The sequence below is a fragment of the Lathyrus oleraceus genome, chromosome 4, assembly GCF_024323335.1.
Source record: "Lathyrus oleraceus cultivar Zhongwan6 chromosome 4, CAAS_Psat_ZW6_1.0, whole genome shotgun sequence".
Taxonomy (NCBI): domain Eukaryota; kingdom Viridiplantae; phylum Streptophyta; class Magnoliopsida; order Fabales; family Fabaceae; genus Lathyrus; species Lathyrus oleraceus.
The window spans coordinates 357,245,003-357,317,091 of record NC_066582.1 but is presented as its reverse complement, the minus strand read 5'-3'; the positions used below and the strand labels follow the sequence as shown (position 1 = coordinate 357,317,091).

General features: G+C 38.2%; 1 protein-coding gene, 1 non-coding gene and 2 pseudogenes across 2 annotated transcripts; all 4 read right to left on the bottom strand.

Annotated features, from left to right (window-relative positions):
- Window positions 1-15,329: 15,329 nt before the first annotated feature.
- LOC127135524 (zinc finger A20 and AN1 domain-containing stress-associated protein 8-like) lies at window positions 15,330-15,852 on the bottom strand (annotated as a pseudogene).
- Window positions 15,853-25,133: 9,281 nt separating this feature from the next.
- Window positions 25,134-25,656, bottom strand: LOC127135522 (zinc finger A20 and AN1 domain-containing stress-associated protein 8-like; annotated as a pseudogene).
- Window positions 25,657-50,750: 25,094 nt separating this feature from the next.
- LOC127137409 (uncharacterized) lies at window positions 50,751-52,445 on the bottom strand. Its single transcript, XM_051063873.1, has one exon. The coding sequence runs from the start codon at window positions 52,443-52,445 to the stop codon at window positions 50,751-50,753; it is 1,695 nt and encodes a 564-aa protein (XP_050919830.1).
- Window positions 52,446-68,577: 16,132 nt separating this feature from the next.
- Window positions 68,578-68,684, bottom strand: LOC127077393 (small nucleolar RNA R71). Its single transcript, XR_007787209.1, has one exon. It is a non-coding gene; the product is annotated as a small nucleolar RNA R71 (small nucleolar RNA).
- Window positions 68,685-72,089: the final 3,405 nt, after the last annotated feature.

Below are 72,089 nucleotides of genomic sequence, written 5' to 3'. Positions count from 1 at the left end.
AGATCATGAGGATCCATATATGATAATTAGAGCCATAGTAAACCAATTATTGATTGAGCTCCTTGCGATGAGGGTTTAAACCATAGATGTGAGCTTGATAAGACATAGATGAGCATGTGCACTACCTACAAAAGAGTTAAACTATACAATGACATATTTTTGGTATTTTGGTTAGTAAAGATAAAGAAAAATAAAATATGATACAATCAAATGGTGCTTGGTGATCTCTCCTAATGCAAACCCAATGAATGAGGTGTAAGGAGGATGCCAAGGTGTGATTCCAATGCTAGTGCATATGATAAGAATAACATGTGGGATCTTAGGGTCAAAATTGGGGTCTCACACTTTTTCCCCACTTTCCTTTGTTTTTTTGTTGCTTATTAGCCAACATTAGGAGTTATGATTGTCACCACATTTCTTAAACAATGAATAAACCATTGATCCAACGTCAAGCGACATTTTCTTAAATCAAATTCAAAAACACAATAAAATACACTTAAGATTGTATGCCACGAGCCTTAAGTGGAGGAGAAAGAATGAGAATGGAGCTTCCCTACCCTCATTCTAAGTATTTTGGACACAAGATGTTTGGCTTGGTAGTGTGAAATATTCACCTCTACTTATAGTCTTAGTGCAATCCGAAGTCAAATAATCTCTTTTCAAAACCTAAAAACAACATCAACTTATCAAACTATATTTTTGCGCCTCAGGGCATCACTTCCGAAAATCCTTTTTCAAGGTAAAATCAACCAACATACAACCATTTTTTACCTTGAAATACGGGGATCTGATGTCTCACTTCAACAATTGAGCATAAGTAGGCACGAGGACCCAAATCCTTGGAAAGCACACTGTTGTAGCGCAAAAAATATCCAAGCGTAAGGAACGCTCGAAATATAAACAAAACAGATTCGCCACCAAACTTTATTTATTCCCAAAGAGGGAAAGGGGAAATATTGATAAAACCCACGAAAAGCAAAAAGAAATGGTCATCGCAACCAAATCGGGTTCGGGAGTCGGTTATGCAAGGGGAAGGTATTAGCACCCCTCACATCCATCGTACTCGATGGGACCCATTTAGTTAGTTTTGTGTTAGAGTGTTAGCGTGGTATCGTTTGCGATCTTCTACTTATCGGGTAAGGAAAGAGAAAGAAAGAAAGGAAAGACTTAGGGTTTTTAATATTAATGTGCCTGACAAGATTTCACAATCATGCTCCTACGTATCTCCAGGTGCTATGAAGAACTCATGGCATACGTAGTTCTACCCAAAGAGAAATACTGGGTGGATTGCTTTTAAAGAGAGTGATGCTTGGATCATATTTGAGCGATTAAACCTTTACTTGCTGCTCGCTCTTGGAGGCTGAAGTCTTTGTTTGTTTCGCATCAAAATGGATGTTGCATACTCTTTTCTGAAAATGTTTTTGGGGTCGCACGAGGGCGGAAAATAAGTTTGATGAGTTTGAGTTGATTTTAAGCGGAGACAGCCATCCAAGCAGGGAGCTCTATTGTAGTACTCGAATGCCCGAAAAGGAAGAGGCCTAAGCCCAATCACTCTATTTTCATCCAAAAGTTTATTATGAAAATGTGTGGCAAATTAGGTCAAAGTTCATTAATGGAAGATGATTAATCAGTCAGAGAGATCTACAGCAGTGTCCAAATAATCAGGAAAGAGAAGGTCGATACCCAATAAATCTTTTTCTTCTATAAGAGAAATGACCTAATTCTGGTAATTATTGTATGTTAATATGGAAGACGAATGTTTGAACATTGAGCTCTACAGCAGTATCCTAACATGCGAAACAGAGAAAGTATAAACTTAATTAGTTTCTTCCATTTTTATTGTGAAAAGCTTTTAAAAATAGGGGGACGACTTGACGTTGGATCAAGTGTCAGAAGTTGACTTATGAAAATAATTTGGATGTGGCGGGGGTTATGCTCGACTTTGCATTCATTTTCGATTTGATTTGGGAAAAAAGACTCGATGTTAGATCGAGTGTTTGATTCAATTTTAAAACCTTTTGAATTGATTTGAATTACATTAACGGAAAAAAGTATTTTTTGAAAGTGATTGGAAATCGTGGAAAGGTTAGTGAAATTATTTACATGTGCAATATGAACATGGATGAATAAATTACCTAATTAAAATGACCAAGCCCATGGCGCTCGACTAAGAAAATAATCAATTAACTATATTCCAATAATCAATTAAACAAAAAAAGAAATACATTTAACAATTAAAAGGAAATTAACTATAATCAATTAATCAATTTAAATTAATCAAGAAAGAATAATAAAAATACTTAAATAAAAATGAAAGGTGTGCTTGTTAGTATATGAGGTGCAAAGAAAAGAAAAGAAAAAGTCCAAAACAACAAGACCCAACTTCACAAATAAATTCCCTAACCCTAATTAAAGTAAGAAAATAAAAAATAAATCAAATAGAAGATAAATAAATAAATAAAAGTTTTTCTCAAGCTAAAGTCACTAAACTACAACAATTCTAATTAATTTGTTAGATTGTTTGTGATATTTATATCATATCATACTAGTGCTAAAAAATCATATCCCGATAAAAATAAATATGAATAACTAACAAAAGAAATAGACTCTAAGCCCAATTAAAATAAATAAATAAAAAGCGGACAAAAATAAAATAAAGAAACAAGTAAAAATATCAAAATAAAAAGTGACGTGTTGTCTTGTTGTCTTTCATGTCTTGTTCCAAAACAATTGAAAATCAAATAGCAGTATATATGTTTTCCATATTTCAACCAAAACACATCCTTCATTTTAACAATTATTTTTAGATTTCAATCAAAGCAAACATAGATCTAACATTTCAGCAACAACACTTTTTTTAGACTTAAAATCAAAATAGCAAATCCAACATTACAACAACAACCGTAAGAAGTCAAAACACAAAGAAAAAATCGTAAAAAGGCGGAGATTCAAACCGGAGTTCGTGCTTTACGTGAAAATGGCAATGCGGCGGCTGGAGGAAAAGTGAGGCGGATACTAGAAAAAGGTCACGGTGGAGGGAGTATTGTTGTTGTTTGATGTTGGTTTTGATGAGGTGGGTTTATGGTATCATCGGTTTGATGGAGGTTTGTTGGTGGTGGTGTAAGAGAAGGAGATGATGATGAATAAAGGTTATGTGATGGTAAATTGATGATGAAAGTATGGAGGAACAAGGCGAGGAGAAGAGAGTGGAAAGAGGTTATGTGATGGTAAGTGATGAATGAGTGAAGTTTTTGAGAAGATAATCCTCTGTTTTTTTTATGAGGAGGAGCAAGGTTTTTTTGTTCTATGCTATTTTTCATCCAGTATCATCTGATTAAAGAAGAAGTAAATAATGATACTTAGAGAAATTTTGTCTAATTCATGTGGGTTGATCACATGCCACGAACCCTCCACAAAGCATACTCCAAGTGTCTCCTTCCTAAAGGAGAGGTTTAAAGATATTTTGCATTCTTTCTAAATCTTAAATTAAATGGTAATAAAAAAATAAAATAAAATAATAAAAATAAAAATAATAAAAATAACATAAAATTGAATTTAACACACAAATAATTTTAATTAACTTTACTAATAAAATTGACTAAAAAATAGAAAAAATCGGATAAAACGTGAACAAAAATCGAACGTGAAAGCGCCCAAAAAATTAAACTGGGTGCACCAAAATGATCAATGCCAAATAAACTTCTCGGAAACATACAGGTTTTGATCAAATTTTGAAATAAAAAATGACCGGTTAAAAGGCTCAGGCCGATCAAAATACGACGGAAAAAGTAGTCGAAAATTAAAAGGAGCACACCATATTAAACTATGTAGAACTTAGATTAATAAAACTAACATCTGAAAGCTCAACTTTTAAATTTTTCGCTTGCTAATTTGATGTACAGTTGAGAAAGGATTCCACCGGTCGGTCTGTAGATCCGAAAAAATTATTTCGAGTGACATTTTAAGTGTTATGTGAATCAAAATGCATGTCGTGACAAGAAGAAAATGAAAACGTCATGTAAATGAATTGAATTGCTAACTGAATAATTGTGAATGGATAATCAGATGCAAATGAATCTCCATTAGACCATTTACTTCTGATTCTCCATCATAAATAAATCCTTACAGAGATTCAGATGATGATAATACTCTTGATTGTCACCCTCTGAACCTCTGAAATCACGATGCATTGAAATTGAGAAATCAAATCTTTTGACTTCTTAATCAACAAATGACTGAATGAATGTCATCAAGACCAGATAAAATGTCAGAATTCCTGACTTTCCATCTAAACCCTGATAAATGCTTTTTAACTGATGAAATGCACGACAAAATGAATCAATTTATGCTATGTTGATGCAAGTGAAAACTTAGGGTAAAATTTAGGGTATTACAGCCGCCCCTATTTAAACATATTTAACTTGAGGATATGAAGAACTCTTGTCTTCAAATCATCATGGTAAAAGATAGTTTAAATACCAAATATACCTAAATTTTGCCCTACTATACGAAAGAAAGATATGTTTGTTATTATGGATGAATGCACAGGGATGAAGAAATACTCTAGATTTCTTAATCAACAAATGGTAATACGAATGAACACGAACGAAATTTAGGAAATACCCTTGATTTCCTAATCGCCGAATGATATGGATGAAATGTAAGTTAAGAAGTACTCCCGACTTCTTAGAGATGGATGATTTTAGAAATACTCTTGATCTCTTAATCATAATATGATTGAATGAAATGAAAATTAATTAAGAAATACTCTTGATTTCTTAATCATGAATGCAAGTGAGTTAAGAATTGCTCTTGATTTCTCAATCATGAGATGACAAATGATATGTATAAGTTAAGATATACTCTGGATTTCTTAATCATGAATGTGAATGAATTGAGAAATGCTCTTGATTTTCTTAGATGACATGCAGGTGAGTTAAGAAATACTCTTGATTTCTTAATCATGAATGTAAATGAAATATGTATGAGTTAAGAAATACTCTTGATTTCTTAATCATGAATGTAAATGAATTGAGAAATGCTCTTGATTTCTCAGATGAAATGCAAATGAATTAAGAAATACTCTTGATTCCTTAATCATGAATGTGAATGAATTGAGAAATGCTCTTGATTTCTCAGATGAAATGCAAATGAAATAAGAAATACTCTTGATTCCTTAATCATGAATGTGAATGAATTGAGAAATGCTCTTGATTTCTCAGATGACATGCAAATGAGTTAAGAAATACTCTTGATTTCTTAATCATGAATGTAAATGAAATATGTATGAGTTAAGAAATACTCTTGATTTATTGATCATGAATGTAAATGAATTTAGAAATGCTCTTGATTTCTCAGATGACATGCAGATGAGTTAAGAAATACTCTTGATTTCTTAATCATGAATGTAAATGAAATATGTATGAGTTAAGAGATACTCTTGATTTATTAATCATGAATGTAAATGAATTGAGAAATGCCCTTGATTTCTCAGATGAAATGCAAATGAATTAAGAAATACTCTTGATTCCTTAATCATGAATGTAAATGAATTGAGAAATGCTCTTGATTTCTCAGATGAAATGCAAATGAATTAAGAAATACTCTTGATTCCTTAATCATGAATGTAAATGAATTGAGAAATGCTCTTGATTTCTCAGATGACATGCAAATGACTGGGGATGAGAGAATCACGTTCAGTTGCTCTTGAATGACATTAGGTCTCTGGGATGGATCTGTTATAAGATAACATGCTCGACTGGTCTTCAGACGTTCTTCGTTGAAGGCAGACACTCCTGGCGGAATAAATGATCATATTCAGTTTCTTTTGGCTAAGGATGTCATATTCAACAAATCTTGGCTGAAACTGATGCATTCAACGACTCTTTGTTGAAGCAAAAACTGTAAAATAAAATAGTGTTCAGCTGTTTTTTACTGAAACCATTGCATTCAACCGCTCATGGTTGTAGCAAAATTGGGAGATAAAAATAGTGTTCAACTGCTCTTGGCTGGAACTACTGCATAAAATAAAATGGTGTCCAACTGCTCTTGGCTGAAACTAATGCATTTAGCTGCTCTTGGTTGAAGTAAACTGCTGGAAAATAAAATAGTATTCAGCTGCTCTTGGCTAAAACTAATGCATTCAACTGCTCTTGGCTGATGCAAATTACTGGGAAATAAACAAAATGCTTCCTTTGGGGAATAACTGCATATTCAACTGCTCTTGGCTGACAGAAGACTCTTTTGGGGAATGAGAAGATCCCAGAGACTTGCTGGGGATGAAAAGTTAATGATATTCAAAAGGATTAACCTTACTCTCAATTTATCGAACTGACAGGTCCAACCTAATGCTCCATCGCATAATAGATCAACATGAAACACTAACTCTTTCGAGGATTAATTGAAGAAACCTGTTGGGGAATACAAGAGACTCTTTGGGAAATAAACACACAGGAGGCTCGCTGGAGATATACTGAGGAACATTCAGTAAAACTTGTTTGTTCATGGAACTCTCGTCCATTAGACTCATTGGGGAGATTTCTAACTTATGAAGAGATGTCCATCTTAGACAGCTACTTCAAAGAGACTTGCCGAAGATAAAATTATTGGGGATACCTTTCTCAAGGAATCATACTACTATGAAACTCGCTTGGGAAGTTCACGAAGTTTTGTTGGAGAAAATACAATGTTGGAGAAACTCTGTGGGGAGATATCTACTGGGGAAACCAAGCAGAAATTCCGTTGACACCAGAGTTCCAATGGGAGAACATAAATCACCTTGTTGGGGAAGAAACTCGCCTTGAGAACCATCACTTAATAATGATTGACTTCTGAAAGTGTTTACTGAAGAAAATAACTATTCTACTCCTGAGAACACATACCCCTTGAATCTTGGTTTGTTGAGGATTATATTGAACTTCCTTGAGAGGTTGCTGAATCCGGCTGAGGTTTATGCATGATCTGTTTTTGTACATGATATGCAAGATGATTGTGAATGCATGAGTATATTAGTTTATGCATTTTGTGGGTATCAAGCTCGGATTCCCCAAAGCCTTGTCTTAGATAGTTTTGTCACCATGAAGATGATATTTTGTTGTAAAAAATTCTGATTTTTGCTTTTCCGCCAAGCGGGCTTCAATGAGGACTTCTTGCTTCTGGAAGAAAATACATTTCAAACTTGCTTTAGATTACAATGATCTAGGAAATGTCCCACGTCTTGTGAACCAGATGCATTATTGTAAACCAACAAAAATTCCTTACATACTTTCAAAATCAAACCAAATTAAAGTTTTCAACAGCTTTGTCATTTCCACTATTTTAATGTTTTTATCTTATCAAAAATAAAAAGTGATATTAAGCAGAAAAACAGAAATAATTGGTAAAGCAATGTTCAACTGAACAATTTTATTTGATGAGAAGAATAACTCATACATGGGGTTCATGAAGATGTAAACCCCTCTAAGAGGAGATTACAGAGAAAGAAAGCATGTAAATGGCAACAAAAATTTAACTGATTTTCCAACGAAATACAACTTTGCTACTTTCCCCTATGTCCTCTAGTCCTCATTACTTTGCTTCTGGAGATGGTAATTTGACTGTTTTCTTCCATCCGAGCTTTGTTGCAGTGTTGACTTGTGTCGTTGCAGTATTATGCCTTTGGATATTCCCTAACTTTTGCGTGAACTGCTCCTTAAGAGTTTGAGTTCACCAGGAGATTTTACCCTTTTTTGCTTAAGCCTCCCTTTCGAGTTTTCGACTTACCGGGCTTAATTTTTGTTTATCCCTAATTTTTGCCTGAGCTGCCCTGTCGGGTTTTCAACTCACCGGGATGCTCATTTTTTGCCTAAGTCGCCCTTTCGGGTTTTCAACTTAGTGAGCTTTTATTATCCATCTCTTTTTCTTAGGCATAATACTTTCTGACTACATCAGAATTGACGGGGTGTGTCAACTCTTCTCCGTCCATGTTCGTGAGAACTAAAGCTCCACCAGAGAAAGCCTTCTTCACCACAAATGGTCCTTCATAGTTTGGAATCCACTTACCATGTGAATCCTTTTGGAGGGAGATTATCTTTTTCAAAACTAGTTGACCTACATTAAACTCTCAAGGTCGGACCTTCTTGTCAAATGCCCGCTTGAGTCTCCTCTGATATAAATGACCATGACACAATGCTGGCATCCTCTTTTCTTTGATTAGATTGAGCTGGTCAAACCTGGTTTGAATCCATTCTGCTTCTTCTAATTTTGTCTCCATCAAGACTCTCAACGAGGGGATCTAAACTTCTATCGGTAGCACAACCTCCATGCCATAGACTAGTGAGAAAGGGGTTGCCCCTGTTGAAGTGCGAACAACTGTTCGATATTCGTGCAAAGCAAAGGGTAGCATCTCGTGCCAATTTTTATAATTTTTCACCATTTTCTTAATGATCTTCTTGATATTCTTGTTAGCTGCCTCTATAGCTCCGTTCATCTTTGGCCTATAAGGTGACGAGTTATGATGTCAATCTTGAAATTCTCGCATAACTCCTTCATCATCTTATTATTCAGATTTGATCCATTATCAGTGATAATCTTGCTAGGAGTTCCGTAGCGAAAACTTATCTCTTTCTTGATAAACCGAGTGACTACTTGCTTCGTCACATTGGCATAAGAAGCTGCTTCTATCCACTTAGTGAAGTAGTCAATGGCAACCAGAATGAACCGATGTCCATTTGTAGCTTTAGGCTTAATCATATCGATCATGTCTATTCCCCACATTGAGAATGGCCACGGAGCTGATAAAACATTTAGAGGAGTAGGTGGCACATGCACCTTGTCATCATAAATTTGGAACTTGTGGCATTTCCTGGCATAGTGGTAACAATCTGTTTCCATTGTCAACCAATAGTAACCATCTCTAAGTATTTTCTTTGCCATTGCATGTCCGTTTGCATGAATGCCGAAAGAACCTCCGTGGATTTCTTTGATGAGTAGGTCGGCTTCGTGTCTATCCACACATCTGAGCAGAACTAAATCAAAGTTTCTTTTGTATAGATGATCGGTCACCATTTCCATTGAATTCCCACCTTTTATCCAGCATATTTTCATCACTTGGTAAGATTTGTGGTTGTTTTTAGTTGTTTTAAAGTCATTTAACATGTTTCGTTAGTTTATTATTGCATTGCATTTTGTTACATGTTTGTGTCTAAAAGTCTCTTTTATGCTTCTATTTGGTAGTGTTAGTGTTGCAGGTTGTTGCATAGGTTCAAAAAGACTAATATCTGAGTGTTGGATGCTCCAGAAGGCCAAAATATGAAGATGCAGCAGGTCAACACGGGCTCCCGTGTACATCAACACGGCCCGTGTTGTTTGCCAGGAAGGAGCACTCAAAGAGGTAAAACAGAGGGTTAACACGGGCAACCGTGTACATCCACACGGCCCGTGTTGATGCCTCTGTAGCTTGCTCTAAAAGTACAACTTTTGAAGAGCAACACGGGCACCCGTGTGAATCCACACGACCCGTGTTGATGGGCGCGACAGAGAAATTCTACTTTATGTTGTGTGGATCTGCCCTGTTCATGAGGGGTATTTTGGACTTTTTGATGGGAGAAAAAACCATCTGAGGCTATTAGAAGACTTTGGAGAGAAAGAGAAGGGGACTTTTTGACGGACGAGAAAAAACATTGCACTGGAGAATATAGCTACTACGGAGGATTTGAAGACGACGAGATTCAAGGGCATCAACCATTGAAGATCAAAATATCCTAATTCTTTGTAATGTTTAATTTCCACACTATGATTTCTTTGAATACTATGAGAGGCTAAACCCCCAATGCTAGGGGGGTGGTCCTGATTTGATCTGATGTTATGAATTCTAACCATGGATTTTCTTATTACTATGTTACGTATTTCAATTCAATTGTGTGATGTTATTATGCTTTTGTATCGGACAAATACAATTAGATCTATGACCATCAATAACAGGGTTGTGATTGTTAGGGTTTTGACACAGTTGGGTTTATAATTGCATCACCTAGAACTAGGAACTTTTGTAAATCACACCTAAACCTTGATATTATTTATGATTAAAACCAATGATTAGTTGAATGGACATTTGAGTAAGAATTGGTAGTTTAATAGTTTCTTCATTAAGGACTTAAGGAAGAACATTCTGAGGTTAGGTAATTGAATGTTTCATGTGTATTGAGGAAATCTTGACTTGAATTCATAACTAGTTAAATCAACCACTCACCCTAGCATGTTTCATCTTAATCAATTATTCTTTACTATCTTTTTTAGTTTATTGTTATAAATTCCCAAAACCAACCAAACCATTGTGTTTTTGTTCAAATAGAATCAGAAGTAAAATAAGTATTTCCTACGCAATCCCTGAGATCGATACTTGGGAATAAAACTCCTTATTACTACATCGGTAAAAATAGTACACTTGCTATTTTTCTGATCAAGTTTTTGGAGCCGTTGCCGGGGATTGCCAAAATACCTATTTTAATTTTTATTCTATTGAAATTTTGTTGCTCATCAACCAAAATTTTATCTGTGACAATCTTGTTATTCAATTCTAATATTTGTCTAACTTGTTTATGCGAGGTAAGGCCTCAACAGATTTTTCTTTTGATGCAGATCCAGAAAGAACTCTTCGCGCTAGACTGAGACAAGCTAAGCGAGAAAAACTGGAAATAGCAGAAAAAGCGGTGGAGGAAGTTGTTTCAGTGCACTCAGAGAATTCAGATTCAGACGCAGAAACAATTCCTGAGGTCATGGTTGCAGATCCACCACCACCAGAGAGACCTCTCGGTGACTATGGTGGAAACAACACTCCGGGTGGTCGTATGAAAATTGTAAACCAACCGGTAAATGTAGAACAATTTCAGTTGCATCCCAGCACAATTGATTAACTCGAAAGGCGGTCCTTTTCTGGAAGAGTGAATGAAGATGCCAACAAGCATCTCCAAAGGTTTTTAACTATGAGCACAACGCTTAAAATGCCTAGACATAACGAAGAAGCAATAAGGCTTCGTATGTTCCCATTCACTTTAGATGATGAAGCCGAAGAGTGGTTCTATTCCTTATCTGCTGGCAGTATCAGCACATGGGAGGAGATGGAAACAACATTCTTGCACGAATATTTTCCTGCATCAGTGTCACTGAGAAAATGATACGAGATCCTAAATTTCAAGCAGAAGGAGGGTGAGTCACTAGGAGATGCCTATAAAAGATTCAAGAGAATTCTAGTGGCTTGTCCTACTCACAACATGGATGAAACTGAGCAGATGCAAATGTTTGTTAATGGTCTTCGAATTCAAACGAGACAAATCCTTGACTCAGCAGCTGGTGGCTCAACTAACTTTGCAACAACCACCGGTATGAAGAAGATAATTGAAGCAATTTCCTCAAATGATCATCTGGAGTTGTATGATAGGGTGTCAAGAAAGTCTACAGTAATTGATTTGAAGCTTGAAACAAACAAACAGGTAAAAATTGAAGAAGCAATTGCTGCAAAGGTGGAGAAAAGGTTGAAGGCACTAAACATAGGTGCTCAGAAAGTGGCTCAAGTACAACAGGCACCAAACGACGTGTGTGGCATTTGTAATGGACCACACAATACTGTTCATTGCTTTGCAACACCATAGCAGATATAAGATATCAATTTTTTAAAGCAAAACAATCCCTACTCCAACACATACAATCCGGGGTGGAAGAATCATCCCAACTTTGCATGGAGAGATCAGAAAGGGAATGTGCAACAACAAGTACAAGGCCAATATCAAAACCAATATCAGCAACAGCAATAACAAGTCCCAAAGAAGGCAGATTGGGAGATTGCAATTGAAAAGATGGCAGCTCACAACATCCAGTTCCAAGAGGAGACTCGAAATAATCAGAAGAACACTACAACATCCATAAAAAATCTTGAAATTCAGATGGGTCAAATAGCTCAACAGTTAGCTTCAAGTTCCCAGGTACCTGGCACGCTTCCTAGTGGAATAGTTGTGAATCCAAGTGATCAAAGTCACATTAAAGCAGTGGTCACAAGAAAAGGAAAAGCTAATGAAAAACAAGTTGACGAACAGGTCGAAGAAGATGGGTTGTTGGAAGTTGATTTAGAGATTAGAGAAGAGCCAAAACAAGCTGAAGAAGTGGTGGTGAAACCAGCAAGCTAGCAAGAGAAACAAAAACCAAAGATCATTCTTCCTTTCCCTACAAGAACAAAGAAGAAAGATCTCAATGATTTTTTTTTGAGAAGTTCTTAAAGTTATTCAAGAAGCTCGAGATCAACATACCTTTTGCTGAAGCTTTAGAACAAATGCCGATATATGCCAAATTCATGAAAGACATCATATCGAAGAAGAGGTCGATTGAGGGCGAGCCAATTATGCTAACTGAAACTTGTAGTACTATTTTGCAGGGCCTAAAAATTCCGGTGAAGAAAAAAGATAGAGGTGCTGTCACTATTCCTTGCACCATTGGAGATAGATCATTCAAGAAAGCACTAATCGGTTTGGGAGCAAGTGTTAGTCTAATGCCCCTTTCGATTTACAAAAAACTGGAGTTAGGAGAGGTGCAAGACACTCGCATGACATTGCAGTTTGCTGATCATTCAATGAAGAGACCCTATGGTATAGCAACATATGTTATGGTGAAGATTGATAAGTTTGTTTTCCCGGTGGATTTTGTGATACTCGAGATGCCGGAAGACGAGGAAATCCCTCTCATTTTAGGAAGACCTTTTCTTGAAATTGGAAGATGCATGATAGATATCGAGGAAGGAACTATAACCCTCAAAGTCTATGATGAAAAGCTAAAAATTGATGTGAGAGATACTATGAAATTCAAGGATGACGAAGGTGCAAGTAAAAATATTAAAGTTCTGGATACAGTGTTTGCCTAATCTATGCAGATCACAATACCCAATGTCGCACTTCGAAAAATTGCGATACGACTTTAAGTGAAGCGCGATCGCACGCTCGCTATGATGGACTGAACAGAGTCGCCACCGAACTTTATTTATTCCCAAAATGGGAAAGGGAAAATATCGATAAAACCCCCTAAAGAAAGGATAAGATATGGTCATCGCAACCAATATCAGGGTTCGGGAGTCGGTTACGCAAGAGGAAGGTATTAGCACCCCTCACGTCCGTTGTACTCAACGGGAAACATAATGTTAGTTGTGTGCGTTAGTGTTAGTTGAAGTATTAGGCTTTTCGAATTATTAGGTGGGAAAGAAAGAGAGGATGAGAAGAGAATATTTTTGGATTTTTGACGAAGAACTAAACCTAAGTTTTTTATTAATGGGCCTGACAAGATTTATAAATCCTGCTCCTACGTATCTCAATAGAGAAATCAAGGCTTACGTAGTTCTGGGTATAAAAATGTTTGTTTGTTGGTCGATTTTAGCGAAAGCTATAGTGTATTAATCGACGAAAACATTATTTTACCCAAAACAGATGAGGAGTAGACGCGTACCACACATCGAACGGATTTATAAATCTACATTCAGAAAAGCGTCATTTATCTCTACTCAACAATCGTGGCCGAAACATTGTTTTGCATCACCTTAAGACAATATATCTTTCGTTTATGAAAAAGGTTTTTGATTAATCGCACGGCGGCGAGAAAGAGTTTGATTGGTTGGATGTATTTTGAGTGATGGCGAGGACTTGGATGAGCGAGATATCCATCTCGAATCCTAGTCTCAGGAGTGCACGGTATACACCATTTTCCATTTCCATCTTTATTAGCAAAAGTGTTTAATAAAGATTAAGTATTTTTAGGTTTGATTGAGAAAGGGTTTAAAGAAACCGCATTGACAATTTTAGACGATGGCGAGAACTAAGATAGGCGAGGAATCCGCCTCGAATCTTAATCTCAGGAGGGCACGGTATACACCATGTTCCATTTCCATCTTTATTGAAAAAGTATTAAGGTAGGAATTAGGTATTTTGAAGTTTGAAAGACGAGTACTTATGACTTACAAGCTCTTACAGCTTGGGTCTAACACTCGGGACTACGTCTGGACATTCCACCCAGGCAACCTGTTTCTTTCCAATATTGTTAAGAAAATAGTTCGAATATTTACGATTGTTTTGGAGGGAAGACGAATATTTATGGCTTACAAGCTCTTACAGCTTGAGCCCAATATTCGGGATTATATCTGGATATTCCATCCAGGATAATCTTTTTCTTCACATTTTACTTAGAAAAAGATTTGAATATTGGAGTGTGGAAGAGAAGACGAATATTTACGGCTTGCAAGCTCTTACAGCTTGAGGCTAACATTCGGGATTATAACTGGATATTCCATCCAGGATAATCTTTTTCTTCACGTTTTTCTTTAGAAAAAAGATTTGAATATTGTATTTGATATTAAGAAATATCTCTCAATATGTGATCGAGGATGGATTCACATAAATGATTTGTAAGTTATGTTTGATTGGGAAATGATAGTGGAAGAAAATGATCAATGTTTAATTAACAAAATTAATTAATTAAAATTTGGTTAAATCACTTATTTAAATTAATTAAAATTAATTATCAAAATTATTGAATTAAATCAAATAACTAAGTTAATTAAAATTAATTAATCCCAAAGTAACTTAACTAGTCAAGATTTAATTAATTAACCCCAAAATAATAAATAAATAAGATAATGAAATAAAGTATTATGGAGAAAAAAGTTTACTGTTATGCTTGGAGTTTATCGCATCAGTAATTAACCCTCTCAATGCCTTTTCCTCCCTATCTGTTCAAGAGACACTTTAGAGTTTCCATACCAAGACCAAACCGACTATCGGGAGGACGGTTGAAATGTTTTCCAGTTAGATCTTCTCCCTTGAGCAAAGATGCCCACTGCCACATTATATTTGCTGCACTGCGGAGAACATCAGGAGCCTTTCAAGCAAGATATTATAGTTATTCATTCTTAACCGGTGCAATATGCCAGCAAAGTCCCTATCACTAGATATCAGAAAGCAAGAAGTTTGTTTTTAATCTGCTCATGCCTATGGATCCTTCATACATCAACTGTCAATTGCACATACCATTTTGAAATGTACTAGATATAGATAGGGAACAAAATAAAAGACTTATAATACTTGCAGCATCAACTTCCACCAAACTAGCAGAGATTTAAAGACTAAAAAAAAACTGGGGCATATATTTTAGCCAATCACATGAAATATGCAGTCTCTAAAACTGCAAGGATAATACCCCAAGTCCCGCATCACATAAAAAATATAATAACAACATTAACGAAATATGCAAGAAACTCGGATCATCCCATGATGAAGAGCATAACAGCAGCTCGAGACATGAAACCTTTAAGACACCAAATTCTATATCTTGTCAAGCTTCTCAGCTTTGACAACTGGGCTTGATTTGGCTATCGCATCCCGTCCAGCAGTGCGATAGTCAAATGGACAGTTGTGCTTGTCTGAGTAGCGATGCACAACACAGAAAAGGTTACCACATAGACAATTAAATCATGTCAAGCCAAACCGCTTATTGCAGTTGGAGCGCCGTTTAGGACCATCCTCGGGCTTCTTCTCCAAACTCTCCTCTGAGCCAGAAGAAACTAACGGTTGTGCCGAGATGGTTTTGGGCTCCACTGAATCAACTGAGATTTCCACATTGGCGGTCAATAGCAGGTTCAATTCCACTGCTGCTTGATGAACCATTCATAATGTTCCCAATGGAAGATGCTGCAAGTGTTGCCTGCTCCTGTTTCAGCATCATGTCTTTGTGGCACTTAGAGCACCTGTTCATGGTAGATGCGCTTCCAAAAAAAAATCCCTAGTTGTTGATGCACAACATAGGACCTTCAGGGGATGCTTCGCATCCCGTTTGGTCATGGTTCATCTTTTCCAACTTTTCTTGATGGATCTGGGATCGATGAGGAGAGAGAAAGTGAAACTGGAGAAGGAGAAATGACCACTGTTACAAACAATGGCATTGTTCTTATTTTTCTTCATGTCGCCAACCGTGATGATGCCGATGCGAACGCGAATGGATCCAGGGAATAGTGCTCCCGTTTCTATACCGATTTGGTGGCGCCACTGTTGATGAGTTTTTATTAGCGATCGATTGGGATGAGCACCATTTGGTTGATGATGAAGGTTTGACGGTTATGTTGGTGAGGCGGAAGAGGAAAGGGTTTGCCGGTGAGATTGTGGAGGATTTGTGAGCGGAGGGTTTGGTTTAGGAGGAGATTGTTATGTAAACGGCGGAGGATTTAAGGTTGGAGTGAGGAAGATGAGGAAGTGTTTTTTGGGAGAGAGACGATGAAGGCGATTGGATGTGAACGGCGGCGGGTTTAGGGTTGTTTAAAGGTGAAGGAGAAGGTTGTCTCGTGGAACCTTTTGTGAAGAGGAAAGGGTTTTCTTTTAATGTGTGAGAGAGGGTATTTTTCATTTTCCACCGAGGGGTCTCATGAGCTGGCCTTTTTGGAGTGAGAGAGGTACTAATTAAAGGAGATCCCTGTACCGTTTAGAGGTGGGAGGAAGATATTCTTCATTTTAATTTTTTTCATTAATTTAAATTCAATTAATTCCTAATTTTTGATTGGATGAGAGGAGTGAACATGGATTGCCAATATGAACCAATGATCAGATGAATCTGATGGCCATAGGTAACTCAAAGAAGCACACATTGCTAAGACAATTTAAAATGACTAGAATGACCCTTCTACATGATTTAATTGATTAAAATCAAATTTGATTAATTAAACCAACAAAATTCACAACTTTTTAAATAACCACAATAAAACAGAAATGATGACATGAACAATTCTATTTAATTTTTCTGAATTTCCTGATACAATAATGAAACTAAACGGATTTTAAATAAATAAAAATCAGGTGCGAAATCGCTCGAAAAATTAAATTGAATGCACCAAAATGATCATTGCGAAATAAACTTATTGGAAAAATACAGCGTTTCTTTTAATTTTGAAATAAATTTTGACCGGTTAAACAGGCTTGAGCTGATCAGAAAGTGGCCGAAAAATTAGCTGAAAAATAAATCAAGCATACCAGATTAAACTACGCGAAACGTAGATTAATAAAATTGATGTCTAGAAGCTTGATTTTTTAAAAATTTTCGTCCACTTATTTGACGCACATCCATTGATTAATTCGACCGGTTTGTTTGTAGATCCAAAAAATTATTTCGACTGATATTCTAGGCATTATGCGGTATGGAATGCATGGTATGCTATGTAGACATGCAATAGTTATGATGAATGCATTGAATCAGCGATTCAGTGTCAAAATTGGGGTGTGACAGTTGCCCCTATTTAAGTATCTTCAACTAGAGAATATGAAGCAGGACACTCTTCATATGATCATAGTGTTAGATAGTTAAATACTAAGAAGACCCGAATTTTGATCCTGAAATGCAAATGATAGGATATGATATGAGATGAATGCCTGAGTGAATGACTCTTTTTATTTGATTTGCTAGGGACATGATCAGACATAAAATAAACCCTAGCATGATGCTTTATGATGGATACAAAGATCTGTGGGGAATGCTGATGGTCTACAGGGAGACATATAAATGGTAAAAAACAACTTGCTGGGGAAAACAATCCTGTTGGAGAATCAAACACACACTAGGGAGTACTCAAAGGGAAATTTGATAAATGATACTTAGAATATAAGAGATTTTGGTAGTATGTTCACATATGACTTACTAAACCCGATAAAGGAAAGAAATGCTACAACAGGTTCATATATGACCTGATAATGGAATAAAGTTCAACAACAGGTTCATATATGACCTGAATAGCACTGAAACAAACATATAGAAAGACTCTTCAAAACAGGTTCATATATGACCTGGCAATACTGGAATAAAGCACAACAACAGGTTCATATATGACCTGACAATGCTGGGGAATATCAAGAAGTTCTGACAACAGGTTCAGATATGACCTAACAAAACTCAGAAAAATTCAAGAAGAGTGTATCAACAGGTTCATATATGACCTGGTAATACTGGAATGAAAGCTCAATAGCAGGTTCATATATGACCTGACAACACTGAAACAGTCATAGAGAAAGACTCTTCAGAACAGGTTCATAATGACCTGATACTGGAATAAAGTTCAACAACAGGTTCATATATGACCTGACAATGCCGAACAACAGGTTCATATATGACCTGAAAATGGATTAAAGTTCAATAACAAGTTCATATATGACCTGAATAGCACTTGAACAACAGGTTCATATATGACCTGATAATGGAATAAAGTTCAATAACAGGTTCATATATGACCTGAATAGCACTTGAACAAGAAGTTCATATATGACCTGATAATGGAATAAAGTTCAATAACAGGTTCATATATGACCTGAATAGCACTTGAACAACAGGTTCATATATGACCTGATAATGGAATAAAGTTCACCAACAGGTTCATATATGACCTGAATAGTATTGAACAACAGGTTCATATATGACCTGACAATGGAATCAAGTTCAATAACAGGTTCATATATGACCTGACAATGGAATAAAGTTCAATAACAGGTTCATATATGACCTGAATAGCACTTGAACAACAGGTTCATATATGATCTGACAATGCAATAAAGTTCAACAACAGGTTCATATATGACCTGAATAGTATTGAACAATAGGTTCATATATGACCTGACAATGGAATCAAGTTCAATAACAGGTTCATATATGACCTGAATAGCACTGAACAACAGGTTCATATATGACCTGACAATGGAATAAAGTTCAACAATAGGTTCATATATGACCTGAATAGCACTTGAACAACAGGTTCATATATGACCTGACAATGGAATAAAGTTCAATAACAGATTCATATATGACCTGAATAGCACTGAACAACAATTGGATTTAAAAATGACTGCGAAAACCGGATGTTGGTTTAAGGGTGCCAAATACAAACTGGAATCAAAGGTCAAAGGATATAGGATCGACAACAAGACCTGGGTCAATGCAAAATGAGCACGAAGAACATTTCGGCTATGCATGATTTGAATTCTTTTATGCATGATATATGAATGATCATGATTATGAGAATGCTGACACTTGAGTGGACTGGGAGTTTGCAGGGACTGTTTACAGAGATTCTGATTCCTCAACACCGAGAACTCAACCAAATATTTTATGATAGATGTTATCAAGGGATAATTCTACCAAGCTTGACATCACAATTTAGCCAATGGGATCCTTTTGGAGGATTCATGAATCATGCTAGCATAATTTCCGGGCACTCGTCTTAAACTTAAAAGTTCTTGACGTACGACAAAATTTGTTTGAGCAGTTTGAAAGCATGAAGAAAGAGGTTTTGCCCCTCTGTGGCTCATCTTTCCCCAGTCTGTTGGGTCTTGGGAAATGTTCACCTTGAAAGTGAGCTTGGAAACAACTTGCCATGAGACTACCTCGAGATGGCTTGCCCCAAGTGTTTGAAACTTGCAATCGTCTGAACTTGACTAAACAAATGTTGGAATGGCAGACTCTTGATTGACTTTCCTTGGACAGTTAGACTCATTGAGCTCTGAGGTGGCTTGCCCCAGTCTAAGTCTTGAAGCAAATTACTCTTGACTGGATGACCCTTGGGGTGATTGGCTTGGATTGACCGATACTCCAAGTCATTTGCCCCTGACTAGACTTCTTTCACTTTATCAAGTTCCTCACTGTATTTGGAATTTCTTTGATGCTAAGTGTTGACTCGCAAATAAGATTGTTCATTCAAAAATGGTAATTTTAATTCAATGCTTATGCAAAAATTTGAATTCAAAGTTTATTGATATGAATGGGTGAAATACAATGAACAAGTCGTTGATAAGAACACAAAGGTGATCAAGTCATTCACAGTATGCAAGTTGGTGCGATCAAATGATTAACAAAAATCGTTTGGAGTCAAGTTAACACAACCTTGTAATAGTATGCTTTCAAAATAAACCTTGTCTCAATTAGGTCTTTTAAGGGTTGTAAAGTGGCCTGGTTCACGGCTTTTTAAACAAAAGGATATAAGGCTCAAAATTTATTTTTTACCCACCCCTTCTTCTTGATGATCTCCAGTTCCTACGTTCAGTTAATTCGATACACGCATTCGACTTCCAAGAGGGTTCGAAGGTGTGATGAGGATTCAAGACGAATTTTCTTGAAATGGCAGTCACCTTATTTTTTAGTTTTGTTGAGGATTTTGGTGACCTCTTCTGATTGATTTTCTTTATCCCTAATTTTGCCTGGACCGCTTCTTTGAAGCTTTCGGTCCATCGGGATGCCCTAACTTTTGCCTAAGTCATTTTGTGGTATTTGACTTAGCGAGCTTTTTTTTAAAGGTGTTGACTGCCATATTATTGGTGGATAAGGATCAACCAATGCTAATTTTAGCTTTTCTCAACTTCTTCGACATTTCAACATGTGCGCGAAGGATAACATGTGGTTGAACCTAACTGGAGGATGTACATATGGACGATTTTTGAAAGATAGAATGCATGATCAAACTATCTGAACATAACTACCCTGCCCCAGGTTAAGATTAAGGGTTTTAGATCTGAAATAAACACCAACTTCTAGGCTCAAAGTGGTTGACTAGGGATTAACTCCTTATCTCTTTAGTGTTTGGGGATTTGAAACAATGCCTTACATCATCGACAAGGTTTTACTCAAAAGCATACCACAGCAATTTCAGGTGTTTCGTTTTCATCATCCTCCTTCCAATCTTTGTTAGCACAACGATTTGATAAACAAAAGTGAATGAGAGGAGTATTTTTGTTTTTTAACATAAATGAAAAACGAGTGAATACGAATGGATTAATTCAAAAGATGCATAAACATTTCATTAATCTTACCAATTCAAATAAAACAACAATGCTTAAAAGCAAATAACAATCAACATGCGAGGAAACTACAAAAGAAGTGCTGAGACAGCCAAATGATTGCCAGCTTTAGGGAATTGACTTCTTCAAACTTGAAGGTTGGGATCAACAAGCTTTTTGGTATTGGTGTGATGATCTTCAAATTCTTTTCCTTCAATCTCATCGTTGAACGCAACCCTCTCGGATCCACTACTCACTTCTCCTTTTCTTTCATTGGTATGGGTCGTGACATTGGAAATCCAAGGCGGTATCTCAATGCTCTTACCAGGAAACAATGATAGCTCATTAGCCACATCCCTGACATCTTCCTTGTGGAACAAAACCTTGAGGGGTTTCAAGGGTCCTTTCCCTTTCTCATTACCTGGCCTAGAAATCAAGGTATATGTACCTGAGCCGTCCTCTTCGAGTGTTGGTGACCTTATGTCAATCAATCTTTGCAGCTTGAGCTTAAAACTCTTGCATTCCTCGATGGAGTGCCCCATTATTCCAGTATGGTATCCGCACTTGATCTTCGGGTGATCTTCTTCAAAGACTAAGCTCTTTTTGTTAACCAGTTCTCGTACCAAGGCTTTTAGCGCTAAGCAAGAATCTAGGTCATGTCCCAATTCCCCTTTATGGAATTCACATGTTGCATTTGGATTATACCATGGCATGTATGGTGACACAGGTGTGAGAGCTCGAGGGGTCACCAAAGCATTCTGGATTAGTTGTGGGTAGAGCTTGCTATATGGCACCGGAATTGGGTCATTGTGATTTCTGTTCCTCTTATTCTGATTCTGATTTTTGTTCTGAACTTGACTTTGGTGATTTTGAGGAAGAATAGCCAGAGGATGTTGATGATGACGTCTTGAGGGAGGGCCATATGCTGGTAGACGAGGAGTTGCCATATAGAATTTCCCTTGACTTGGGGTAACACCGGATGGATGTGGAGTAGTAGCTCTCTTGGTTGCAGCAGTGTATATTGGGTGACCCTCTTTTCTCAACAAGACTTGCAGGGTTTCCAAGACCCATCTCATTTGGCTCTTCAAAAGATTAAGTTCCTCCTTCAGTGCTTCTTGGCTTTTCCTTAGCTCGTCCATCATCTCCTGAGACATGGTTCTTTGTTCTAAACGCGTGTTGAGAATCACTTTGCTGATCACGCACAAAGGATGAATGAGTTTTTTTTTGTATTTTGTTTGGAAAATGACATGCGTTATGATGATATGCAGATGCAATGAAATGTGAATGAATGCAATGCAAGCCATGCATATTTGTTTTTTTTTTTCAATACACGGGTTCAAAAGTCTGAGGTACTGATGAATAAGATTGCTCTCCAAGAATAGGTTCTCACCGGGTATGATCTAGGGTTACAAAGGTTCCTAGAGTCATGGATCCATTAGACTGTTTGCTACCTGCGGCAACTTACTTGCCGAGCATCAACTCCATCCAAAGAATCTACTCTAAGTGAGGTTCTGGCATCAATCCAGCGAGAAATTCATCTCGCAGACCCACACTACACAACTTACTTGCCGAGCGACAACATCCTCTCAAGAATCTACTCTAAGTAAGGTTCTCGTACCGACCCAACGAGAAATACATCTCGCGGACCCGCACTACTCAACCTCGTCCTATCTTATGTTTTTACTCGAGACTCGGGTAAAAAGTTTTTCCCACAAGGTTTGCAATCAGAGTATCCAAGTACCACACCATAATCGAACCAATACAACAAATTCATATCAATATGACAATAGAGATAGTAAAAACAATAAAGAAAAGCCACATAGGTAAACAAACAAAAGCACACAAACGACCTAACTAGGCTTGACTCACTTAGGGATTTGTGGTCCCCAGCAGAGTCGCCATCTGTCGCACCTTGAAAAATGGGGATACGACTTTAAGCGAAGCGCGATCGCACGCTCGCAATGATGGACTGAACAGAGTCGCCACCGTACTTTATTTATTCCCAAAATGGGAAAGGGAAAATATCGATAAAACCCCCTAAAGAAAGGATAAGATATGGTCATCGCAACCAATATCAGGGTTCGGGAGTCGGTTATGCATGGGGAAGGTATTAGCACCCCTCACGTCCGTTGTACTCAACGGGAACCATTAGGTTAGTTGTGTGCGTTAGTGTTAGTTGAAGTATTAGGCTTTTCAAATTATTAGGTGGGAAAGAAAGAGAGGATGAGAAGAGAATGTTTTTGGATTTTTGACGAAGGACTAAACCTAAGTTTTTTATTAATGGGCCTGACAAGATTTATAAATCCTGCTCCTACGTATCTCAATAGAGAAATCAAGGCTTACATAGTTCTGGGTATAAAAATGTTTGTTTGTTGGTCGATTTTAGCGAAAGCTATAGTGTATTAATCTACGAAAACATTATTTTACCCAAAACAGATAAGGAGTAGACACATACCACATATCGAATGGATTTATAAATCTACATTCGGAAAAGCGTCATTTATCTCTACTCAACAATCGTGGCCGAAACATTGTTTTGCATCACCTTAAGACAATATATCTTTTGTTTATGAAAAAGGTTTTTAATTAATCTCACGGCGGTGAGAAAGAGTTTGATTGGTTGGATGTATTTTGAGTGATGGCGAGGACTTGGATGAGCGAGATATCCATCTCGAATCCTAGTCTCAGGAGTGCACGGTATACACCATGTTCCATTTCCATCTTTATTAGCAAAAGTGTTTAATAAAGATTAAGTATTTTTAGGTTTGATTGAGAAAGGGTTTGAAGAAACCGCATTGACAATTTTAGACGATGGCGAGAACTAAGATAGGTGAGGCATCCTCCTCGAATCTTAATCTCAGGAGTGCACGGTATACACCATGTTCCATTTCCATCTTTATTGAAAAAGTATTAAGGTAGGAATTAGGTATTTTGAAGTTTGAAAGACGGGTACTTGTGACTTACAAGCTCTTACATCTTGGGTCTAACACTCGGGACTACGTCTGGACATTCCACCCAGGCAGCCTGTTTCTTTCCAATATTGTTAAGAAAATAGTTCGAATATTTACGAGTGTTTTGGAGGGAAGACGAATATTTATGGCTTACAAGCTCTTACAGCTTGAGCCCAATATTCGGGATTATATCTGGATATTCCATCCAGGATAATCTTTTTCTTCACATTTTACTTAGAAAAAGATTTGAATATTGGAGTGTGGAAGAGAAGACGAATATTTACGACTTGCAAGCTCTTACAGCTTGAGCCTAATATTCGGGATTAAAACTGGATATTCCATCCAGGATAATCTTTTTCTTCACGTTTTTCTTTAGAAAAAAGATTTGAATATTCTATTTAATTTTAAGAAATATCTCTCAATATGTGATCGAGGATGGATTCACATAAATGATTTGTAAGTTATGTTTGATTGGGAAATGATAGTGGAAGAAAACGATCAATGTTTAATTAACAAAATTAATTAATTAAAATTTGGTTAAATCACTTATTTAAATTAATTAAAATTAATTATCAAAATTATTGAATTAAATCAAATAACTAAGTTAATTAAAATTAATTAATCGCAAAGTAACTTAACTAGTCAAGATTTAATTAATTAACCCCAAAATAATAAGTAAATAAGATAATGAAATAAAGTATTAAGGAGAAAAAAGTTTACTGTTATGCTTGGAGTTTATCGCATCAGTAATTAACCCTCTCAATGCCTTTTCCTCCATATCTATTCAAGAGACACTTTAGAGTTTCCATACCAAGAACCAAACCGACCATCGGGAGGACGGATGAAATGTTTTCCAGTTAGATCTTCTCCCTTGAGCAAAGATGCCCCCTGCCACATTATATTTGCTGCACTGCGGAGAACATCATGAGCCTTTCAAGCAAGATATTATAGTTATTCATTCTTAACCGGTGCAATATGCCAGCAAAGTCCCTATCACCAGATATCAGAAAGCAAGAAGTTTGTTTTTAATCTGCTCATGCCTATGGATCCTTCATACATCAACTGTCAATTGCACATACCATTTTGACATGTACTAGATATAGATAGGGAACAAAATAAAAGACTTATAATGCTTGCAACACCAACTTCCACCAAACTAACAGAGATTTAAAGACTAAAAAAAAAAACTGGGGCATATATTTTAGCCAATCACATGAAATATGCAGTCTCTCAAACTGCAAGGATAATACCCCAAGTCCCGCATCACATAAAAAATATAATAACAACATTAACGAAATATGCAAGAAACTCGGATCATCCCATGATGACAAAGAGCATAACAGCAGCTCGAGACATGAAACCTTTAAGACACCAAATTCTATATCATGTCAAGCTTCTCAGCTTTGACAACCGGGCTTGCTTTGGCTATCACATCCCGTCCAGTAGTGCGGTAGTCAAATGGACAGTCGTGCTTGTCTGAGTAGCGATGTACATCACAGAAAAGGTTACCACATAGAAAATTAAATCGTGTCAAGCCAAACCGCTTATTGCAGTTGGAGCACCGTTTAGGACCATCCTCGGGCTTCTTCTCCAAACTCTCCTCTGAGCCAGAAGCAACTAATGGTTGTGCCGAGATGGTTTTGGGCTCCACTGAATCAACTGAGATTTCCACATTGGCGGTCAATAGCAGGGTCAATTCCACTGCTGCTTGATGAATCATTCATAATGTTCCCAATGGAAGATGCTGCAAGTGTTGCCTGCTCCTGTTTCAGCATCATGTCTTTGTGGCACTTAGAGCACCTGTTCATGGTAGATGCGCTTCCAAAAAAAAATCCCTAGTTGTTGATGCACAACATAGGACCTTCAGGGGCTGCTTCGCATCCCGTTTGGTCATGGTTCATCTTTTCCAACTTTTCTTGATGGATCTGGGATCGACGAGGAGAGAGAAAGCGAAACCGGAGAAGGAGAAATGACCATTGTTACAAACAATGGCATTATTCTTCATTTTCTTCATGTCGCCAACCGTGATGATGCCGATGCGAACGCGAATGGATCCAGGGCATAGCACTTCCGTTTCTATACCGATTTGGTGGCGCCACTGTTGATGAGTTTCTAGTAGCGATCGGTTGGGATGAGCGCCGTTTGGTTGATGATGAAGGTTTGACGGTTGTGTTGGTGAGGCGGAAGAGGAAAGGGTTTGCCGGTGAGATTGTGGAGGATTTGTGAGCGGAGGGTTTGGTTTAGGAGGAGATTGTTATGTAAACGGCGGCGGATTTAAGGTTGGAGTGAGGAAGATGAGGAAGTTTTTTTTGGGATAGAGACGATGAAGGCGATTGGATGTGAACGGCGGAGGGTTTAGGGTTGTTGAAAGGTGAAGGAGAAGGTTGTCTCGTGGTACCTTTTGTGAAGAGGAAAGGGTTTTCTTTTAATTTGAGAGAGAGGGTATTTTTCGTTTTCCACCGAGGGGTCTCATGAGCTGGCCTTTTTGGAGAGAGAGAGGTACTAATTAAAGGAGATCCTTGTATCGTTTAGAGGTGGGAGGAAGATATTCTTCATTTTAATTTTTTTCATTAATTTAAATTCAATTAATTCCTAATTTTTGATTGGATGAGAGGAGTGAACATGGATTGCCAATATGAACCAATGATCAGATGAATCTGATGGCCATAGGTAATTCAAAGAAGCACACATTGCTAAGACAATTTAAAATGACTAGAATGACCCTTCTACATGCTTTAATTGATTAAAATCAAATTTGATTAATTAAACCAACAAAATTCACAACTTTTTAAATAACCACAATAAAACAAAAATGATGACATGAACAATTCTATTTAATTTTTCTGAATTTCCTGATACAATAAAGAAAATAAACGGATTTAAAATAAATAAAAATCAGGTGCGAAATCGCTCGAAAAATTAAATTGAATGCACCAAAATGATCATTGCGAAATAAACTTTTTGGAAAAATACAACGTTTCTTTTAATTTTGAAATAAATTTTGACCGGTTAAACAGGCTTGAGCTGATCAGAAAGTGGCCGAAAAATTAGTTGAAAAATAAATCGAGCATACCAGATTAAACTACGCGAAACGTAGATTAATAAAATTGATGTCTAGAAGCTTGATTTTTTAAAAATTTTCTACCACTGATTTGACGCACATCCTTTGATTAATTCGACCGGTTTGTCTGTAGATCCAAAAAATTATTTCGACTGATATTCTAGGCATTATGCGGTATGGAATGCATGGTATGCTATGTAGACATGCAATAGTTATGATGAATGCATTGAATCAACGATTCAGGGTCAAAATCGGGGTGTGACAGTTGCATTTTGTTTATTATTGCATTGCATTTTGTTACATGTTTGTGTCAAAAAGTCTCTTTTATGCTTCGATTTGGTAGTGTTAGTGTTGCAGGTTGTTGTATAGGTTCAAAAGGACTAATAGCTGAGTGTTGGATGCTCCGGAAGGCCAAAATATGAAGTTGCAGCAGGTCAACACGGGCTCCCGTGTACATCAACACGGCCCGTGTTGTTTTGTAGGAAGGAACACTTAAAGAGGTAAAACAGAGGGTTAACACGGGCACCCGTGTACATCCACACGACCCGTGTTGATGCCTCTGTAGCTTGCTCTAAAAATATAACTTTTGAAGAGCAACACGGGCACCCGTGTGAATCCACACGGCCCGTGTTGATGGGCGCGACTGAGAAATTCTACTTTATGTTGTGTGGATCTGCCCTGTTCATGAGGGGTATTTTGGACTTTTTGCTGGGAGAAAAAAAACATTGCACTGGAGAATATAGCTACTACGGAGAGAAAGAGAAGGGGACTTTTTGACGGACGAGAAAAAACATTGCACTGGAGAATATAGCTACTACGGAGGATTTGAAGACGACGAGATTCAAGGGCATCAACCATTGAAGATCAAAATATCCTAATTCTTTGTAATGTTTAATTTCCACACTATGATTTCTTTGAATACTATGAGAGGCTAAACCCCCAATGCTAGGGGGGTGGTCCTGATTTGATCTGATGTTATGAATTCTAACCATGGATTTTCTTATTACTATGTTACGTATTTCAATTCAATTGTGTGATGTTATTATGCTTTTGTATCGGACAAATACAATTAGATCTATGACCATCAATAACAGGGTTGTGATTGTTAGGGTTTTGACACAGTTGGGTTTATAATTGCATCACCTAGAACTAGGAACTTTTGTAAATCACACCTAAACCTTGATATTATTTATGATTAAAACCAATGATTAGTTGAATGGACATTTGAGTAAGAATTGGTAGTTTAATAGTTTCTTCATTAAGGACTTAAGGAAGAACATTCTGAGGTTAGGTAATTGAATGTTTCATGTGTATTGAGGAAATCTTGACTTGAATTCATAACTAGTTAAATCAACCACTCACCCTAGCATGTTTCATCTTAATCAATTATTCTTTACTATCTTTTTTAGTTTATTGTTATAAATTCCCAAAACCAACCAAACCATTGTGTTTTTGTTCAAATAGAATCAGAAGTAAAATAAGTATTTCCTACGCAATCCCTGAGATCGATACTTGGGAATAAAACTCCTTATTACTACATCGGTAAAAATAGTATGCTTGCGATTTTTCCGATCAATAGAACACCACCACTTAGGAGAAATTGGTTGATAACTTTCTTAAGGTCTTTTTGTCTGTGATGGATACATCATTTGGATACTCGTGCTTCTCAAGATATCGTTTGATGTCATAAAACCAAGGCTTGCCATCTGTTTCTGCTTCAACTGCCAAGCAATGTGTTGGCTCGTCTAGACGTTGAATTTTAATAGCAGGTGATTCGTTAGCCCACTTGACCTTGAACATAGATTACAGAGTAGCCAAGGCATCAACTAGCTGATTCTCCTCCCTAGGAATATGATGGAAATTAATCTCATCAAAGTAGGGGATTAGCTTCATGACATGCTCTCGGTAGGGGATCAAATTGGGATGGCGGGTCTCCCAATCTCCTTTGATTTGATAGATGACAAGTGATGAGTCTCCATACACCTCAAGAATCTTGACTCTTAGGTCAATAGCTGCTTCAATTCCCAAGATACATGCTTCATACTCCGCCATGTTATTGGTGCATTTGAAACATAGCCTTGCTGTGAAGGGAAGATGAAAGTCCGTTGGAGAAGTTATAACAACCCTAATTCCGTTACCCAATGCATTTGAGGCACCATCGAACACGAGCGTCCACCGCGATCCTGGTTCGGGTCCTTATTTCGGGCTTGGAATCTCATAGTCTCTTATGTACATGACGTCTTCATCTGGGAAGTCGAGTCTCATCGATTGATAGTCCTCCACTGGCTGGTGCACAAGGTACTCTGATAACACACTACCCTTAATGGCCTTTTGAGTTACATATTGAATATCATATTTTGATAACAACATTTGCCAGCAAGCGATTCTGCCAGTTAATCCAGGTTTCTCGAAGATGTACTTGATGGGATCCATCTTGGATATTAACATTGTTGTATGACAAACCATATATTGTCTCAGACGATGAGCAACCTATGCTAATGCACAACAAGTATTTTCTAGCATGGAGTACCTGATTTCACATTCTGTAAACTTCTTGCTCAGGTAGTAGATAACATGCTCTTTTCTACCCGTCTCATCGTGTCCCCCTAGTACACATCCCATGGATTCATCGAGTACTGTCAAATACATAATGAGAGGCCTTCCTGGAACTAGTGGCACTAAGATTGGTGGTTCTTGCAGATACTGTTTGATTTTATCGAATGCACTCTGGCAATCATCATTCGACCTAACTGTAACGGGGTATTCGTTACTATTAGAGATATTGACTAAATCTAAGGTAAATCATACAAGTCGAGTCGCCACCTCACTTCTATTTATCCAAAGGAATGGTTAGAAAGCGAACAAAAACCTAAAACTTTAAACAAAAACTATTAAAAGAGAGTCAGAGATCTGGGTCAGGGGGTTGGTTATGCAATGGGAAGGTGTTAGGCACCCAAAACATCCTAGGTACTCCTAGGGAGCCCTTTTCACACTTGTTGTAAGGTTGGTATTTTTTGTGAAAATTTATTTGTGCAAACATGATTGAAGAGATTAGAAGAGAATATACAAGTTATTTACATTTTTGTTTAAATGGATGAACCCATTGCCTACGTACCATCTTAAAAAAGATTAGGATCAAAACCTCGTAGTTCGGGGTAAAAATCTCAAAATGAGTGAGTGGATTAATTGGTCCAAAAGCCTTAAGGTCTTTTGTTATCCAAGGGAGAAAACTCAACCTAAAACCACAAATCCACCATGTGAGGATAGCTTCAACATGCTAGTGAGGGGTTAACCCTATAATAAGCATGGAAGACTCATTGTCCATCACTAAGGATACAGGTGAGCATTACATCTACCACAAAGATAACTCAAACCTAATAGCTAAAGGTTCTGAAAAAAGTTTTGATTAGGAAGTGGCCATTGAAACCACAAAAAGACATTTGAATGGGTTATATTTACCAATTAGAAGTATATACAAAATGGTCAAAGTTGACTTAAAGATTCAATTCAAAATAAGTGTTGTGAAAAGAAAGTTTGAAAATCAAAAGCATAAGGCTTAGGTTTCTAATGTTGAAAACAAATGTTAAATGTTTGCACAAAAAGTTTTGGCTGGGTTAGAGTGGAGAGAAGAAGAAGAATGACTAAGATCCTAAACATACAAGAGGTAAGGGATAAGAGAACAAGACCACACAAGGAGTTCCTCTCTTGAGATCATATTGATGATCCAAGTAGCTCCCATCCTTTGGAATAATCAATCACACAAAGCATAAACTCAAGCAATCAATAATCAATGAATTCGTGGATAAGGCTCCTCAAGGTCTCTTGGATCTTTCTCTTAGAAGCTCATGGTAACGGTTCTTCAATTAAGCTCAAGTTGGAACTCCTAGCACAATAAAACACACATCAAAAAGTTCTACTAACAATCAAAGAATGGACAAGAGAGAGTTTAGAATATGGTCCTTTCAAAGTTCATCCTTAAGCTTTAAGCATTCTAAAGGCAGGAGGCCTAGTTGCTCTTTGACATTTAAGCACTCTAAAGGCATGAGGCCTAGTTGCTCTTCAAACTCCATTTGCTTAGGTAAGGTCCTAAAATCAGTTGAAGAGCAAGCTTGATTTCTGGAAACTTGAGCTCGATTCCTTGCTTTCTTTGCCAAAACAGAAGATCAATGAACTGAAGGATGGAGGTTTAGAAGCTTTAGATCCAAGGATTCAACCAGATGTAGTTGAACTTTGGATCGGAAATTTAATGAAAGAAAGTGAGATAGCTTCTTTGGTGAGGTTTGGATTCAGTTGTGCAGCATTTCTGGCGCCATTAGGTTGAGAATTGAATGAAGAGGAGCATGTATTTATAGCTGAGCTTGAAGCAATGCAAGTCAATACTCGTTTGCATGAGAATTGGGTCCTCCATGCATGGGCCTGTACAGGCGCATGTGAGGCCCAAAAGCTGATGCAAATGAATGCTGACTACAAACCAAGTTGAATTGGACGTGTAATTTGAATGACATTTGCTTGTGTATCAAGATTTCATGTGAATTCCATATTTGAACCTAAATGTTCCCTTCTTCGAAAGTCCCATTTAGAAAGTCCAAACATAGGAATGTGAGTAATGGTTAGAAAGGTTTTGATGTAAGGAAAAATTGTTATGTTGGGCAAAATTCCATTTGAAGTGTGGAAAGTTATGAAATTTGAGTTTAAAGTGCAAGGTGCATGACATGTCAAGGCAAGGTTTCCAAATTTGGCCAATTTTCAAGCCCCTCTGTGTTGATGATGCAAGCCTCAAATGAAAACCCTCCAACATAAAGGTTGTAGATATTTTCAATACAATAAAAATGAACTTAAATTTAGCATCATTTGGAGTTTTTATGAAGGAGTTATGGGCATTTGAAGTTGGACTTTTTTGCCTTTTAATGCCTTTGGTCCAAAAGGACCTATAATGTCTTGCATTATCACATGTATTTCCTTTGAGATTTTGAAATTTTGTTCAACATAACATTTGACGTAGACATCTTAAGATTTCCAATGCATTTAATCCCACCTCAAAATCATAAAAAATGAATGAGTTATGTTCTTGGGAAGTTGACCCAAAATTAGGGTTTCAGTCAAAATGACCTATAATGTCTTGGAATGGATGATGACCTTCTAAGCTTCAAATCAATTTTTGATGAACATGAAAGTTATTAATATTGTCCTTAAGAGAATGTTTTCTTTTGGAATCATCTCCATTTGACCAACGCATAAAAAGTTAGGTCTCAGTGCATTTCAAAATAGTTAGATGAATTGACTGATCAACTTCTCAAGTCCACAACTCATATCTTGATGAATTGATGATTGAGGATGCTCAAATATGTTCAAATATGCATGAAATGATGAATTAAATAACTTCCCTTGATTTTATATGATCATGGGCTGAGGTTGCTTCATGAGCAAGGCATTATTATACACAGATGAATTAGGGTTTCTCTGAAGAACAAGACCTCAAGCCCTTTGATTTTCTTTGATCAAAATGATGAATTGAGATGATAGGGAGGCATATTTGATGGATGAGAGCTTTGGGAACCATTACCATGCTTGCTTTCATCTTCTCTTGGCCATGTCATTGCATAGATGATCTCCTAGAAGCTTTGAACCTTGTGATTGCTCAAGCTGCAAACAAAAGATGTTAGTGACATATTTTTTTGTGCTTTTGGTTAGTAAACAAAATGAGAAAAGAAATAATATATAATTCAAGCATGCTTGGTGATCTCAAACCACTCACAAGGAGTCCCACCCAAAGGCAAGGGGAACCAAGATGGTCATGATCCTTGAGGCTTTGCAAATGAAATGTTATGATGCCATGAGGGATCTTAGGGCCAAAATTGGGGTCTTACAGATGCCCCTATTTAAGGTCATTCTAGCCGGAGAAGGGAAGGTTAAAATCTTCGTCTCGACGAGGTAGAATGGGCTTAAATAATAACAAAGAGACGAATTTTGGTCCTTAAGAGACCTCATGATGCAGATGTATGCATGCAAAATGGTAACACTTTGTGGGGAATGTGTCCACAAAGGCAAAGATTAGGAGAAAATTAACAATTCCCATGAATAATTCATTCTATGGGGCAGAGACTCTAACGGGGAGTAAAGGAATGAAAACGCGTGAGCAGGTCACGACTTGAAACGTTTTGAGACACGAAGAGATTCCATAGAATAAATCAATGGAAAGACTCAAACTGACTCGACGATGCACGTATTGGGGAATATGCCAATACATCAAAGACTATCCGTAACGGATACTTCGGATAAAAATCCAGATGGGGACAATCCACTAAGGGACTTTGCTGGGGATATCCAAAAAAGACTCTCCTGGGGAAGCAACATGATGAGGTATTACCGGTTACTGGGTAATAAGCTCAAAGAGAAGTCATGTGATTCCACCGGTCAGGGTGAGGGAAAAACATGATTCGGGAGAACGAATATCTAAGACCGGTATAAGGGTTGAGAGATATCAAAACTCCAAAACGTCTGAGGAAGACCTAAAAGGTATACTTCAACTCAGGGATTCTGACTCCACAGGGGACTAAAAGTCATAATAGGGAGCAGAAGGAGGGAACACCAAGGATGCCGGTTACTGGGCATATAATAGGTGATCGACCAATGCGTGAATTGGGGAATATTCCCAAGACACTCATCACCCAAAAGAGGGCCAAAAGCAAACTCGAGTACAGGATGGACATTCGATTCCAAAAAAGGAAATATGAATCTTACTCAACTGGGGAAGAACAAAAGGCTTCATCCAAAGAGTGCCTGAGATATATTATCTATTACCGTCAGAACATAGATAATATACTCGAATGGAAGATTATCCACAACCGGTTACTGGGTTAATAAAGGATAAATCAACCGAAAAGAAAGGCATCGGGATACCGAAACTAGGTATATAATGATGACCAATCCAAAAGAAAAACAATCGTTATCAACAACAAAAGGGTAGACGAGATATGACCCGCTGGGGATAAGTTACGTGATCAGAGCAATTATCCGAGGAAAAGGAGGGAATATCAACACCGAATATTGGATGAAGATAACCGCCAAGGAGGGGATTACACCTACCGGATACTAGGTAGGAAACCATGGAAAAGTAACCGTCACCGATTATGATGAACAAAAGGTTAACTCTGCGAGGGAAAGAAATAAGGTTTACAACTACCGGTATAAGGGTAGAAAACCACAGACTTCGCCGGGGATAATATGAATGATTACTAATTACTGAGCAATTATTCATTTATACCACGGGGAAGCAAAGGAAACAGTCACAAGATGCCAAAGAGGCACACTGAATCAAGACTTGTCCTAGTGAGGATATAACTCAATAGGGAAACCCATCCCAATGTATGTGTTGGGAAGGAACAGAAACAACCATCATCCACGAGGATATAACCCGGTGGGGAATGTGGAAGAAAGGATAAACGCTTTCTGCCTAAGGGGCTGACTCTATATTGAGGGATCAGACACACACATCTGCCTGGGGAATATATTATCCACTAGCAGGGGATGACAAACAAAGATACATGGCAAAGATGAAATCATGAATATCTGAATGTTTGAAATATTATATGCACACATGCGTGGTTTATGTATGATGGATGCTGACAAACAGACATATCTAACACAAACAGGTCCAGGAATCAACCACCCGGTACTACATCTCAAGAGAGAAAGCCAGGTCCACTAAGGGCAAGTGATACTGGAAAGCGAAGATCTTTGCAGAGGGATGAACATCAGTCATTCCAGCTGGGGACGAGAGTTGTCACAGATAAAATCCACCACATAAACAACTCTACTGGGGAATCTATCCGAGGATATAAATGAGTTCTAGGGACCAACCACCAAATACCGCTCTTACCAAAGAGATCACATCCGCTGAGGAAGGAAAATGTCTTACCACACACTTTTCTTGGTAGAAAAGCCACAAAAGGACCCGGTAGAATAGGATACAAGCAATGCCAGGAATAGGGACGAAAATCTTACCCTGTTGGGGATCATACCATCCTTGGGAGAGCACTGAAGATCTCCTAAGTATCCTTTTGTCATTGCAAATGTTCACTTTGTTTAAAACAAATTAGGAAAAATTTGATTGTTTAAAACAATGATATTTTCTCAATTAAAACATGCAAAACATTTGTTGAATAGAAACAAATAAGAGTGCAAATAATTGGATAAAAAGGCTCAAATTTATTTGATGGAATGGTAGTCTGCAAATGGCAAGACTCCATGGATCTTTACAAATTTGAAACTGGTGATATATATTGGAAAAAGGCTACATTGAACATAATGACCATTTCTCCACCAATTCTGAATCCGATGTATTTGAAGCTTTGGTTGATGATGAATGAGCAAGAATCTCTGACGGATGACGGCCGTAGAACAAAGTCTTGTCAGGTTGCAGTTACTTGCCAAATCCCTAATTTTTGCCTAGATTGCCCCAGGATGAGGTACTTAATCTAGCGGGATACATATATTTTTATGTCTCTAACTTTTGCCTGGATCGCCCTTTCAGGTTTTCAATCCACCGAGACGCTCATTTTTGCCTAAGCCGCCCCTTCGGGTTTTCAACTTAGCGAGCTATTCTGTTTTTATTTTTTTTAGGCGAAGTATTTCTTGAGTGCATCTGAATTTACAGGACGAGTGAAATCCTCCCCATCCATAGTTGTAAGTATCAAAGCACCACCTGAAAAGGCTCTCTTAACAACATATGGACCTTCATAGTTTGGAGTCCACTTGCCCCTGGAATCGGGCGCGAAAGAAAAGACTTTCTTGAGCACAAGGTCACCTTCTCGGAACACACGAGGCTTGACCTTCTTATCAAAAGCTTTCTTCATCCTTTGTTGATATAATTGACCATGGCACATGGAAGTCAATCTCTTCTCTTCTATCAAATTCATCAGGTCGTAACGACTCTAAACCCATTCAGCATCAGTCAACTTGGCTTCCATCAAGACTCTCATTGATGGGATCTCCACCTCTAATGGGAGTACAACTTCCATGCCATAAACAAGACAGAAAGGGGTTGCCCCTGTTGAAGTGCGGACAGATGTACGATAGCCATGCAAAGCAAATGGTAGCATCTCATGCCAATCTTTGTATGTAACAACCATCTTTTGGATAATCTTCTTGATATTCTTATTAGCAGCTTCAACAGCCCCATTCATCTTGGGTCTGTAAGGAGAAGAGTTATGATGCGCTATCTTGAACTCACTACACAGTTCTTTCATCATCTTATTGTTCAAGTTAGATCCATTATCAGTAATGATCTTATCTGGCACACCATATCGGCATATGAGTTGATTCTTGATAGACTTCACGACCACCTGTCTGGTCACATTTGCATATGACGCTGCTTCAACCCACTTGGTGAAGTAATCAATTGCTACGAGAATAAATCTGTGTCCATTGGACGCTTTTGGCTCTATCATGCCAATCATGTCAATTCCCCACATGGAGAAAGGCCATGGTGATGAAATCACATTCAGAAGTGTTGGGGGAATATGAATCTTATCCGCATAAATCTGACACTTATGGCATTTCTTCACATATTTGCAGCAATCAGACTCCATTGTCAACCAATAGTAGCCTGCTCTCAACATCTTCCTCGCCATGGCATGTCCATTGGAATGAGTACCGAATGAACCCTCATGGACCTCAGTTATCAACAGGTCTACTTCGTGTCTATCCACGCATCTGAGCAGAACCATGTCAAAATTTCTCTTGTAAAGTACATCACCATTGAAGTAAAAGCTGCCTGACAATCTCCTCAAAGTTTTCCTATCTTTCACAGATGCCCCAGGCGGGTAAATCTGGCTCTGAAGGAAACACTTAATATCATAATACAACGACTTGTCATCTTTCACTTCTTCAACCGCAAACACATGAGCTGGTTTGTCCAAGCGCATTACAGTGATATTGGGAACTTCATTCCATAATCTGACCACAATCATTGAAGCAAGTGTAGCAAGAGCATCTGCCATCCGATTCTCATCTCGAGGAATATGATGGAAGTCAACCTCAGTAAAGAACGTTGAGATCCTCCTCACATAATCCCTATATGGAATGAGACCAGGCTGATTCGTTTTCCATTCACCCTTAATCTGATTAATAACGAGGGCCGAATCACCATAAACATCAAGATGCTTGATCCTAAGATCAATGCATTCCTCTAATCCCATAATACATGCCTCATACTCAACCATATTATTCGTGCATTTGAAAGTTAACCTTGCTGTAAAAGGAATATGTGTGCCCTGAGGGGTAATAATTACTGCCCCAATACCATTTCCATATTGATTTACAGCGCCATCAAATACCATACTCCAACTAGAACCAGGCTCTGGCCCTTCATCGAGCGTAGGTTCATCACAATCTTTCATTTTCAAATACATAATTTCCTCATCTGGGAAGTCATATTGAACAGACTGATAATCCTCAATCGGCTGATGCGCCAAATGGTCAGCCAAGATACTACCTTTAATAGCCTTCTGAGCTCGATACTCAATATCATACTTAGACAACAACATCTGCCAATGGGAAATCCTCCCAGTTAAAGTAGGCTTCTCGAAGATATACTTGATTGGATCCATTCTGGATATCAACCAAGTCGTATGATTCAACATGTACTGGCGTAAGCGCTTAGCAGCCCAAGCCAAGGCACAACATGTTTTCTCAAGCATTGAGTATCGAGACTCACAATCGGTAAACTTCTTGCTCAAGTAGTAAATAACATACTCTTTCTTTCCTGATTCATCCTGCTGACCGAGGACACAACCCATAGAATCTTCAAGAACAGTTAGATACATAATCAATGGTCTCTCTTCCACGGGTGGAGACACAATCGGAGGCTCGGACAAATACTCTTTAATACTGTCAAAATCTTTCTGGAAATCCTCGGTTCAATCATGAGACTGATCTTTCCGGAGGAGCTTGAATATCGGCGCACATGTGGCAGTCATGTGAGATATGAATCTGGAAATGTAATTCAAGCGGCCAAGAAAACCTCGGACTTGCTTCTCAGTTTTGGGCGCAGGCATCTCTTGTATTGCTTTGACCTTTGCAGGATCAACCTCAATACCTCTTTCACTAACAATAAAGCCCAATAACTTGCCAAAACGGACTCCAAATGTACACTTGTTGGGATTCAGACGAAGCTTATACTTCCTCCAGCGCTGAAAAAGCTTCAACAGGTGATCTACATGTTCAACTTCCGTTCTTGACTTAGCAATCATATCATCAACATATATCTCAATCTCCTTATGCATCATATCATGAAACAAGGTGGTCATAGCTCGTTGATACGTGGCTCCGGCGTTCTTCAAACCGAAGGGCATCACTCGATAACCGAATGTTCCCCAAGGTGCGATGAATGTTGTCTTCTCCATATCCTCGGGTTCCATATTAATCTGATTATATCTGGAAAATCCATCCATAAATGAGAAGACTTTGAATTTAGCTGTATTATCTACCAACATATCAATATGTGGTAGAGGGAAATCATCTTTCGGGCTAGCTTTATTCAAGTCTCTATAGTCCACACACATCCGGACTTTTCCGTCTTTCTTATTCATGGGCACTATATTGGCCACCCATTGAGGATATGTAGAAGTCACCAGAAACCCCGCATCAATTTGCTTCTGAACTTCCTCTTTGATCCTTACTGCCATATCAGGATGAGTTCTTCTGAGCTTCTGCTTCACAGGCACGCACTCAGGCTTCAAAGGTAGGAAATGTTGCACAATATCAGTATCTAGACCAGGCATGTCTTCATATGACCAGGCGAAGACATCAACATATTCTTGTAGCAATTCAATCAACCCCTTCTTAACAGATTCTTCTAGGAGTGCCCTAATCTTTACTTCTCGCGCACAATCTTCAGACCCCAAGTTGACTGTTTCTAGATTCTCAAGATGCGGCTGAATGATCTTCTCTTCATGCTCAAGTAGCCGGGTAATCTCATAAGGAATCTCTTCAACATCATCTTCTTCTGCCTCAAATACAGGGAATTCAAAGTTGGGAGATGGTGTTGGGTCATTATGTTCAATGGGTCTACAAATCAACCTGCATAATGATTTTGGATATGAAAAGCTTTAGAATTCAAACAAGGCAAATCATAATGCAGATGAAAAGATTGATTTTATTCTATTTTTTAGGGTTTTATGTGATCACCAATTTCATGCGAAAAGCGAAAAGGGAAAATAATTGGAAAAAACAAACATTTAACATGAATTTATTGAATGAAAATATCATTGTATTTATGTGCCAACAATGTCATCACTCCTCCTTTTGGCATGGGAGAAGGGTTTTCAAACATAATGAGCTATTACTTTGACTTATGGATAACGGTTGGAATATCCACAGCGACCCAATTGTTGCAGACCCCTCCAGGGATGATGAAATTGCCAGAATCTTCTGTATCTTCTTCCAAGACAGCAGCAGCCTCCTCGTCTTGGCCATTATGGATGAAGCCTCCACTCTTGAATAGCCCTTGCGTATTGAAGACCCCAGAAGAAAAGCCTATGCCAGCCCGGGACTTGTTGTCTTCTAACTCAATCATTTTTCCTAAACCAGCGGTTGCACCACGCTCGATGGCCAACTTTGCATGTTTGTAGGAAGCAAATGAAGGAGTTCTCTTCTCAATAAGTTCAGTAATAGATAAAGCTTGGAAAGGAGTTCCAACTTCATCCTCAGCATCTATATAAGAGAAGGAAGACAAATGGCTAACCAGGAGAGCCTTTTCTCCCCCTACCACCACCAGCTTCTTGTTCTTCACAAATTTCAGTTTCTGGTGTAGGGTGGATGTCACGGCGCCAGCCTCGTGAATCCATGGTCTGCCTAAGAGACAGCTATACGATGGGTGAATTTCCATAACCTGGAAGGTAATCCGGAAATAACTTGGTCCGATCTTGATTGGGAGATCAACTTCCCCAATCACCGTTTTGTGAGACCCATCGAAAGCCTTCACAACTACTCCACTCTGCCTCATGGGAGGCCCCTGATATGATAGTTTTGAGAGAGTGGATTTTGGCAATATGTTCAATGATGACCCAGTGTCCACCAGCACATTGGACATGGCGTCGTCCCTACAGCCCATAAATATATGTAATGCCAAGTTGTGGTCTCTTCCCTCCTCGGGGAGATCAGAGTCACAAAAGCTCAAGTTGTTACAAGCAGTAATGTTTGCAACAATGCTATCAAACTGCTCTATCGTGACATCGTGATCTACATATGCCACATCCAACACCTTCTGCAGAGCCTCTCGGTGTGGTTCTGAATTTAAGAGTAATGATAACACATATATTTTGGATGGCGTTTGTAGAAGCTGGTCTACAACATTGTACTCGCTCCTCTTGATGAGCCTCAACATCTCATCACAGTCTTCTTTCGTATTGCCACTAGGGCCAACAGAAGTAGGAGTTTTCAATGCAGAGGAGGGCTTAACAACAAGTGCCGGATTTGGAGAGCTCACAGCATTCCCAATCGGGCGTTCAACAAAATCAACATCAGCTTGGGGCTTTGGTGGTGCTGAAAATACACGACCACTGCGTGTCAAACTACTAACATCAGCAATGTTCACAACAGACGAAGAAGGCAAGGACACTTCTTTCCCATTCTCCACTGCTACAACATTGTAGCGATAGGGAACTGCTATTTTGGAAGAGTACGGCACAAGACCGGCATGCTTAATGATAAGAGCAGGGGAAGCCTTCTGATTTCTACCATCATACTTGATGATAACAGGCTCGAGTATCCGGAACACTGGGGAAATCACGTTGACCTCAGGCTCATCTTCATCAATATTCCTATTTTGAAGGATCTCAATGACTCCTTCATCCAGCATTTCCTGAACATCCTTGCGCACCTGGCGACAACCCAATCGGTTAACAGAGCAGACTCGACATCTATCATGGTCATGCTCATAATGACTATAATCACATAACAAACGATGCATCTCGACTAGAGACTGTCGAATATGACTGACATATTTGACTTTGTATTTGCCGGGGCAACCCTGGACCATGTTGACAGATTTCCCATGCTCGGGCAATGGATTCTTCTTCACATTAGGACCTACGTCCTCGAAACACAGAATACCACACATCACAAGGTCTTGAACCTTGGTCTTCAAAGGGTAGCCATTCTCCACGTCGTGGCCGGGAGCACCAGAATGATAAACACAGTGCAATTCAGGCTTATACCACCACTGGGGGTTAGTAGGTATAGCCGGTGGGTGTCTCGGAGTAATCAACTTCCTCTCTATCAAAGAGGGATATAACTCTGCATACGTCATCGGAATAGGATCGAAGGTGACCCTTTTCCTCTCGTAGGCTTGATTACTGTTTCGAGGCTGGTAGGCTTGCTGTTGCGGACGGTGTTGTTGTTGCTGATATTGCTGATGCGGTTGCTGATTGTTGTTATGTTGCTGGTACTGCTGATTATCTCTAAAAACAGGTGCTATATGAGCCACCTGGTGCTGGTTACCGACGGGACGCATAGTCTTCCTCCTCACAGAGGGTCTTCTCGGTTTCACATGGGAGGTCACAGCATGTGCCTCTCCATCTTTCTTCTTTGCAAACGCCCCATAACGTTTGGCAGAAGAGCCTTCTTCTCTGGTCAGACGCCCTTCTCTGACCCCTTCTTCTAGACGCATCCCCATATTCACCATCTCGGTGAAATCAGAAGGAGCGCTAGCAATCATCCGCTCATAATAAAAAGAACTTAAGATCTTCAAAAAGATCTTAGTCATCTCTTTCTCTTCTAGCGGGGGCACGATCTATGCTGCCACCTCTCGCCACCTCTGGGCGTACTCTTTGAATGTTTCTTTGTCCTTCTGGGACATGGCCCTCAATTGATCCATATCAGGAGCCATATCCACATTGTACTTGTATTGCTTGACGAAGGCCTCGCCAAGGTCGATGAAAGATCGGATGTTCGCACTGTCTGAACCCATGTACCAACGCAAAGCAACACCGGACAAACTGTCCTGAAAGTAGTGGATGAGCAGTTGGTCATTGTCAGTCTGAGTTGACATCTTCCTGGCATACATGACCAGGTGGCTGAGAGGACAAGTATTTCCCTTGTACTTTTCAAAGTCAGGGACCTTGAATTTTACAGGGATCTTCACATTGGGAACTAAGTAGAGTTCAACATCAGACTTTCCGAAAAGATCTTTTCCTCTGAGAGTTTTCAATTGCTTGCGAAGCTCAAGAAATTGATCGTTCATAGCGTCCATCTTCTCATAAACATCCGGGCCCTCGGACGGCTCAGAATGATAGATGGTGTCGTCTACTCTGGGCACGACAGGAGGAGGAACAACAAGGACCGGGCTAGATGCCGGCATAGAAGCAAAGGTGGGAGCAGGACCCTCGGGCATGAAATTGGAAGGCATCCCCCACGGGAACCCAGTTGGCATGGATGTTGGAGAAAAGTGTGCACTGGCTGCAGGCACAGTAGAGGAGACAATCTCGGAGATAACTGTTCTCTGGGGAGGAGTTGAAGGTGTTGGAGAAGACTGGCTCTGGGCAGCCATGAAAGATTCCGTTAGGGCAGTCAATCTGGCCACTTCCTCTTTCAGCTCGCGGTTCTCTTGCTCTAGATGATCCATCAGTCTTGAGATGTTGGCTCTAGTATAGTACCAGTGAGTCAGCTTGTCTTCAAAATAAATGAAGAACACAGAGTTAGACCACAGGACAAGAGGCCGGAAACAAAACCTGCTTATGCACATGATGCATGCAATGTTTATGCATATGATTTGTTTTTTTTTATTTCAGAGGAACTTTTAGAGTTCTATTTGCAAATTTCGAGAAATATTATGTTTGTATCACATATGGAAATGTTTTATCAATAATATCTGGAAAATAGTTTTTACACCAAAGAAGTACAACATTGGTAACCAAGATACAATATAAGAGAAAAGGAAGATGATCATCCTATGGATCCCTAGAAACAATCATCTAAAGCTTGAGATACAGGAAGATAAGATGCACGAAGCCTCTTCACCTCCTCCTCATAGGCTGCCTCCATATCTGCCTTCTCCTTGGCGAGTCGATCATACTTCCTTTTCCAGAACCGGGAAGACTGAGGAAGTAGAGATGTCCATGCATCATCAGGATCATCAATAACCTGATGCTCAAGAAACTCTATCAAAGCATCCTTCTCCTTAATCTGCTGAAGCAACTCTTCACGTTCACGGATCCAGGCACGTGAACGGTCTTCGTCTCTCAACTCCTCTATTCCTTGATTAGGGAGGGTTGAAGGCCCAGCCATAATCATAGGTGTAGGTCTCGGATACTCGTAAGGCATGAGATACTCAAACGCTCTCTTCTTTACCCAGGCAGTGTAAGGCTCTAAAGCGATGCAATTCTTAGGACCCAACTCCTTCCTTCCTTTCCTATGAATCTTGCGCCAAGCACGGACCATCCTACCCTTCAAGCTTTGGGGATCTTTACCCTCCTGAAAGAACACACCCTCTAACAGAATGTTATTGGGTTTATCCTTTAGGGGGAACCCAAGCTGACGACGCGCCAAAACAGGGTTGTAGTTAATCCCACCACATGTACCAAGAAGAGGTACATTGGAGAATTCACCACAAGAGTCAATAATCTGCACACCATCATACACACGGTTGTACCAAGAGATATCATCATGAGTGAGAGACATAAGTCTCGTGGACCACCGTAGACACCCCTTGTTCTCCTTGAAAGCGACCGTTTGCGGTAAGTGAGAAATAAACCACTTATACAACAGAGGCAAATAGCACACAATGGCGCCACCACCCTTTGCATTCCTCATATGCAAAGAAAAATAAGTGTCACCCAACAGAGTCGGAACGGGATTAAGAGTAGCGAAAATCCTAATAGCGTTCACGTCCACAAACTTGTCGATGTTGGGGAATAATACTAACCCATAGATGAGAAGTACAAATATGGCCTCAAAGGCATCCTCACTCATGGCGTTCCCATACATAGTAGCTTGAGCAATGAGGAACTCAAAAGGGAGACCTTGAATTCCACCTTTGGTAGTCATATGAGCACCAATCAAAGATTCATCTATGGGCAACAGATCAACTATCTCTTGTGAAGTAGGAATACTTTCAAAGCCACTAAACGACAATTGATCCAGGATAGGTATACCCACAAGATAAGCATACTCCTCAAGTGTAGGCAAAAGCTGGAAATTCGGAAATGTGAAGCAACGGTACAGAGGGTCATAAAACTGCACCAATACACTCATCAACCCTTTGTCCACTTGAGTAGTCAGAAGAGGAAGAAGCTTCCCAAAACGAGCCTTGAAACCCACGGGATCTAGTACATAGGATGTCAGATTCCTTAACTCTTTCAAGTCTGGTTGTCTGAAACTATACTTCTTTGTATTCCTTCTTTGTCTTTCCATGTCTGAAAATTTGCAAATAGACCTCTTAAGTTCCTTGAAAATTTTCTTCATTATTGATGATATGGATGCAAATGGGTGCATGAATGCATGAATACAACAATCACACTCAAGGATCAAGCAAAGCACACCAAACAAAGGTCATGGGATGGATCATATTATCCTTAATATCAATCATCCATTTTGGTGGATTATGGTTTACACCTTATCAACACCCAAGTTCAATTGATATTAAGGATACATGAACGGATCAACCATGAATCAAGGGTTTATTGCAAGTCACGGGCATGGAGTCTCGGTTAAGAACCATCCAAAGGGAATGTACTAGGGTTTAAACCTGTCAAACACGTTCTACAAGAGGTTCCCATAGTCATCATCCCATCTTTTGGATATTATAGGAGAAACGAATACTCGTATTCCAAAAATATTCTCAAGAGAGACTCTTATGAGTGTAGTATCGTGTAACAATCGTATCAAATCTTACACTTGAACGACTTTCGCACTACATCCTAAGAATAGGCCAAGACGGGCTTGGTAAACTAAGGTCCTTGGCCTATAAGGTCTATATTGGAAAGAGTAATGTCTAACCACAACTTACTTGTGTGACATTATTGATCCCAACATGACCTCCACCAAGTGAATGGACTTGCAAGTCAACTTGCTAAGAAATAACTCCACACAAGTCAACAAGACTATGCCATTCTCCTATCCTAAGTGCACTCGAGTCCGGGTATAGAACTTATCTCACAAAGATCACCAAGCATACAAGGAATTAATATTCAAGCAATTCAATCATTACATACAATTCAATCATCCCAAATTGCACAAAAATATGTCGCAAAACAAGAATACAATACAATACAACAAATATGAAAAGTAGGCAAAACCCCCTAGGCAAATTGATTCCCCAGCAGAGTCACCACTTTTCTGTAGCGGGGTATTTGTTACCATTAGAGATATTGACTAAATCTAAGGTAAATCATACAAGTCGAGTCGCCACCGCACTTCTATTTATCCAAAGGAATGGTTAGAAAGCGAACAAAAACCTAAACATTTTAACAAAAACTAGTAAAAGAGAGTCAGAGATCTGGGTAAGGGGGTTGGTTATGCAATGGGAAGGTGTTAGGCACCCAAAACATCCTAGGTACTCCTAGGGAGCCCTTTTCACACTTGTTGTAAGATTGGTATTTTTTGTGAAAATTTATTTGTGCAAACATGATTGAAGAGATGAGAAGAGAATATACAAGTTATTTACATTTTTGTTTGAATGGATGAACCCATTGCCTACGTACCATCTTAAAAAATATTAGGATCAAAACCTCGTAGTTCGGGGTAAAAATATCAAAATGAGTGAGTGGATTAATTGGTCCAAAAGCCTTAAGGTCTTTTGTTATCCAAGGGAGAAAACTCAACCTAAAACCACAAATCCACCATGTGAGGATAGCTTCAACATGCTAGTGAGGGGTTAACCCTATAATAAGCATGGAAGACTCATTGTCCATCACTAAGGATACAGGTGAGCATTACATCTACCACAAAGATAACTCAAACCTAATAGCTAAAGGTTATGAAAAAAGTTTTGATTAGGAAGTGGCCATTGAAACCACAAAAAGACATTTGAATGGGTTATATTTACGAATTAGAAGTATATACAAAATTGTCAAAGTTGACTTAAAGATTCAATTCAAAATAAGTGTTGTGAAAAGAAAGTTTGAAAATCAAAAGCATAAGGCTTAGGTTTCTAATGTTGAAAACAAATGTTAAATGGTTGCACAAAAAGTTTTGGCTTGGGTTAGAGTGGAGAGAAGAAGAAGAATGGCTAAGATCCTAAACATACAAGAGGTAAGGGATAAGAGAACAAGACCACACAAGGAGTTCCTCTCTTGAGATCATATTGATGATCCAAGTAGCTCCCATCCTTTGGAATAAGCAATCACACAAAGCATAAACTCAAGCAATCAATAGTCAATGAATTCATGGATAAGGCTCCTCAAGGTCTCTTGGATCTTTCTCTTAGAAGCTCATGGTAATGGTTCTTCAATTAAGCTCAAGTTGGAACTCCTAGCACAATAAAACACACATCAAAAAGTTCTACTAACAATCAAAGAATGGACAAGAGAGAGTTTAGAATATGGTCCTTTCAAAGTTCATCCTTAAGCTTTAAGCATTCTAAAGGCAGGAGGCCTAGTTGCTCTTTGACATTTAAGCACTCTAAAGGCATGAGGCCTAGTTGCTCTTCAAAATCCATTTGCTTAGGTAAGGTCCTAAAATCAGTTGAAGAGCAAGCTTGATTTCTGGAAACTTGAGCTCGGTTCCTTGCTTTCTTTGCCAAAATAGAAGATCAATGAACTGAAGGATGGAGGTTTAGAAGCTTTAGATCCAAGGATTCAACCAGATGTAGTTGAATTTTGGATCTGAATTTTTTTGAAAGAAAGTGAGATAGCTTCTTTGGTGAGGTTTGGATTCAGTTGTGCAGCATTTCTGGCGCCATTAGGTTGAGAATTGAATGAAGAGGAGAATGTATTTATAGCTGAGCTTGAAGCAATGCAAGGCAATACTCGTGTGCATGAGAATTGGGTCCTCCATGCATGGGCCTGTACAGGCGCATGTGAGGCCCAAAAGCTGATGCAAATGAATGCTGACTACAAACCAAGTTGAATTGGACGTGTAATTTGAATGACATTTGCTTGTGTATCAAGATTTCATGTGAATTCCATATTTGAACCTAAATGTTCCCTTCTTTGAAAGTCCCATTTAGAAAGTCCAAACAATTGTAATGTTGGGCAAAAATCCATTTGAAGTGTGGAAATTTATGAAATTTGAGTTTAAAGTGCAAGGTGCATGACATGTCAAGGCAAGGTTTCCAAATTTGGCCAATATTCAAGCCCCTCTGTTTTGATGATGCAAGCCTCAAATGAAAAAACCTCCAACATGGAAGTTGTAGATATCTTCAAGAAACTAAAAGTGGACTTAAATTTTGGATCCTTTGGATTTTTTATGAAAGAGTTATGGGCACTTGAAGTTGGACTCTTTTGCCTTTTAATGCCTTTGGTCCAAATGGACCTATAATGTCTTGCATTATCACATGTATTTCCTTTGAGATTTTGAAATTTTGTTCAACATAACATTTGACTTAGACATCTTAATCTTTCCAATGCATTTGATCCCACCTCAAAATCATAAAAAATGAATGAGTTATGTTCTTGGGAAGTTGACCCAAAATTAGTGTTTCAGTCAAAATGACCTATAATGTCTTGGAATGGATGATGACCTTCCAAGCTTCAAATCAATTTTTGATGAACATGAAAGTTGTTCATATTGTCCTTAGAGAATTGTTTCTTTTAGAATCATCTCCATTTGACCAACGCATAAAAAGTTAGGTCTCAATGCATTTCAAAATGGTCAGATGAATTGACTGATCAACTTCTCAAGTCCACAACTCATATCTTGATGAATTGATGATTGAGGATGCTCAAATATGTTCAAATATGCATGAAATGATGAATTAAAGAACTTCCCTTGATTGTATATGATCATGGGATGAGGTTGCTTCATGAGCAAGGCATTGTTATACACAGATGAATTAGGATTTCTCTGAAGAACAAGACCTCAAGCCCTTTGATTTGCTTTGATCAAAATGATGAATTGAGATGCTAGGGAGGCATATTTGATGGATGAGAGCTTTGGGAACCATTACCATGCTTGCTTTCATCTTCTCTTGGCCATGTCATTGCACAGATGATCTCCTAGAAGCTTTGAACCTTGTGATTGCTCACGCTGCAAACAAAAGATGTTAGTGACATATTTTTTTGTGCTTTTGGTTAGTATAAAAAGTGAGAAAAGCAATAATATATAATTCAAGCATGCTTGGTGATCTCAAACCACACACAAGGAGTCTCACCTAAAGGCAAGGGGAACCAAGATGCTCATGATCCTTGAGGCTTTGCAAATGAAATGTTATGATGCCATGAGGGATCTTAGGGACAAAATTGGAGTCTTACACTAACGGCTTGACCTTTTCTTAGCAACTTGAATATTGGCTCGCAAGTGGCTGTCAGATGCGAGATGAATCTAGAAATATAGTTCAATCTGCCCAAGAAACCACGGACTTACTTCTCTGTCCGAGGTGCTGGCATCTCTTGAATAGCTCTGACTTTGTCAGGATCAACTTCTATGCCTCTCTGGCTCATAATGAATCCTAGAAGCTTTCTAGATCTGACTCCAAAAGTGCATTTAGCAGGGCTTAAGCGCAGTATGTATTTCCTCAATCTTACAAACAACTTATTCAGATGAATAACATGCTCCTCTTCTGTCTGAGACTTGGCAATCAAGTTATCCACATAGACTTTAATCTCCTTATGTATCATATCATGGAAAAGAGTCACCATGGCCCTTTGATAGGTTGCCCCAACATTTTTCAGGCCGAAAGACATTACCTTATAACAGAAAGTTCCCCATGGTGTAATGAAAGTTGTTTTCTCCATATCTTCGGGAGACATTTTAATCTGATTATATCCTGAGAATCTGTCCATGAAGGAGAATACAGAGAACTGAGCTGTGTTATCTAGCAATACATCAATGTGAGGTAAAGGAAAATCATCTTTGGGACTAGCTCTATTCAGGTCTCTGTAGTCTACACACATTCGAACTTTTCCATCTTTCTTCAGAACTGGCACAATATTAGCAATCCACTGCGGATAAGTTACAACGGCTAGAAAACCTGCATCAAACTGCTTCTTGACCCCTTCTCTAATCTTGACAGCCATGTCTGGTCAAGTTCTTCTCAACTTCTACTTGATGGGCGGGCATTCCGGCTTCAACGATAGCTTGTGCACAACTATGTCGGTGTCGAGTCCTGGCATATCCTGATATGACCAAGCAAACACATCCACATATTCATGTAGTAGCTTGACTAGTTCCTCCTTCACATTTTTTTCAAAGCAGTTCCGACCTTGACTTCCTTTCTATCCTCCTCAGTCCCCAGATTGATCACATCCACTGGTTCCTGATGAGGCTGAACCATCTTTTCCTCTTGTTTCAAAAGTCTGGTCAACTCTTCTGGGAGTTCGCAGTCTTCCTTACCATCCTCTTCAGCTTGGTTAATCGGGAGGTCGAAGTCATAGGGAATTATAGCATTATCGTGTTCAATGGATTCAGTTATAAATGATCTGCATGGAAATGATTTTTCTTTTTAGCGAAAGATTTTGAAGAATGAAAGTGATGTGAAATCAAAATTGCCATTTTTTAATTTTATTGTAAAAAAATTAAAAAGATGAAAGACATGGATCTCAAAAAATGTGCTTTGTATTGATGATAAGCTTAAATATTAACACAAAATGGGCCCTACGAAGCTATCCATATGCCTTGAGCATGTCATTGGATGTTTTTAGAAAACAGTAAATTACTTTGAAAAAGAAACTATATCCGGAACATCTGTTGCCTTCCAGTTAGTGAGAGCGGCATCCAGAGGTCTACAAAACACCATCTTGGACAAATCTGGATCTTCATCTTCAAGAGCATTCACTTGATCATCACTTCGGAAACCAGCTTTGGAGAATATTTCCTGGATGCTAGGAGCCTTCCCCTGATGTATCTTCTGATCTTTGAAAAGTTCAATAGACGGATGATATCCTAATCCACACTTGTCTTTCTTCTTTGGTAATTCAATCACTGTGCCCCAACTTCCATGGCAATCAACTTCAATTGCAGCTTTCACACTCTTCCACGAGGATATGACCCCCTTGGGTTCTTCAACAAGTTTCGGCTTAGTCTGAACCACATTGACCACTTCAAGGGCTTGGAGAGGAGTTTCAACAATGTCTTCACCTACTTCAATGTATCTGAAAGAAGTAAAATGGCTGACGAAAATATCTTCCTCTCCGGATACTAATACCAGCTTACCAGAAGTAACAAACTTCAACTTCTAGTGAAGTGTCGAGGTGACAGCTCCATCAGCATGGATCCAAGGTCTACCTAACAGACAACTATAGGCAGGCCTAATATCCATTACCTGGAAGGTAATACGGAAATTTTGAGGACCAATCAGGATTGGGAGGTCAATCTCCCCAATAACTGTTCGCTTAGACCCATCAAAAGCTTTCACTATCAAAGCACTAGGTCTCATCTACACCCCTTCAATATTCAATTGTGCCAGGGTAGTCTTAGGTAACACGTTCAAGGATGAACCTGTATCTACCAGTAATCGAGCCAAAGTAACATCTGTACACTAAATGGAGATATGAAGCACCATATTATGTTGTCGCCCATTAAGGGGTAAATCATCATCAGTGAACATCAAACAACTACTAGCATTGAGATTAGCAACCACATTATCAAACCGAATAACATTGATGTCTTCTGCCACATAAGCTTCGTTCAAGAACTTCAATAGAGCAGTCCTATGAGCCTCAGAACTCATAAGTAGAGAAAGAATGGAGATTTTTGAAGGAGTTTGGTTGAGCTGATCTACGACCTTGTAATCACTCTTCTTGATGATTTTCAAGAATTATCTATCCTCTTCAGCAATCACTGCTTCTTAGATGAGCCTTCTCCTGCTTCTGGAGGATTCACCTCTTTCCCATTCGTTGGTTCAACTGTTGGTGCACTTTCTTTATTTGGGATCACTTTAGGAGCGAAAACCCTTCCACTTCGAGTCACACCACTAGCTCCAGCGATGTTAGTCACATCTGGCTCTTTCAAGATTATTGGTTTGTTTCCCACATAAACTACAGGCTCATAGTTCCAAGGAACTGCTTTTGTATTGTCAAATGAGAATGGAGCGGGAACATAGATAACCATGGGCTCAATCTTCTTCAATGGCTCTATGTCAGCATTTCTCTGATAAGGGACCACAAAAGGCTTGGGAAGCCTCTCTTGATCAAACACAGGAACAATCACAGCAACATCCTCATCAATCTTTGCTCTGGTGAACCGAATAACCCGATGATCCATCAAACGTTGAAGACAAATTTTAAATTCACCACACTGATCAGGGTTGGATGAACACACCACACAATTATCATGTACTCCATTCATCAACTCTGCTTCCATCCATCTAGCATGGACCACTGTTAAAAGAGTCTTCAACTTGAACACATCCTTTATCAATCCATCATCAGTTGAACTTTCTATAGCATTGACACCTGAACCATCATGTTTAGGCAAGTGATTGTTCCCCACATTTAGAACATCAGCAAAAGACAATATTTTCTGATCTATCAACTCTTGGACCCGGAGCTTGAACACTTTGCAATTCTCTGTTGTATGACCCTCTAAATTAGCATGAAAGGCACATCTAGCATTCTCATCATACCAAGGCTTATGCGGCTTTGGAATTGGACGTAATGCCCTTGGCACGACAGTCCCATTCTGAATCAGATATAGTAGCAATTGAGTGTAAGTCATTGGGATAGGAGTGGTATTCACATTATTGTACTGTTGATATGGCCTCTGCTGATTTGGTCGTTGCTGCTGAACTAGACGTGGTTGATTGTTCTGTTGATTTCTCTGTTGATGTTGAGGTGGAAGAGCCTGGAACTGAGGTTGTGGAGCTTGATATTGAGGAACTGGAACTTGATAGTGAGGTCCCGGAGCTGGAATAGGAACATGAGCAATTGGACGGTAAGGCATGGTTGGATATTGAGCAGCCGCAACGTAAGAGTACTGATAATAAGGCACAAAAGCAGGAGCCTTGTATGGTACCCCCCCCCCCCTCTGAGAAGAAATGGCACTAGTTTCACCCTCCTTCCTCTTGAATCCGTTTAAAGTCTTCTTCAAGATTGGTTGACTGCTGGAACATCCCTGGATTTTACCACTTTTCAATCCTTCCTCTACTCTTTCACCCACGATCACCATGTCAGAAAATCCTGTGGACAAACTACTGATCAATCTTTCATAATATTGGCCCTGCAAGGTACCCATGAAAATGTAAATCAATTCACGATCAACCAATGGCAGGTGCACCCTTGCAGCCAATTCTCTCCAGCATTGTGCGTATTCTTTAAAAGATTCATTGTCTTTCTGGGCCATACTCTGAAGCTGAGTACAATTTGGTGTCATGTCAGTATTATATTTGCATTGCTTTACAAATGCTTCAGCCAACTCATCCCAAGTGTGGATGTTGCTACGCCCCAACTGCATGTACCAATCCAAAGATGCCCCAGTTAGACTGTCCTGAAAGCAATGGATCATGAGCTTATCATCTCTGGCATAGGCAACCATTTTTCTGCAATATATTTTCAAGTGTATGTTAGGACATGTGAGGCCTTTGTATTTTTCAAATTCTGGCGCTTTGAATTTTGGAGGAATCACCACATCTGGGACCAGACACATCTTCAAGGCACTCAATCAGGTTGAGTTATGTCCTTCCAAGATTCTTAGCTTTTCGGCCAGAGCATGACACATCAAGATAACCTCAGAATCTTGGGAAGCAGTCGGGATGACCATTGGAGTAGCTCCATTGTAATTCTGCATTTCAAACTCGTCTTGGAGCACCTCATCAGTGCGGGGAATGACTAATTGATTGACTATCGGAGGTCCTTGCACAACGACTCCATCATCTACTTCAGAAGTATGCGCAGGTGGAGGCACATGAGTTCTTTCAGGCGGTGGAACAAAACCTGGAGGAAGACCGTAGATAACGGGATTTGGAATAGGAACTGAAGGTCCTGACTGAAGAGAAACCCCTTGAACTAGAGCATCGTTCCTTGCAGCAGCGGCAACACGAGCCTCTTCTTTCCTTCTAGCCAGAGCTTGTATAGCCTCAAAGATCTTCTCAATATTGCTTTTGACAGAGTCCATCTCCTCTCTGAAGGTAGCTTGTTCTTCTCGAACTACATCCATGATTTTTCTTGTGTTGGAGCGGGTATCGTATACACGTTGAGGAATCAACTTGAACTACTAGAGACGAGGGAAAAATGAAATGAATTTTTGTTTTGCGAAATGAAATGCATGATGCATACTTTAATGCACGTGGCTATATAAAAAATGTATTTTATGCTTATGTTCAATTTTATTTTCAGGGAACCGTGTTAGATTCCTTGTTATTTAGCAAGCATTCAAAGAGATCATGGGCAATAAAACAAGAATGAAACCAAAATTTTTGTACAAAAGAAACTCTAAATCCTTCATTCATTCAATTCAAAACAGAGTACAATGATTGAGTACAAAATATTCTTTCAAACATAAAGGAAAATATAAAACGACAGGGTTAGACTGTAGGCTTCTATTTGTTGAGCTCTTCCAACTCTCCTTTGAACCTTTTCATCATGTCTTCACAAAGATAGATAAAGTCGGTCACTAAAGGAGGGATGTTGTCATTGTCTATGTCTTCTAGAGCACATCTTAGCATTAAAGGCACATTCTTAGCCATGCCATCACAGAAGTCTATCAAACTGGCAAACTTGTCTCGATACTCATTTCTTTGTTCATGTAAAAACTGGACGGTTTCCTCGCAGGATGCCAAACTAGCATTCACATTTCCCTTGCGTTCATCCAATATTCACCTTCTCGTAGCAAAGAGTCATGCCGGCCTCTCCAGTATCGTTCCCACTCATTAGCATTTTCAGCCTCTTGGCACTTTCCTTTCCATATTTCAGGTGTAACCTGAGTAGCAGCCAAAGCACTCTCTTTACTGCGGCGTTCTCGTTCTTCCCTTTCTTTTGATTCACAGAGTGAAACACTGAGGTTGGCTATCTCAGCCTCAAGCGTCTCTCTTATCTCCTTCTTTTGTTTTGTGGTGAGCTTCCACCATTTCTCTTTCTCACGACAATCCCTCTCAGCCTCTTTTAGTTGGCTTTTGACGGTATTCAAGCAGCTATCAGCCTGATCTAACCTATGCTTGACTCTTTTTCTCTTATATTCCTCCTTATCATTCCTTTCCGCATTTACTTGAAGCTGTGTTTTCTTCCGCCCAAGCTCCCACTTATGATTATCCCTTTCTTCAGTAATCCGGAGAAGGTTCAATCGTAGCTCTTCATTCTCTTTTTCCAACCTTTGGATGACAACTTTGAGCTCTTTATCTTCCTCCATAGTGACGTGAGTAGGTTCTGGAAGACTTGTATGCATCGGAGGCTCATAAGGGTATGGTAGTTTATCTTGAGAAGCTCTGGCTTGGACCCAACTCGTATATGGCCGTCTAGCTATACAATTCTTCTTTCCATGCTCCCTTTTTCCTTCTCTACGAACTTTAGTCCAGACACGACCTATCCTCTTCACCAGATCAAAGTCCTTCACTCCTTCTCCCAGCAAGAAACCTTCTAACAACTTGTCTTCTAGTTTGTCATCCATAGGAAACCCAAGTTGCCGCATAGCAAGCTCAGGGTTGTAGTTGATGCAACCTCGAGTTCCTATGAGTGGCACATTATAGAAGTTGCCACATTTGACGATTATGTCCACATCATGATAAACACGAGAGTACCATATGATGTCATTGGCAGTGAGAGACATGATTTTTTGAGACCACTTAAGGTTATCCTTGTTCTGGACAAAAGGCCCTTCGCTTGGTAAGTGAGATAAGAACCATTTATACAGTAAAGGAGCGCAACACTGGATCATCCCCCCTTCTTCTCATTTCTCCAATGGATGGAGTGATAAACATCTGCAAGCAAGGTGGGAATGGGATTCTTGAGCAAGAAAATACGTATAGCAGTCATGTCCACGAAGTCATCAATGTTCGGGAACAAGACAATCCCATAGAGTATCAAGGCTAACACAACATTGAAAGCGACCCAATCTTCTTTACTTTTGAAATCTGAAGCTTTTCCCACTAAGAACTTCAAAGTGAAGCCCAAAGTGTCTCCTTTTGGTCCAAGATTAGATTTCACTTCCTCTTTATCTAGATGTATAGATGAACCTATTTGTTGATATGTAGGAAATTCCCCTAGACCAGTGTAAGGGATATCATCCTTGATACCAATGTCTGCTATATGTGAGAACTCTTCCAGTGTTGGTGCCAATTGGAAGTCCTGGAATGTGAAACACCGCAAGGGAGGATCATAGAATTGTGCCAAAGTGAAAATGGCCCAAGCATCCACCTCGGTGTTCATGATAGTCAACAGGTCACTATACTCAACACAAAAGTTGTTCCTTCTGATTTTTTTCACATCTGAGATCAACCCCTTAATCAATCCTAGCTTTGGATTCCTGAACTTGAATGAATAAGTACTTTTCTGATTGCTACCCATGTCTTCTTGAATGCCTGCAATCAACAGAGTCTTTAGGTCCCTTGAAAATATGCACATGTCATATGTGTTATGATTATGAAATGTTTTATGTTTATGTATGTACAGTTGGGTAGGTGATCATTGGAACATTCTGATTAATTACTTCATGGAGGAAAGGTTCCAGGAATAGGAAACACAAACATAGGTAAGCTCTAGGGTTTAAAAGGTTCCTAGAGTCATGGACCCAATTCAAGAATATTATCGTCAGAACGACTAATCATAAGACAAGAATATCTTAAAAAGGATCTATTCTAGGTGAGGTCTTTGTATTAATCCAACGAGTCCTAAGTCTCGTAGGTCAATACTACACAACCATCGACTCCACGGTTCTAGACACGGTTCCCAGAGTCATGGATCACATCTAACAATATTATCGTCAGAACGACTGCTCATAAGTCAATAATATCCTCAAAAATGATCTATTCTGAGTGAGGTTTTCACATTAACCCAACGAGTCCTAAGTGTCATAGGTCAACACTACACAACCATCAGTCCTAAAAGCCATAGGTTCAGGGTTCTACAAAAGGTCCTCTGAATCATAGATCGAGGTTGAAAGTTTCACCGTCAAAAGGACCAATCGTAAGACATTAATACTTTCAAGGGATCTCATCTGAGTGGGGTTCTCGCATCAACCTAACGAGTCCGATGTCTCGCAGGTCAATACTACACAACCACCATCCTAACTTAAGTTTTTTCTCATAGCTCGGGTATAAAGCTTTTCCTCACACAAATGCCAATAGTCCAGAAAGTTCCAATGATACCAATAACAATAATACAATAATTGAAAATACAGATAATAAAGGAATATATGGATAAAGCAGATAAGAAGCAAACAAAAAAATAAAAGAAACACTCAAGCACAAAATAAACTAAACTAGGGTGGACTCGCATAGGAGATGGAACTCTCCCCAGCAGAGTCGCCAGCTGTCGCGACGCGAAAAATACCCAAGCGTAAGGAACGCTCAAATTATAAACAAAACAAAATCGCGACTGAATTTTATTTATTCCCAAAGAGGAAAAAGGGAAATATCGATAAAACTCACGAAAAGCAAAAAGAAATGGTCAATGCAACCAAATTGGGTTCGGGAGTCGGTTATGCAAGGGGAAGGTATTAACACCCCTCACATCCATCGTACTCGATGGGACCCATATAGTTAGTTTTGTGTTAGAGTGTTAGCGTGATATCGTTTGCGATCTTCTACTTATCGGGTAAGGAAAGAGAAAGAAAGAAAGGAAAGACTTAGGGTTTTTAATATTAATGTGCCTGACAAGATTTTGCAATCCTACTCCTACGTATCTCCAGGTGCTATGAAGAACTCAAGGCATACGTAGTTCTACCCAAAGAGAACTACTGGGTGGATTGCTTTTAAAGAGAGTGATGCTTGGATCATATTTGAGCGATTAAACCTTTACTTGTTGCTCGCTCTAGGAGGCTGAAGTCTTTGTTTGTTTCGCATCAAAATGGATGTTGCATACTCTTTTCTAAAAATGTTTTCGGGGTCGCACAAGGGCGGAAAATAAGTTTGATGAGTTTGATTTGGTTTTAAGCGGAGACACACATCCAAGCAGGGAGCTCTACTGTAGTACTCGAATGCCCGAAAAGGAAGAGGCCTAAGCCCAATCACTCTCTTTTCATCCAAAAGTTTATTATGAAAATGTGTGGCAAATTAGGTCAAAGTTCATTAACGGAAGATGATTAATCAGTCAGAGAGCTCTACAGCAGTGTCCAAATAATCAGGAAAGAGAAGGTCGATACCCAATAAACCTTTTTCTTCTATAAGAGAAATGACCTAATTCTGGTAATTATTGTATGTTAATATGGAAGACGAATGTTTGAACATTGAGCTCTACAACAGTATCCTAACATTCGAAACAGAGAAAGTCTAAACTTAATCAGTTTCTTCCATTTTTATTGTGAAAAGCTTTTAAAAATAGGGGGACGACTTGACGTTGGATCAAGTGTCAGAAGTTGACTTATGAAAATAATTTGGATGTGGTGGGGTTATGCTCGACTTTGCATTCATTTTCGATTTGATTTGGGAAAAAAGACTCGACGTTAGATCGAGTGTTTGATTCAATTTTAAAACCTTTTGAATTGATTCGAATTACATTAACGGAAAAAAAGTATTTTTTGAAAGTGATTGGAAATCGTGGCAAGGTTAGTGAAATTATTTACATGTGCAATATGAGCATGGATGAATAAATTACCTAATTAAAATGATCAAGCCCATGGCGCTCGACTAAGCAAATAATCAATTAACTATATTCCATTAATCAATTAAACAAAAAAAGAAATACATTTAACAATTAAAAGGAAATTAACTATAATCAATTAATCAATTTAAATTAATCAAGAAAGAATAATAAAAATAGTTAAATAAAAATAAAAGGTGTGCTTGTTAGTATATGAGGTGCAAAGAAAAGAAAAGAAAAAGTCCAAAACAACAAGACCCAACTTCACAAATAAATTTCCTAACCCTAATTAAAATAAGAAAATAAAAAATAAATCAAATAGAAGATAAATAAATAAATAAAAGTTTTTCTCAAGCTAAAGTCACTAAACTACAACAATTCTAATTAATTTGTTAGATTGTTTGTGATATTTATATCATATCATACTAGTGCTAAAAAATCATATCCCAATAAAAATAAATATGAATAACTAACAAAAGAAATAGACTCTAAGCCCAATTAAAATAAATAAATAAAAAGAGGAGACAAAAAAATAAAGAAACAAGTAAAAATATCAAAATGAAAAGTGACGTGTTGTCTTGTTGTCTTTCATGTCTTGTTCCAAAACAATTGAAAATCAAATAGCAGTATATATGTTTTCCATATTTCAACCAAAACACATCCTACATTTTAACAATTATTTTTAGATTTCAATCAAAGCAAACATAGATCTAACATTTCAACAACAACCCTTTTTTTAGACTTAAAATCAAAATAGCAAATCCAACATTTCAACAACAACCGTAAGAAGTCAAAACGCAAAGAAAAAATCGTAAAAAGGCGGAGATTCAAACCGGAGTTCGTGCTTTGCGTGAAAATGGCAATGCGGCAGCTGAAGGAAAAGTGAGGCGGATACCAGAAAAAGGTCACGGTGGAAGGAGTATTGTTGTTGTTTGATGTTGGTTTTGATAAGGTGGGTTTATGGTTCCATCGGTTTGATGGAGGTTTGTTGGTGGTGGTGTAAGAGAAGGAGATGATGATGAATAAAGGTTATGTGATGGTAAATTGATGATGAAAGTGTGGAGGAACAAGGCGAGGAGAAGAGAGTGGAAAGAGGTTATGTGATGGTAAGTGATGAATGGGTGAAGTTTTTGAGAAGATAATCCTCTGTTTTTTTTTAAGGAGGAGCAAGGTTTTTTTGTTCTATGCTATTTTTTATTCAGTATCATCTGATTAAAGAAGAAGTAAATAATGATACTTAGAGAAATTTTGTCTAATTCATGTGGGTCGATCACATGCCACGAACCCTCCACAAAGCATACTCCAAGTGTCTCCTTCCTAAAGGAGAGGTTTAAAAATATTTTGCATTCTTTCTAAATCTTAAATTAAATGGTAATAAAAAATAAAATAAAATAATAAAAATAAAAATAAGAAAAATAACATAAAATTGAATTTAACACACAAATAATTTTAATTAATTTTACTAATAAAATTGACTAAAAAAAATAGAAAAAATCGGATAAAACATGAACAAAAATCGAACGTGAAAGCGCCCACAAAATTAAACTGGGTGTACCAAAATGATCAACGCCAAATAAACTTATCGGAAACATACAGGGTTTGTTCAAATTTTGAAATAAAAAATGACTGGTTAAAAGGCTCAGGCCGATCAAAATACGACTGAAAAAGTAGTCAAAAATTAAAAGGAGCACACATATTAAACTAAGTGGAACTTAGATTAATAAAACTGACGTCTGAAAGCTCAACTTTTAAATTTTTCGCTCGCTAATTTGATGCACAGTTGAGAAAGGATTCCACTGGTCAGTCTGTAGATCCGAAAAAATTATTTTGAGTGACATTTTAAGTGTTATGCGAATCAAAATGCATGTCGTGACAAGTAGAAAATGAAAATGTCATGTAAATGAATTGAATTGGTAACTGAATAATCGTGAATGGATAATCAGATGCAAATGAATCTCCATTGGACCATTTACTTCAGATTCTCCATCATAAATAAATCCTTACAGAGATTCAGATGATGATAATACTCTTGATTGTCACCCTCTGAACCTCTGAAAACACGATGCAATGGAATGAACGATGCATTGAAATTGAGAAATCGAATCTTTTGACTTCTTAATCAACAAATGACTGAATGAATGTCATCAAGACCAGATAAAATGTCAGGACTCCTGACTTTCCATCTAAACCCTGATAAATGCTTTTTAACTGATGAAATGCACGACAAAATGGATCAATTTATCCTATGTTGATGCAAGTGAAAACTTAGGTTAAAATTTAGGGTGTAACACACACTAATAAAAAACTCACTTCCACTCTGTAAACCTTCAACAAATAAGCATTAAGATAGTAATACCCAATCAATTAAAGAGAAACCAAGATGGTTCACATTGAGTACGATGGACATGATGGGTGCTAATACCTCCCCATTGCATAACCGACTTCTGAATCCGATCATGGTTGTGATGGCCATTCTTTTGGGGTTTTTATCGATATTTTCCCTTTCCTCTTGGAAAAAATAAAATCTGATGGCGACTCTGTATTTTCCGCGTAGCGACAACTGGAGAATCTGCTGGGGACTGTAAGACCCTAATTTTGACCCTAAGATCCCTCATGGAATCATATCATTGCTCAATGCATTGCCTCAAGGATCATAGCATGTTTGGCTCCTTAACCCTAAGGTTGGGACTTGTGTGAGTGGTTTGAGACCAGCAAGCTTACTTGTATTGTATATTGTTACTTTTCTTATTTTGATTACTAACCAAAAGCACAAAAATATGTCATTAACTCTTTTTGTTTTGAAGCTCAAGTGATCATGTGCTCCCATGCTCCTAGGAGGCTCCTAAGCTCAATGAAGTGGCTAGATGAAGATGAGAATAAGCATGGAAATGGTCCACAAAGTTCCTAATCATCATATATGTCTCCCAAATATCTCAATTTGCCAATTTTATCAAGATAACCCAAATGTCTTGAGGATTGTTTCCCAAGGAAACCCTAATTCAATTGTGCTTTGACTATGCCTTGCTCATGAAGCAACCTCAACCTATGATAAAATTTAATAAAGGTAAGTTCTTTAATTCATCATTTTATGCATATATGAGCCTAAGTGAGACCCTCAATCATTCATTCATCAATATTGGAAGTTTGGACTTGGAAAGTTGACCAGTCAAGTCATCTGACTAAATTGAGGATCACTGAGATACAACTTTTGATGTGTTTATCAAATGAATATGACCCTAATAGAAAAACTGTTCTGAAGAACCATATTAAAAACTTTCATGTTCATTAAAAATCCATTTGAAACTTGGAAGGTCATCATTCATTTCAAAACATTATAGGTCATTTTGACTGAAACCCTAATTTTGGGTCAACTTCCCAAGGACCTTACTTCCTTATTTTTTATGATTTTGAGGTGAGACCAAATGAATTGGAAATCTTAAGATTTCTACTTAAAATGTTATGTTGGAAAAAATTTCATAATCCTAAAATAAATACATGTGATAATACGAAACATTATAGGTCACTTTGGACCTAAGTCATTGAATTTGAAAAATGCCCAACTTCAAGTGCCCGTAACTTTCTCATGAAAAATCCAAATGATGCAAAATTTAAGTCTAAATTGATCATCTTGAAAATATATAAAACTTTGTTGTTGGAGGTTACTCCATTTGAAACTTGCATCATTGAAACAGAAGGGCTTGAAGATGCTTGCTTTTGGTGAAAATTTTCAAAGGAGACTTAGACATGTTTTGTACCCAAACTTTCACAGCCAGTTTTCATTAATTTCCAAACTCCAAATGAATTTTTGCCCAACATGACTTTTGTTTCTTATTTCAATAGCTTTCTAACCATTACTCACATTAATTTTTTGAACTTTCCATGCGTGAGTTTCGGAGAGCTTTCTATTTAGGTTCATTTTTGCATTTCACATTAAAACATGATGTGCAAGCTTGTGCAATCCATTGTACATGTCCAATTCATTTCTAGGTGGTATCAACAAGGATTTGCACCCATCATTGGGCCTTACATGCTCCTGTACAGGCCCATGCAAGAGGAATTCAAATTCCATGCACACGAGGGAACCATGCTTGCCAATCCATTTCAGCTATAAATAAGTGTGCATTCTCATTCAATTGGAAACCAAGTGGAGATCTGAATTGCTGCTGAATTGAAATCCAAACCCTCACTAAAGGAATTTTCAGTGTTTTATTTCTCTTTCAAGCTTGAAATTCAACATCATTAGTTGATTTTCAAAGCTTAATTCCTTAACCTAGCATTATCATCACACTTCCAGAGCAAAAGTAGATCAAGAGCTTGAAGGATTCATGCTGTTTAAAGCTTCATTTCAGAGGTAGAACCTCAAACTTTTTTGATTTAGATCTTGCAATACAATGTGAATTCCTTTGGTTGATGCTGTTTTCTGAAGTCCTCTCACTTGAGGCAGGCCAGTGGTGGTCTTAATTTTGCAAATCGTGTCATTTCAGTTCATGCACCATGATCTTCAAGCTCACGTTTCTCTCTAAATATGAAGTGTGAGGATGATCCATGGTTATAGTGGTGATGTACATCACCTCAGCTTCATTTTGATGCCTTTATTTTTTATTTTCATTGCAATTTATTTCCCTGCGTGTGGTGGTCGGAAATGGTTAGATCGCCGGAGAAGATGGTGGTTTCCACCACCATCCCCACATGTTTGCTTCAGAGCCATTGGATCATGCATAAACGTTTTAATCTTGGCCTTTCTTTATGTTGACTCATTTTAATGCAAGGTGTAGCGCGCTTGACTCAAGTGTATCATGTATCCGCGCCTTAGAGCCATGTGATCATTGCCACGTTAATAAATGAATTGATCTGATGGCGCTGGATTTTTCTATTTTTCTTATTTTCTTTTAATTTCAGTTAATTCCTTTTATTTTCAAAAATTCATAAATATTTTATTTGAATTCACAAAAATATGAGACCAATGCCAAAATCTTGAAAAATCTAGTTTCACATTTTGATTTTTAATTATTTTTGTGACTTCATTTAATATTTTTTTGAGTTATTTGGTTTTTAATAGTTTTAATTCATTTTAAAATAGTTTTTGATATTTGAAAAATCCAAAAATATTTTCCTAACACCTATGGATCATGATAAATCAATGAAAAAATAGTTTCATCAATTTCTTATTTGATTTGAGATTTATTTGAGATTTTAATTCATCTTGTTTTTAATTGTTTTAAAATAGTTTCCGATTTCAAAAATTGTTGAGAAAATTTGTCAAAGTTTATTTGACCATGTTAGATCCATGAGAATTTAATTGGACTTGTTGAAGTTGATTTGAATTAAATTTGAGGTTTGACCATATTTTGTTTATTTTATTTTGCATTTATTTTTAATTCAAAAATTACCAAAAAATATGTTTGACTTGTTGACTTGTAATCTCCGTTTCTCTTCTGTTTGGCATTGATTGATGATGACTTGGTTCACATTAGATCAATTGAGTTTAATACTTTATTTCTCTTTCCATCCATTTCATCTTCATCCCTTTCTTTTTATTTTGGCCAATGAGTTAATGTCTTATGGTTGGTATTTACAAATGAGAGGTTTAACCTTCTTTGATCCAAACCAAACGCAACTTGATCCAAGATCAAGTGAGTTGTTTTGTGACTAAGATAGGTTGCTTCTTGGTCAAGCAAAAAACCTAAAGTCCATACAAGGCCTTTCCCCTTTTGTTTTGGCATGGCAAGTTTTGGAGCTTGGCTTACTAGTCATGATCTCTAACTTGTGTTTATTTGCCTATAGTTTTATTGACCGGCCTCAGATAGGTGTGACTACTACATTAGTCCACTTACGATTGCTTAACATAGTGCTACATTGTCTTATGACAAACTAACATAACCATACTAATTACTAACTTTAATTTGAGCATTTAATTTCTTGCCCTTTACTTTTAATGCAATTTATTTCTTGCTCATTTATTCATATTGCCTTTTCATTTTGCTCACTTGAGCACATATTTTATGTTTATGCCATTTTCCTTTTGCTCATTTGAGCTCACTATTGTATATAAATATATTGTTGTCTTGTGGTTGTTTTGTCTTTGTTTTGTGTGAACCCAATGCAAAAAGGAGAAAGGACTTAGAATTAGGAATTACCTATGCTTAAAGGAATTCAAGAGCAACTAGGTCTCATGCCTTTAGAATGCTAAACTTGTTGAAGAGCAACTAGGCCTCATGCCTTTAGAATGCTAAATCTCAAAGTTGACTTTAAAGGACTCCCTTTCCAAAACCTATACTTTGTCCATTCCCCTTATTGTGTTGTGAACTTTTTGATGTTTGATCTTGTGTGATAGGGATTCCATCTTTAGATAGCAAAGAGGACCATTGTCATGAATAACCAAGTTAAGAGAGACAAGCTAAATGGAGATCCTAGGAGCTTGAATCCAAATTGTTTGATTGCTTGATTGTGTTTGCTAAGTCCAAAGGAAAGGAGCATCTTGAATCATCTCTATGATTTCAAGAAAAGGAACTCCAAGGGTTTCATATTCTCTCTTATCTTTGTATGCTTTAGGACTATCCCTTCTCTTCTTATCTCCACTCTAACCCAAGCCAAAATATTTTCTTTCAAACTTTGACTTTATTCCAAATTAGAAACCTAGGCCTTATTCCTTTGACTTTTCAAAACCTTTTCCTCAATACTCATTATGAATAAATCTTAATCCAACTTTGACTTCATTTTATAAATAAATCTAAATTATAAATATAACTCACTTAAAGTTGTGTTGTGGTTCCAATGGCCACCTTTGTTAAAACTTTTCGAAAACATTAGTTATAGGTTTGAGTAATCATAATGGTTGATGTAAATCTCACCTTATCCTTAGTAATTGGATTATAAGTCTTCCATGCTTATTATAGGGTTAACCCCTCACTAGCATGTTGAAGCCTTCCTCACATGGTGGATTGTTGGTTTAGGTTGAGTTTTCTCCCTTTGATAACAAAAGACCTTAAGGCTTTTGATCAAATCAATTCACCAATCTTTGAGATTTTTACCTCGAACTACAAGGTTTTGATCCTCCTTTGTGATGGTACGTAGGCAATGGGTCCATCCATTTAAACAACAAAATTTGTAAATGTAATATATTCTTCTCTCATCCCTCCAATCTTTTGCACATATTTTCACAAATACCAACCTACAACACATGTTTGCAAAAAGAGGTTCCCTTAGAGTACTAAGGATGTTTTGGGTGCGTAAAACCTTCCCATTTCATAACCAACCCCCTTACCTAGATCTATGACATTTTTATTAGTTTTTGATTTGATAAAACTTCTTACTTGGCATTTGTTAGCTTTTTAGGCTTTCCTTTGGACAAAAAAAAGTGTGGTGGCGACTCGAATTGTATGTTTACTTTTGGTTTAGTCAATAAACTTAAAGATAACGAAAACCCTACTACAGAAAAGTTGCGACTCTGCTGGGGAACACATAGTTTCCCTAGTGGGTTTAGCCTACTTTTTGCTTATGTGTGTTGTATGTTTATATTTATTGGTAACATATTTTTGTGCAAATTTGGGATGATTGTATTGGTTGAAACGTATGAATTGCTTGATATATTAATTGCTTGTATGCTTGGTGGTTTCTTGTGAGATGAGTTCTATACCCAAACTCGAGTGCACTTATGATAGGAGAATGGCATAGTCTTGTTGACTTGTGTGGAGTTATTCCTTAGCAAGTTGACTTGAAAGCCCATTCACTTGGTGGAGGTCTTGTTGGGATCCATAATGTCACACGAGTAGTCGTGGTTAGGCATTACTCTTTCCAATATAGACCTTAGAAGCCAAGGACCTTAGATACCTAGCCCATTTTGGCCTATTCTAGGACGTAGTGTGAAGGTTGTTCAAGTGTAAGATTTGATACGATTGTTACACGATACTACACTCATAAGAGTCTCTCTTGAGAATATATTTGGAAAACGAGTAGTCATTTTATCCGATAATATCCGAAAGATAAGATGATGACTATGGGGACCTTTTTAGAACATGATTGTCAGGTTTAACCATAGTACACTCCCATTTGGTGGTTCTTAACCGAGACTCCATGCTCGTGACTTACAATAAACCCTTGATTCGCGGTTGATCCGTTCTCGTACATTCTCAATATCAATGGAACTTGGATGTTGATAAGGTGTAAACCATAATCCACCAAAATGGATGATTGATATTGACAATGATGTGAGCCATCCCGTGACCTTTGTGTGGTGTGACTTGCTTGATCCTTGAGTGTGATTGTTGCATCCATGCATTCATGCATTCATTTGCATCTATATCATCAATAATAAAAGTTTTCAAGGAACTTAAGAGGTCTATTTGCAAATTTTCAGACATGGATAAGCAAAGAAGGAATACGAAGAAGTAGAGTTTCAGACAACCCGACTTGAAAGAGTTAAGGAGTTTGACATCTTATGTATTAGAGCCCTTGGAGTTCAAAGCTCGTCATGGGAAGCTTCTGTCTGTTCTTTCTACCAAAGTGGATGAAGGTCTGATGGGTGTGTTGGTGCAGTTCTACGATCCTTTGTATCAATGCTTCTCTTTTCCGGATTTCCAGCTTTTGCCTACATTACAGGAGTATGCCTATCATGTGGGTATACCTATTCTTGACCAGTTGCCGTTTAGTGGCTTGGAGAAGATTCCATCTTCTTAAGAGATTGCTGATAACACAAAAATACATCAGATATTTGCCTTGATTTACACTCAAAGATTATACCATTTTAATTAATATCCCGATTATTCCGCAAGTATTCGAGTTGTTTTTGCAGGTATTTAAATCTCCAAGCATTAATGAGCAAAATGAAGAAAAGAGAGAAAAAGAAGAAGAAACAAATGAGAAAGCACAGGAAAAAGCAGAAAACCAGAATGCAGAAATTGTTGATGTGACGACCGTCACAGCTTCATGACGACCGTCACGATCTAGCCTGTGACGACCGTCACAGGCCCATGATGAGCGTCACGCGGCCAGAATTTACGCTTTGAAACAGTCAATCACAGCACCCAAACATACCTAAAATCTCTCCAACAGCAAGACTCCCCCGGATTCCTCATTCAAACCAGTCCTCCTTAAATTCCTCAACCGCCAAGACCTAAAGGAGCAATATATAAAGGACCAAAGTTGGAAAATTGGGGACGCCTACATCTACACTTACGCTCTGCAATTAATTTTTACAGCTTTCTAGCTTTTTAGTTATTTTCTTTTCAGCAACTTTGTTTCCGTTGCCTTAATTCATTCGCCATTCTTTTTAGAATTCCTTTTTCCCTTTTCCTTTCCGTTTTCCAGTTAGCCATAGTAGTAGTTTCCTACACTGGGGAACTACTACACTTTATTTAATTTTAGTAAGCAATTTATATTGAAGAAGCAGAAGCCTACCAACTTGTGGAGGACTGCTCAAGTACTCCAAGATTCGCCATACTCTGTTACTTCAATTGCCAGGTTTTTATTAAATTATCATTATTATTGCCCAATTATTATTATAATTATGTTTGCCGTAATGTTGATCTGTTTATGCTATGTGTTTTCCTTATTTAACATGTCCGGCTAAATTACCGGTGTCGGTATGTAGCAATTTAATTAAATGGGATTTAATAATAATCGGTGAAAACTCTTTTTCTCAAACAATCTTTTAGGCTGAGGTTTTTAATTTAAATTTTATTAAATTTATCACAAAAGCGTGAGAAGCTATTTAATACAATTTTGCCACGAGAGTGGGAAATTAACTAAGGTGAGAACCAACAATCGCGAGAGCGTGAGGCTCGAGCTGGATAGTAAAAATTAGGCATTGAGTTTAAAAACAGCGAGAGCACTTTAAAAGCAATTAGAACTTATTTATTTTCAAAAAGTAATTTTAACTTCAAATGGGACAGCGAGAGCGTACATTCTGACTTAAAGTTATAGGCTGAATCAACAATCACGAGAGTGTGAGATAAAGCTTTTTAAATAAATATTTTCTATTGAGAGATATTTGGCATTTAAACTATTCATCGGTGCCTTATCGAATCCCTGACAATTAATGCTTTGCATACTAATTCCTTCCATCAATTCTTTCTTAAAACTTAATTTCCCGTAGATTTACTATTCTGCACCCGAACTTCTACTAATCATTCCCTTAGCTAAACATAGTGATGTTAGTAACACTAGTTTTACCATAGGTCCCTGTGGGATCAATATCTTTTAAAGCTAAAATGACTGGACTGTGCACTTGCAGTAAAGTACCCGATAGACTATATTTTATATATAGTCACGACAAGCATTATGTTTTTAGCGCCGTTGTCGGGGACCTGTTTTAGTCGAATAGTGTGATTCTTTCGTTGCACGATATAGACTAAGGTAAAAATAAAAACTAATCTTCTTTCCCTTATTTCCATGATTGTATGCCAAGTACTCGCTCACAAGGCGGTAACTTAGCACCACCAGTCCCAAAATTAGAACGTTTCTTATACGTAAGATGCCGAATACACGAATATCAAAAAAAGTACGATATTCCCGATATACTATCTCCTATTAAACCAGAAGAAAAACCAACCATGGCTGAAGAAGGACCACAGAATCGTCCTCTTAAATTCTACGCTACCCCGTCTCAATAAGAACCTCACAACAGCATTGCTGCCCCCGCTATCAATCGAAACGATTTCGAGCTGAAACCCTCAATATTATCAGCCGTCCAACAACACCAATTTGCTAGAAATCCTACGGACAATCCTAATGAAAACCTGACCAAGTTTGTGCAGTATGCAGATACTATTAAGGCGAATGGTGTATCTCAAGATGCGATAAGACTGCGCCTCTTTCCTTTCTCAATAGGAGACAGAGCTTGGGCTTGGTTGCAATCCTAGCCCTCCAACTCAGTTACAACATGGGAAGAACTGAAGAACGTTTTATTATCCTGATATTTTCCGCCAAGAAAAACTGCTATGCTGAGAGCTCAAATCAACAGATTTCGACAAAAAGATGTAGAATCTCTCTACAAAGTGTGGAAGAGATACAAGGACATGATGAGGATATGTCCACATCACGGTCTCGAAGACTGGGTGATCATTCACACATTTTATAATGGGCTTCTGTATAACACAAGACTGACAGTAGACGCTGCCGCGAACGGTGCACTTATGGACAAGCCATACAACAAAGCCTATCAACTCATTGAAAACATGGCCCAAAACCATTGCCAATGGGGAGGTGACAGAACTCCAGTGGAAAAGTCCCAAACAAAGGGTGGAATGTACGAAATCAGTAGCCTTGACCATGTTCATGCAAAGGTTGATGCCCTTGTTCAAAAATTAGATAACTTGACCATACCACCCGCAACCACCGTGGCTGCTGTAACTCCAAACTGTGAGTTATGTGGAAACCCTGGACACATTGCACAAGAATGTCAAATATTAGCAGGAGTCCCTACCAATCAAGTAAACTACACACAAGGAAATCCCTATTCGAATACCTACAACCTAGGTTGGAAAAACCATCCTAATTTCTCGTATAAGAATAACAACTCCCTGTATGCACCTGGCCAAGCACCAGCTGTTCCGCCTAGATATCAAAAGCCAGCTAATAATGCTCCTAACATCCCTAGGAAGTCAAATCTCGAATTAATGATGGAAAGCTTCATAGCTACCCAAGCTCAGACAAACAAAGACTTCTTGAACCAAAACATACATACTAGCGAGCAACTTAAACAACTAGCAAGCAAAGTAGACGCCTTAGCCACCCACAATAAAATGCTTGAAACACAGATTTCACAAGTGGCTCAACATCAAGCATCTACAACCGCTCCAGCTGGAACATTTCCTGGACAAGCGCAACCTAATCCAAAAGGATACGCAAATGCCGTTATACTGAGGAGTGGAAAAGAAATAGACGGACCCGTAGATCCAACACTCCAAAACCCTGCCATGTACCAAAAACCAGATAAAACCTCAAATAAGAAGGTGAATGAACCAAAGGAAACGAAAGATAATACCCAAGAGGCCGAAGAGAAAGAGAAACCTTATGTGCCTCCACCTCCTTATAAACCACCCATTCCGTATCCCCAAAGACTCAAAAATTCTAAAACTGCGAGTCAATTTAGGAAATTTGTTGAACTTCTGAAGCAACTAAACCTTACAATACCCTTTATAGAAGCCATCACATAAATGCCCTCCTATGCCAAATTTCGTAAGGAAATCCTATCTAATAAGAAAAAGATTTAGGATAACGAAACAATTACACTTACTGCCGAGTGTAGCGCAATAATCCAGAATAACATGCCTCCCAAACTAAAAGACCCAGGTAGTTTTTCCATAACCTATGTCATTGGAAAATTCGTCATAGACAAAGCTCTATGCGATCTAGGAGCCAACATTAATGTAATGCCCTTAACCATCTATAAAAGGCTTAGTATGGGAGAATTAAGACTGACCAAGATGTCTGTTCAATTAGCTGACCGCTCAATCAAATATCCTGTCGGTATACTAGAGAGTGTCCCCGTACGTGTAGGACAATTCTATATTCCTATAGACTTCATAATCATGGACATCAAAGAACATGCCAATACACCTATCATACTAGGAAGGCCATTCTTGGCTACCGCCGGAGCCATAATAGACGTAAAGATAGGTAAGGTGACATTCGAAGTTGGAGAGGAAAAGGTTGAATTCATCTTGACCCAATTCTTACAAGCGCCAGCTATAGACGACACCTGTTATCTACTTGATGTCATAGAAGAGTGCGCGAGAGAGATGGAGATGCAAGAAACCACATACTTTGATATAATGAAATCCAAATCCCTCCAATATTTGAAGATGATAATTGGCATGAACCATACCAAAATGAAAGTCTAAGCGAATGCTTAGCACTTACACACAACCACATGCCATGCCCAAAGAAACCTGACTTGGAATTAAAAGCACTACCAAAGAACCTAAGATACGAATTCCTAGACACTGAAATGAAAAGACCAGTAATAGTCAACGCGGACTTGGGACAGATGGAAACTGAAAAGTTACTAGATGTCTTAAGAAAATATCCAACTGCGTTAGGATATAACATCGCCGATCTAAAAGGAATAAGTCCTTTTATATGTATGCATCACATTATACTGGAGGAAGATTGTAAAACCTCTAGAGAACACCAAAGAAGGATCAACCCAATCCTAAGTACGATAGTCAAGGACGAAGTAAAGAAACTTCTAGATGCTGGTATCATATACCCGATCTCCGATAGTCAATGGGTTAGCCTCGTTCATGTAGTACCCAAAAAAGGGGGTGTTACAGTCGTTAAGAACGAGAAGGGTGATCCCATAGCACAAAGAGTTGTGACCGGGAGTAGAATGTGCATCGACTATAGAAAACTAAACAAAGCCACTCGGAAAGATCATTTCCCTCTACCCTTCATTGACCAAATGCTTGAACGATTGGCTAAGCAGTCTCACTTCTGCTATCTAGACGATTATTCAGGATTCTTTCAAATCCCAATCCATCCTGATGACCAAGAAAAGACTACCTTCATATGCCCTTATGGTACATTCGCCTATCGACGAATGCCATTTGGATCATGCAATGCTCCCATAACATTTCAAAGATGCATGATGGCAATCTTCGCCGATTTTATAGACGACATCATGGAGGTCTTTATGGACGATTTTTCTATTTGTGGGCAGAGTTTTGAAGGATGTCTATCAAACCTTGAAATGGTACTCGAAAGATGCGTAAAGGTAAACCTCGTTCTAAACTGGGAGAAATTCCATTTCATGGTCCAACAAGGAATCGTGTTAGGTCACGTGGTATCTGACAGAAGAATTAAAGTAGACAAAGCTAAGATCGAAATCATAGAGAACCTTCAACCTCTGAAAACCGTTCGAGAAATACGAAGCTTTTTAGGATACGCCGGTTTCTACTGAAATTTCATTAAAGATTTCTCGAGAATCACCAAGCCACTTACAGGATTATTAATGAAAGACGCTGATTTCATCTTTGATGAAAAATGCTTAAAAGCGTTCAATGATCGCGACTTTATGAGTCGAATTTGGGGTACAAACTGCAAGTGCACAGTTCTATCGCGTAGTTTTAAAAGATATCGATCCCACAGGGACTTATGAATCGATATACCGTTATCTAAGGTTACTTCGTAAAGCTAAGGTGAATAATGGTTGATTGTTTGGGGGCGAAGCTAAAAACTAAACTAAGATCTAGATTAAATATTAATAAAGCGGATATCGGTATGTAGTTCGTCGTAATTAGGGAATCAATTCTTTGTCGGTTTCTTGGTTTTAAAATAAATCGTTTCAGTTAACTTTATTGATTAAAGGTTTTATCTCAAACTCTCGCTCTGTTGAATAAACCATGATTTTATGTTAATGTAGCTGTCACTTATAATTAAGTCAAAAACCACTTTTTGAAAGCAATAAAGTTGCAGAAACTCTTTTTAAGAAAACACTGACCGTTTTAAA

Excerpts from the sequence above, each read along its gene's own strand:
- LOC127137409 (XM_051063873.1), bottom strand. The coding sequence starts at position 52,445 with ATGGTTGCCTATGCCAGAGATGATAAGCTCATGATCCATTGCTTTCAG.